Source organism: Peromyscus maniculatus, chromosome 6, assembly GCF_049852395.1.
Source record: "Peromyscus maniculatus bairdii isolate BWxNUB_F1_BW_parent chromosome 6, HU_Pman_BW_mat_3.1, whole genome shotgun sequence".
In the NCBI taxonomy this organism is placed as follows: domain Eukaryota; kingdom Metazoa; phylum Chordata; class Mammalia; order Rodentia; family Cricetidae; genus Peromyscus; species Peromyscus maniculatus.
The window spans coordinates 99,983,507-100,055,595 of NC_134857.1; the positions used below are offsets into that span (position 1 = coordinate 99,983,507).

General features: G+C 39.0%; 1 long non-coding RNA gene across 1 annotated transcript; it reads left to right on the top strand.

Moving 5' to 3' along the window:
* Positions 1–17,946: 17,946 nt before the first annotated feature.
* LOC143273774 (uncharacterized) lies at positions 17,947–34,885 on the top strand. The gene is made up of 3 exons (XR_013051950.1): positions 17,947–18,039; positions 25,756–25,865; positions 34,735–34,885. It is a non-coding gene; the product is annotated as an uncharacterized LOC143273774 (long non-coding RNA).
* Positions 34,886–72,089: the final 37,204 nt, after the last annotated feature.

Genomic DNA, 72,089 nt, shown 5'->3' on the forward strand with positions numbered 1-72,089 from the left:
TTTGCATTAATATGTATTTATATGTTTTATGCATATTTACATATGTTCATACATAACTCACTTGTCTCATTATCTGCCAGAGTTGGTTCCAGGATTGTACCAGGCTTTTTCTTTTGAGCCACCAAGTAGCTCCCAAATTATGACATGGAGACCTATTATTAGTTCTGAATGCTTGGTCTTAGTTTGGCTCTTATTGTAGCCTGTTTCTCTTTATCCGTGTTTTGTCTTGGGATTTTTTTTTTACCTTTCTTTCTTTCTGCATGTCTTTCTTACCTGCTGTCTCCATGTTTGGCTAGCAGCTCCCTGGTTTCTGGCCCCAGGCGTATTCTCTCTTTTTCCCTTGTTCCTTTCATTTTTCTTCTCCCCTGTCTTCTCTTTACTCTCTGTGCCTGCCAGCCCTGCCTATCCCTCTCCTGCCTAGCAATTGGCCATTCAGCTTTTATTAGACCAGTTAGGTACCTTAGGCAGGCAAGGTGAAACAGCAGCACATCTTTACATAATTAAACACATGCAGCATAAACAAAGGTAGCACACCTATACACAGTTAAAGTAATATTCCACAACGCAGGAAGATCACATTCTTATATAAAATGAAATGCTATTTGCATGCAACCAATGAATTCCTTACCTACAGTTGAAATCATCATTGATACTTACAGTGCCCGATATAATGTAAATGCAGTGCAACTGTGCTGATCAGGGAACAATGACAAGGAAACAGTCAATACATGTTGAATACAGATGCAACCTTTATAGACTTACCTATAAAATGTATAAATGGGAAAGACTGGAGGAGAGGTGGCTCAGAGGGTAGTTGCACCTGCAACCAAGCTTGGCAATCTGAGTCCAGTCCCTGGGACCCACATGATAGAAGGAGACTGCCAATTCCTGTAAGTTGTCCTCTGACCTCCATGCGCATCCTGAGACACTTGCAAGTATGCACAAGCACAAGTAAATAAAAGTGATAAAAGTTTTCTAAAGAGAATGTCCAAATGGGCACAATATGAGCATGGGCCTGGAGAGAAGGGTCTGGGAAAATTGTAGCAAATTACATCTGAGTATCCTGCATTGCTTGGATTCAGTGTTCCATTAAGCATGTGGCAAAGTCTAGTTCTTCTTTGGAGCTTTCTGGAATATGATTTATTTTATTTTTAACAAGTCTGTTCAACCTGTGGGTAGCTGAGTTTCTGACTTTATACTTTGTCCCTTGAGTGGACTGAGACAAAGTAATTGAAGAAAAGGATCCAGGTGACGAGGAGCCAGTGCTGGTAAGAGTACAAATGACTGCCAGGCTTACAGCCAGCCTGCAGGATTTTATGTCACAAAAGTGGGAGTCTCTCCTTTCTGTCTCCTTGTGTATCTGTTAAATTCTGTGCAGCATAAAATTGACTGTGAGTAGTTTTTCTGTTTGGTTTTTTGTTTGTTTGAATTGTATTTATATTATTTGAAGTCTGTTCTGGGGTGGGGGTGATATTTATTTACTGTTATTCTGGTGTTGAATTATAATTGTCATGTTAGAAAGCAAGGGGACTAAATTCCATGTCACAGGCATTTAAAATACTAACTTGATATTCCACTAGGGCCCTGGAATTGAAGCAAAGACATAAGGTACTAGAATGCTCTCTTCTTCTGATATATGATCCATGGCATCCACAGATCCCTAGGTAAGCAAGATAAACAACCATGGCCTGGGGCTCCTGGCATACATTCTGGCCTTATGCTGACCACCACAGTATTTCTTGTGATGCCAAAGGTCTTGTCGGGAACACTTAGGGTTGAAACGTATGACCAAGAGAAGCCTGGTTCTCTGTTCCTCCATCGCTACCTAGAAATGTTTCTTTTCTCTTTTCCGGGCTCTTTGCACTGGGTTCTCATTTAGTTTCAGACCTGGCTGCAAGATGCCAAACTGAGTACTTCTGGAAACACTGAAGTTTTCATTCTGTGCATAATTCTCATTTATTGAATAGCTGCTCTAAGAAAGGTTCATTGTGCACAACTCACTGGAGTCCTCGCTGTCTGGTATCATTGGCCTCTCCTGGGGCTGGGGAGGTAAAGCTGAACTACTGGTGTTGAAGTTCTATGGCAGGAGATAGTTTTGTTTCTGGGATCAAGGAGTTCCCAAGCTGAGAACATGTTTGTTTCCTAGATCAAGGGCAAGCACCGCAGGTGCCCAGGAGCTTGTCCTACAAAGGCTGAGACTGAGCATTCCTGCTGTCTGTTCCCTTCTCCCCAGCCTTCAAGGAGCACAGAGGCAAACCAAGCACATTTTATTGAGTGGAATTTACACCAAGCTCCTGAGAATTGGGCAAGCGAGTAAATAACATTTTCTTCATTTATTATGTTGCTGCCTCTTTATGAACTACCTCATCGGATGTGAGGCCAGTGAGCAGCCAAGCTCTGAGTAAATAATATCATTAATTCAAATAGAATAAAGTGTGAAACATGACCCAGTCCAAGCTACTATATATATATTTTAGAAAATTAGAATGATCTCATGCGAAAGTGACAGCAATGTGCTATAATTTAGAAATATATGAATCTTCCAGGGTTCCCAAGATAACATTTTTATGTGCTGATGAAATCTAGATAATATATCTTCTTTAAAAAAAATAACCCTTCTGCCCATAAAATACCTTTATTAGAGTTTACTGAGTTTACAAAAATGGGGAGTAATGTCTGGAGTGCCTATTAAAGTGTGGGTCGTTGTGTGATGGTGATGATTGAGCATATTATTAAAAATCGTGCTTGCACAAAGCAGAAACAATGCTATCTTTGCACAGATCCACACTGAAAGTAAAACATCTAAATTTTAGAGATTATATATCCAGTCAAATTTGTTTTTGTTGAAAATGACTATTATTTATGATTTCGTTTTACTTTTGTTTCATTTCTCTTCTTTAAACTTCCTCTTGGAGACTTTGAGTCTTTGGGCCTTTTTCTATAGGTAGCAGCCAGTGAAGGCCAGGAGACCTGGTGCTGTAGTCATGGCTGCCAGGGTCAGAATGCCGCCGTTTACCAGCCCTTCAGATGTTGTTGACTCTGACCCGGTGCAATCAGCTCCTCATCCTATGGTGCCACTGTAGCTGGTGGGAGGGACGGTGGAAATCCTCATTTCCCACCCACTGAGTGAGAAGAAATGATTGTCATTTGCTTATTTCACACACATGTCTACAAGGGCTTTGCCCCAGATCCAGAATCAGCTGATTTGGGGCCAGATTTTATAATCAGAGGATCTCTGGTCAGACAGGTGTCAAGAATGCATTTTATCATTGCCTAAAGTTTTGGTAACTGTGTGGCTTCTCTTCAATAATGTAACATGTAAATGAAAAATTAACCACTGTAAAACAGAAAACAGTTGACAGTCTTGAAGCGAGTCCCTGTGTATACAACATACTTCTGTTCAGGGATCTGGAATCTGGAAATTTCTCTATAAGGAAGATACTAGTGTAGGGTGTTTGACAGAAAAATAAAGCATGGCCTTGGCATGTCTGCATTGGGTTGCTGCACACAGACCTGGTCTCCTCTGAATCACCAGTGTAGATGTGCAGTTGGAAAGCTGGTGAAGGCTCACTGATGCTAGAAGAACTTTGGCCCATAATGCATATTTTAGCCTCTGTTAAATTGTGAAGTTCTAGAGATGTTTAAACGTCTGGATCAAATACTTTTCATATTTAGAAACTAGAAGAAGGAGGAGGAGGAGAAAGAGGAGAAGAAAGCAATTGCCTCTATTTTCCTCCTTGCTTAAAGAAACTCTCTAGTGAATTCACCCATTTTGGGGGTTGATCAGAACATTCCACTCAACGCTAATTTCTGAATTCAGTCAGCTAATTGATTTTGTTTCCTTCTTTTGAAAAAAAATGGAATGTTAGTAGATTTAAAGACTTCTGAAAAGTGATAGCTTTCTCTTATGTGTTCTGGGAATGAGATTTAGGTTTGGTTTGGTTTTAAAAAGCTGTCTCAGGGTGGAAGAGCTGGTTCAGCTGGTGAAATGCATGTCCTCTGAGCATGATGACCTGAGCACAGAGGCTCACCACTACTTTAAGAGCCAGGCATGGCAGCCAAATCTATAGTCCTGGGGAGGCCAAACCAGGAAGGCCTTGGGCCAGCCAGTCTAAAGGAATTGATGAGCTTCAGGTTCAATGAGAAATTCCTTCTCAAAATACAGGTGAGGAGTGATTGAGGAAGGCAGTTGTCATTGACCTCTAGCCTCCACATACAAACGCAGGCATGTGAACATGTACCCCCCACACACATATACATAAGCACATACAAGAATATGTGCACATAAACACTCACATGAAAACAAATATTTTATTCTGCTTTCTGCCTAAACTACATAACTGGTAGCACAAAGTCCCAAATCATCTTGTTCCTGGAGCAGCCTGTGACATGGGCTTGATGTAGAACCCAACAGGAGACAGGAGTCCCCCCTCTTTGGGTGCCTCTCCCACAGCTCTCCTGTGGCGCTTTAATTGCTTCACTGAATTGGGTTTTCTGAGCTCCCGCTGGGACACCAGGAAGGCATGTGTACCTGACAGCACCAATCAAGGTTAATTTTCAGTCCATTCTAGGAAAAGATCAGAGATGAGGATTTGCCAGTCTTTTGTAGGAATCAGATTCTTAGACGACTCTTCATGTGAGACAGTTCACTTCTGCACAACTGAATTTTTATTCAGAACACACCCAAACTGTAAGTCTTAGGAGACTGCAAAGAATGCACAATTTCCATCAACTTTTTTTGGTTCAAAATATGGCACGATTTTGGGCCTCCTTCCTCCAAAAAGTATATGAAACAAGATAAATAGCATTTGTAAAAGTCATTCTTTTGATGCCTATTTTTTTTTTCATGAGAGCCAGGAAAATATCTAATTTCATTTTTGTTGAATATGTCTACAGGACAGTAAAAATTGAATAAATATTTATTTCAGGGGAAAAGTGAATGTATGGAATGCTTAGAGACTTAGAATTTTTTTAATCATCTATGTTAATATTTCAGTTGAGTTTAGCATCTCTGAAGTATGATATTAAAAAGCAATGGGAAGGACATTTGTATATATGTTATATTTGTATGTGTGTGTGTGTGTGTGTGTGTGTGTATGTGTATATATGCTTATATATATAGCAGCTTATAGCTGCTTTCAAAGAAAAATATGAAGGAATTCTCAGTGTCTTAGAAAAAGGGTCAAGCAACTTTATTCATCCAAAGAAAATGACTTATTTATCCTAATTATATGGGAAAGCCTTGGAATCCAGAAGCTTGTCAAGTTTGGTATTTGCCAAATGCTTATTCGCTCTAGCCATCTTATTATTGTTTTGCAAAGCAGATATTCTCTCCCCATCCACTTTTAAACCAGCATTTCAAATGGCACAAATTTGCTGAGATGTTGCAGAATATTTAACTATGCAAAGATGTGCTGCATTTGTTTCACTATGTATAGACACATTCCATTTGTTTATGTTGCAGAATATTTGTTTAACTATGCAAAGATGTGTTGCATTCACTTAGTTATGTAAAGATGTGTTGCTGTTTTAGCTTGCCTGCCTAAGCCACCTGATTGAGCTAATAAAAAGCTGAACAATCAGGTAGAATAAGTAGGAGCAGGAATTTAGGCTTGAAAAACAAAGAAAAGTAGATGACAAGGAGATGTCAGGAGCCAGCCAGACAGACACAGAAGAAGCAGGAAAGTAGGACATACAGAATGAAAGAAAGGTAAAAAGCTGCAAGGTAAAACATAGATGAGTAGAAACAGGTTAAATTAAGTTAAAAGAATTAGTGGGACTAGATTAACCTAAGGCTGACCACTCATAATTAATAAGTCTCCATGTCTTATTTGGGAGCTGGTTGGTGGCACAAAGAAAATACCAACTACACTGAGGCCCATCTGTCAATCTGCAAGTTTTGTGTAGAATCATAATAGACATCTCTCCCAGCAGTGGCTCCAGGGCCCCTCTTACTCAAACTGCAATGAACAGATTGGAGGTCCTCTGAGGAAAAGATTGCAGCTACTCCTTCAGAGTCCTAGAGAGTACACTCTGTCTGTCTCTTTAAAACAAAAACAAGCACACAGAATAACAGAGCAGTGAGAAATCATATCTTCAGCTTATTACTGCAACAGGCATTTCTAAGAAAATCCTGCTAAGTGAAGACACCCAGCTCCAATCTGGCCTCTTCCTTTCTCTGTAAAAGTTGATGACAGGCACTCTGGTATAACACATTACATAGATCCAGTGGATGCTGTCATCAGCCTGTCCTACTGGGAACAACACTGGGTGGGGTTCCTCACTCAGTCATCGGTGCCATCAAGGTTCTTATAAACACTTTTATAAGCAATAGACATAGAAACTTAACTGCAAAGAGGAAAGAAATTGGAATAAGGAAACAGGTTACTATCCTGTAGCATGCCCCATTTAGTTACTTTTTCTTTCTACCTGTGGAACAAAAGACCCCCTCAGCCATTGCCTATTGTCTTATTTTTTAAAAATTGCAATAGGCTTTCCATAACAGATAAAAATACCAATTTGTAAAATAAGAGGTTATACTGGATTCATCTGGACCAGGTCAATTATTCTGTGATTTTACAAATATATACTCTAATCAAGTATATTTTTGCTCCAAATAAATTTTACTGAAAGTTTCATGTTTGCTATGATACCATTGTTCAAGCTAGTCCCCAGGAGGCAGTATGTGTATATAATACATTTTTGTTACTGCACAGAATCTAGAGCACATACTTCACCAAGAAGAGAAACATCACCCCCAACATCCCACTGTTCTGTGATGCTTCAGAATGGAAAGTAAAGACAAGTGTATTTTCTGCAAATTCACAGTTGGTTTCAAACATCATAACTTAACAACGGGGAGCCAAAATAATGTGGGGGACTAAGTTTTAAGCTTCTGTTTCTACAATAGTCTTTAATCATGTACAAAAACCAATGTTAAAGATGTCCTTCTAAGATTGAGTAACAGCTGTGCAGTACAGTCTGATAGTGCTAGCAATTCATAAATTAAAAGAACCAGCAATTTTGCACTCGATTTATGTCAGCAAATGGCTGGTCAGTATAAAATAAGATGCCAAATGATTAACATTGAAGATGTTTTCTCAAACAAAATATGAGCCCCATTTGCTTCAATGGTTTACATAAATGGTTAAATAAGCTAATCTGGTATATTGTCAAAGACTTGTATTTTTCTCTTCTTAAGATATCTGAACAGATTACCATGAATTCATCACTGAAATTCCCCTGAGCACAGGAAGGTCATCTGAGACAACAATACATCTCTACATTCGACAAGCCTCCAGGCTTGTCCCAGACACACATTATAAAGGTTATACCTTTAAGAAGCGTAACAAATGAAGGCAGTTACAAGGTTATGTGGTTATCTCTAAGTTCCTGTGTCCCATAGAAAAAGTCAATCTATTATGCTTTTTATACAATTATTCGTTAATAACTGTTTCTATAGTTACTAACAATAACTTCCCATCTTTTTGTTTTTCTTGTGGTTAGTGGAATAAAGGATGGTACTGAAAAGTTTGTATATATTAATGATCTAATTTGCTTGCTCATATGTACATGAACGTGTGTGTGTGTGTGTGTGTGTGTGTGTGTGTGTGTGTGTGTGTGGTGTGGTGTGGTGTGTATGTGCACAGGAGTACTGTGCAACGGAAAGCATGTGGAGGTCAAGAGGACAGCCTCAGGATTTGGTTTTTGCTTTCTACTTTGTGTGAAAGAAGTTATCTTGTTTACTGCTGCCTGTGCCAAGGTAGCTGGCCAGTGAACTCACAGGAATTCTTACATCTCTGCCTCCCATCTCCCCACAGGAGTGCTAGGATTACAGATACGTGCTACCACATGAGGTTTCCAATGGGTTCTGGGAATCTGAACACAAGTCCTTACATTTGTATGGCACTTTACCCCCTGAGCAATTTCTCCCAGTCAATTGATTATCTAACTTTGATGTAATAGGAGAAAAAGCAAAATGAGTGTGTAAAGGGTATAACAAAAGGCTGGTTGTAAAAATGTTATAGCACAAGAGACAGCTTTGCAATGACAGATCCTTCACCAAAAATTTGCTCCAAGACACAGTCTCCTTGTCACTGAAATCTGAAAAGGAAGGCATGTCTTCAGTTATTTTGGCATAAGTTGGCACATTAAAGTCAAGAAGGAAGAAATTCAGACTGACTTCCAACTTCTTCTGAGCTATATTCTATAATCAGAAGGAAATGGAACTGTTTCTAGAAAGTGTCCAGGAAATGTGTGACTGGAATATTAGCCCAAGAACACTACTAGACAGATAAAACAGAAGCAAAAAATATTCTCCCAAATATTCTCTGAATATTTCTGCATTTCTTATTAAAAAAAAAAACCCAGAATCCCCATAAACTCTAAATGAAAACTTTTGATGAAAACTACTAGAAACTCAAGAATGAAAGCTACCTGAGGATGGAAAAGACACTGACCCAGGACTAGAATGCTAAACAATTAGAGAAAACCAAGATAATTTTCTGACCACCATGGCTACAAGATGATAATGTCAGCAAACTTAACAATAAAATTATAACATATAAATTTTATATACATGAAATATTATAATATATAATGAAATTTTGTGAAAGACATATGGAAGCTTGGAACAAGATAAAATGTAATCATCTTCTTCTCCTTCAGAAAAGATGAATGAAGACCCTCTCCACTTCAAGGTTGAAAACATAGTTAAAAATGGCAAATAAACAAAAATATCAATATCATTAACTATCAGGGAAATGAAAGTTAAAACTGCTTTGACATTTCATCTCTCCCCTGCCAGAGCAACTATTATAAAGAAATTAAATGACAAAAAAATGCATGCAAGGTTTTTGGAAAAAGGAACTTTTATCCATCATTGAACTCTGTATATTTCTTTCCTAGAGAAGTACCCAAAGGACTCTGAACCCTACCACAGAGATTCTTGCTAGTACATGTTCTTTGCTGCTCTTTTCACAATAGCTAGAAAAACAAATCAGCTAATGACCAGAAAATAAAAATATGGTGTATACACACAATGGAATTTTATCCAGCTACAAAGAGTGGAATTATGAAATTTTCAGATCAATGGATGAACATGGAAAGTTTATATTGAGAAAGGTAACTCGGGCACAGAAAAGCAACTACCACAGTGTTTGCCCTCACATTTGGATCCTTGCAGTTCTACAGAAGCTAGGGAACTAGAAAGAGACCACTGTACGGGTCCTGAAGGAGTTGGGAAGTAGGATATACATATTGATGGGGGTAGGAGGGAGGTGGAGAATATTGGGAAAGGATAATCAGGATGCATTATATACATGCATGAGATTGCCATAGAAAAAAGCAATTAAAATCAGTAATATTAATATCCTGAGGTTTGTTATTTTCCCTCTAGTTCCTTTATGATGTAGTTGGAAGATTTTCTGTGTCCCGGCCTGCCGGCAGTCAGGGTAAATCTCTTCCATTTGCTTCCTCCAAGTAAGCACACAGAGGTGTGGTGATATTGTGTTCCCCAATATATCATGCACCCTAATAAATTTATCTGGGGTCAGAGAACAGAACAGCCACTAGACAGACAGAGAGGCCAGAAAATGGTGACACACACACCTTTAATCCTAGCATTCCGGAGACAGAGATCCATCTGGATCTCTGTGAGTTCAAAGCCAGCCACACTGGAAATAGCTAGGCATGGTAACAAGAGCCTTTAATTCCAGGAAGTGATGGCAGAAAGCAGTAAGGTATATAAGGCGTGAAAACTAGGAACTAGAAGCTTTTGGTCTGGTTAAGCTTTTAGGCTTTTGAGTAGCAGTTCAGCTGAGATTCATTCTGGATGAGGACTCAGAAGCTTCCAGTCTGAGGAAACAGGATCAGCTGAGGAATTGGCAAGGTGAGGTGGCTGTAGCTTGTTCTGATCTTCCAGCATTCACCCCAATACCTGGCTCCAAGTTTGATTTTATTAATAAGACCTTTTAAGATTCCTGCTACACAGAGGCTTATATTAATTATAACTGCTTGGCCATTAGATCAGGCTTATTACTGACTAGCTCTTACACTTAAATTAACCCATAGTTCTTATCTATGTTTAGCCACTTGGCTTGGTACCTTTTCTCAGTTCTGCCTTGTCTTCTTGCTTCCTCTGTGTCTGGCTGGCTCTGCTCTTCCTCTTCACAGAATTCTCCTCTCTGCTTGCCCCTCTTATACTTCCTGCCTGGCTACTGGCCAATCAGCATTTTATTTATCAACCAAATCAGAGCAACACATATTCACAGCATACAAAATAACATCCCACAGAAGTCCTAAGGTACCTCTCAATTTCCATAGTCCATTACTTTGTTCCATGGGTTACTTTTCTCAAATGGTTTGTGATGTGAAGTAAAGATGCCTTTGGACAAATTCATGCCAGGGAATTCTGAAAAATTTTTGTTATTATAGGAGTTACTTATTTTTTACTTGTTTGCTGCCATCATAAAAGAGTGCAATTGGGTTCTATATATTGATCTTGTATATAACCTTGATTAACTCTACTTATTTATGAAATTTAGATTTTTTTCATATGCAACCATATCATCTGTGAATAAAAGTACCTCTTTCATTTCCAATATTTGTGTCTTGTATTTCTTTTTCTTGTGTTACAACATTGACTAGGGTCTCTGTTGATGTTTTGGATAGCAGTGGAAATGATGAATATATTTGCTACATTTACGATTTTCAAGGGAGCTCACTCTCAATGTCTTATCTGTACCTGTATTATTGGCTGCAGGGTTTTCAGTAAACTGTTATAAAATAAAAAAAAATGCTACTTTATTTAAATGGATGCTAAAAAAATACTTTTTCCTACATTTGTCAAAATAATTATCTACTTTTTACTTGAGTTTTAGTGAACCATTTTTATCAATGTGTTTAAATGCTTAACTTACTTTGCATTTATAGAAACACAAAACAATTGCTCAGATGGATTTTCTCATTTCATGCAACACTAAAATTCACTACCCTACTTGGAATTTTTATAAGTATGATTATAAAGATTATTCAGTTATTTTTTTCTTCTGCTTATGTTGGTCACTGGCATTAGATTTGTGCTGGCCTCTTAAACTGGAAAGAAAAAGTATAGAAATATTTGTTTTGAGAACACATAAATGTGTAGTGGAATTCACAATTTAGTGAACATGATAGTATGCCATGACTGCCTATCTTCAAACACCTTTTAAGATTCTATTTTCCTGATGTTGCTTTTGAATGTATCTCCCATGGCTTTAATACAGATTGTGCTCTTTTGTATCTTCACAACATCATACCTTGTGACTGTGCCAGGTTGACAGAAGTCTAGAAAATTTACACCCCTTTGGCACTCCTCTATTAAGAATCCTCTATACCATACACATCAGACAGTGGTATGGCTTTTGCTTCAATAATGAAGCATAATATAGATAATTAAGAAGAATAAGGAGGAGAAGAAAGGAGAAGAAAAAGGAGGAGGAGGAGGAGGAGGAGGAGGAGGAGGAGGAGGAGGAGAAGAAGAAGAAGAAGAAGAAGAAGAAGAAGAAGAAGAAGAAGAAGAAGAAGAAGAAGAAGAAGAAAGGAGAAAAGTAAAACCAAAGGTGCTTACTCATATTTTCCTTCTAAATGTGTTTCTTTATAGTCTCACATTCCATTTGTATTGCTGTCTTTATCTTTTCCTGTAACTTATTTTAACTGTTGTTTATCTATTATAAAGCTGCAGATAAGAAACATTTTTAATTTTGTTTTATCTGCAAATGCCTTGATTTCCCCATTATGTATGAAGATTGAATTTGAAGGATGGAAAATTCTAGACTAGTTTTTTGCAGCAACTGAATGGTCTTGTGCCACTTCCTCTGTCTTCCATGATTGCTGAGCAGAATCTACCATTACTTAAATCATGCTTTCCTTATGGATAGAATATCATTTCTCTGACTCCATTCAAGATATTGTTTTATCTTCAATTGTCAAATCTCTAACTATGGTGTGTCTTGACATGACATGGCTTATTCTACGTGGGTTGTCTCAGCACCCTGAATAGGTCAAAATTTCTGTTGAAATGTAGAAATTTTTAAACCAAAGAAATGATTAGTTGCCCCATCTTCTTTCTCCTCTTCTCCAGGACTCCCAAAACACAACATTTTGATATTTCATTATGGCCTCACAAGTCTTTAAAGTTGTTTTCATTTATCTTTCTGATTTATTTTCTATTTTCCAGTTGGGTAATTTCTATTATTTTACATTTCATTATCTATTTCTTTCGCCTTAAAATATTTGCAAGAATGTTGAGGATCAGCTTTCATGGTTCCAGAAGGAGACATAAAAGTTTTCAGAGGAAGAACACAATCAACAGTCCTACCTAACTATGATGTTTATGAACCACAAAACCAACCAGCATAGCATGATAACCCTAAGAGTGTAGTAACAGCATAAATACACTTGATAGTAACAAACAGCTCTTTAATTTGACTTATGACTCACCCAATAAGAGGAAACTAATGCCTGGTACTGGAAACTTCCCAGGGCTAATGAAGTCATGGATCTTAGATGAGAACCTAGAACTCCCTACTTTGCTAAACCAGCATAAGCTCTTGCTACATTTTAAATATTTGTCCTTATACCTACAGATAAGTCTAGTAATGAGCCCTCATCAAGGAAACTTCTTTGCAACAGATGGGGACCATTACAAAAAATCATAGCCAATCAAAATGCAGAGTTGTGGAGCCTAGTACCAACTGATACATCTATAAGATAATTCCTACACCTGAGGCTCAGAGATGACTGGAAAAATTGGGATGCAAAATTGTATCTCTGAAAGCCGGAGAAACAGGGAGTTTTCTGTGAGGTTGTGTCTCCTAGGAATATCAGAAGCTACACACATAAAGTCTCACCAACATGATTGTCTAAATATAATCTGGACAAAGACAACAGTAGGCAGGCCAACTCGAGTAGGCAACTAAGGTCACATGGCTTCAACCTTACAAGAAGACCTATAAGCAACTAAAGAACAATGATAACCAAAGAAATAATCTTCCCCAGAAAAGAACATACAAACTGGTTATTCAATACCAAATTGTCAGCCAAGTACATGTACATATACATATACATACACAAAATGTAGCAACAATTTTTATAAATGAGGCCAGAAATTTTAAAGAGATCAAGGATGGGTATGTTGGATAGTTTTGAGGGAGGAAAGGGATAGAGAATAATGTAATTATACTTAAAAAAAAAAACTTTGTAAGCTAATTCTAAGATCTTTTTGGGTTTCATTATTTGTATACATTGATGGTTTTCCATTAAGTTGGGTCTGCTTGATTGATGTGTGTGTGTGTGTGTGTGTGTGTGTGTGTGTGTGTGTGTGTGTGTTTATCTGTAGGAGTGTGGGTTTGCACATGTTATAGAACATGTATGGAAATCAGAGGAAAACTTTAGATATCAGTCTTCGCACTATGACAGAGCCCTTTATTGTTCACTGATGCATATCCAGCAATAGCTGGATTGCAAGTTTTTAGGGATGCTCTGATTTCAGCCTCCTGGCTTCCAGGAGGATCTTTGGGATTACCGCTGTGATTCCTGTGCACAGCTTCCACGTGGATTCTGGTTTAGCAGGAATCTTAAAATTTCTTATTAATAAAAACAAACCTGGAGCAAGGTATTGGGATGAGTGCTGGAAGATCAGAGAAGCAGAACAAGCCACAGCTTCCTCACCTCGACAGTTCCTCAGCTGATTCTGTTTCCTCGGACTGGAAGCCTCTGAGTCCTCATCCAGAATGAATCTCAGCTGAACTGCTACTTACAGCCTGAAAGCTTAACCAGCCAAAAGCTTCTCGTTTCCGGTCTTCACACCTTATATACCTTTCTGCTTTCTACCATCACTCCCTGGAATTAAAGGCATGAGTCACCATGCCTGGCTGTTTCCAATGTAGGCTTGAACTCACAGAGATCCAGAGGGATTTCTGCCTCTGGAATGCTAGGATTAAAGGCGTGTGCTACCACTGCCTAGCCTCTATGTTTAATATTGTGGCTGTTCAGTTCTGTGACCCTAGATAAATTTATTAGTGTGCACAATATTTCAGGGAACACAATACCACCACATTCTGGAGATTTCAGCTCAGGTCCTTACACTTGTATTACAAGTACTTTAGCTACTAAACCATTTCCTTTGCCATGAGGACACTTTTACTTATAGCCTGTCATTTTTTTAAAAATCTCATCTAATGTTTCATGACAGTCTGTGGTATTTAAATTTTCTCTTGCCTTTGGTGTTCTCCACAGCATTCCATCAAAGCAATGGATTGGGAATCAGAGAGGTAACCCCAACCCATCACTCTATTCTGATGCTGGAAATTCAGGTTCCCTACTGATCATTGGCAATCTCAGAGTTGCAGACAAAGCATCTGTGTTGTTGATGAAAGGTGGTTAGTCTTAGTCACCACATGGACTGCCTTGTTTTCTGTTTGGGGCAAGGTAAGGTGATTGCTGTGTTTTGAGGGCGTGCCTCTTTCCTTATTCTTTGTCTAGAAAGAACAAACCTAGCTAGCAGTCTACATTCACTGTCTCCTGTCTACACTATTTCTTGTCTATACTCATTGTATCTCCAAGATAAATAATGGCTTCTGCAGTGCCAAGTTCAGAATGAAGAAGCCAAAAAATAAAATCGAGGAGATTCTCCACTATAATATATTTTAAGCCGTGAGGTCTGCGAGCCATTATTTTGGATTTAACCTTTTTTTGCCTCTAAGTCATCTTATGTATATATTTTTTTCTTTGTTGTTGTTCCTTTACATAATATTTAAAAATATTACTTGTTTTGAGTAAGAATATAGAGTCCTTTTAGTAATTACATTGAATCCACTTTCCAAAAACTTGGGACATTCCATTAGTTTTTTATTTCAAGCTTTATATTTTCTAGTTCCAAAATGCTCACTCATCCCCTCCCCTCTTTTATATGCCTTTTCAAACTCTCTATCTTTTTTTTTATCATTTCAAGAAGTGCATTCTCTAATATGCCTGATAGAAGTTTTAATATCTTTTCTAATCTAAAACATGAACCTATTTCTGTGACTGGTCTTATTTCCATCAGAATAAACTTTTTCTCACTTCTTGGACTATCTTGGTTATGGCATACCACCCATAACATTAAAGGAAACCACACAAACTGAAGTAACATTGTTCCTTCTGTGAGATATAAGGAAATGATATAAGAAAATGAACTCTACATTCCAAACACGAGTTGAACTGGGTTGAGACGACACCGAAGCTCACATAATTTTCAGCTTGTCTCTTGCTCAGATGTTCTCAGATTAAGTTCTCTGCTGTGGTTATGGCAATAACTTCTCCATGGCAAGGCCTGCAAGAATACTTTCTACTCTGCAGGCCAGGCTCTTTGCTTCCATGCTGCTACAAGTCAAACATCCAACTCACATCCCATGGGAAAGGAGCAAGCAGAGAGAATTAGCTCTGTAACTCTAGTTCACCAGCCAAGCAGCCCCCCCGAGACCAGTGTTGAATCTCTTGCTTCTTCTTACCCCAGGAAGTTGTCTCTACCTTTGGCTGGTTTTCAGTCTGGATACAAGAAGACACAGTAGCTTGTGGAAGGATAAAAGTAGAAAACAGCCCTTGTTCTTGTTCTTCTTGTTCTTGTTCTTTTTTCCTCCTCCCTCCTCCTCCTGCTCCTCCTCTTCCTCCTTAATGCATCTCCTATCTTGGATGCTATTTCACTACACCAATAGCATTAGAAGACAGATAATTTAAATATTCTATTCTAACCAAAGTAAAATAGAAAATAAGGATTTGTAACTTTTTATTGCTGTGATAAAATACCATGAGAAAAAAGCAACTTAGGGAAGAAAGAGTTTGTTTTGGCTTATGGTTCGAGAGGGGGAGTCCATAACAATGGAGGAGGGAGGCATGGCAGTGTGCCACTGCTGCAACAGAATGCAGAGATGCTAGCTCTAACCACATGCAGGAACAAGACAGCAAACTGGAAGTGGGTTGAGGCTGTATGTCCTCGAAAACTTCCCCAATGATGCAATTCCTCAAGGAAAGCCATACTTCCAAAGGTTCCAGAATGTTCCTAACAGAGCCACCAACTGGGACCAAGTATTCTAATACCTGAGCCCAATGAGGAGTTTCTCATCCAAACCACCACCACATGGTATATTGCAAATGTCTGTGTCTTTATTATTATTGAGTTACATTTTTAAAACAAATATTTGAGAGTTAGGGTTTGAGGAAATGTTTCTTGGAATTCCCTATATGATCCAGGCTGGCCCCAAAGTCATGGTGATTTTCCTTCTTCAGGCTCCTTAGAGAGTCACAATTATAGGTATGTACCACTGTAACTAGCTTCCTAACATTATGTTTTGAGATATCATTGGTGTCTTAAATGAATTTTTGTAGATGTATTGTGAAAGTGAAAAAAACCCAACAGTAAACTGCATTGGTATCCTTTTTTTTAATCTTTTTTTTATATTCCATTTCAAACTACCTTTTAAAATCTACTTTAAAATGTGTATTCTCTAATATGCTTGGCAGGTATTTTAATGTTTTTATCAATTCCAAAATCATGGTTCTTGCTAAACAGACAATGAATAAAATAGCTTAATACTAAACTTTCCATCCTAGGGTTTAATAGTACATCCATTTTTTTTTCAAGGATGACATAAATCTCAACAGCAAATCCAAGGGCTTTTCATTCTCTGAATATCCTTTAACATAGTTTCAATACATCTTAACACTTTTCCTCCTACTGTGCCTTATCCAGACAGCTTTCTAGCCCACCCATTCAGTCATATTCTGGAATTTTCAGTGCTCTTCTGAAATTATTGAATCTACAAGGTTGTCTACCTTCTACCTTTTATTTCATTCTGGTCCCTGACTGTCTTTTAGTATTTCTGAACTATTCTTTGATAGATTGCCTTTTGTGTAACTATCTATAAATATCTATTCACACTTTCAAAATTAAGTTTGATTTTTTTTACCAATATCTGATAATTTTTTCTTCTTGTAACTTACAAAACTTACTATTTTATTAAAGCATTATCATCTAAATATTTCTATGGACATTAATCAAAATGTTAATTCAAATATATGTATGTGTATATACATATATATCTACATGTTTATTTGTGTGTTGAGGGTTCTTACTTGTTCATTTCTTGACTGATTATTGATGTGGGAAGTCCTAGTTCACTGTGTGCAGTGTCACCCCTGGGATGGTAGTCGTGGTGCTATAAGAAAGTAGGATGAGCAATTCATAGGGAATAAGCCAGTAAGCAACATTCCTGCATGGCCCCTGCATCAGTTCCTTTTTCCAGGTTTCTACCTTGAATTCCTGCCTGACTTCTCTGAATGATGGACTACAAACTGTAAGATGAAATAAACCTTTTTCTCCCTAAGTTGTTTTGGTCATGGTCCCGTGACCACAGCAATGGTCACATGGTCACAGCAATAGAATCCCTAACTAAGACAGGGACAAAGCAAATAAAACTGGTGGGTGGGAGGAGCCAGAGGAAGAACTGAATTTTTTTTTTCCACACTGCTACCATATTAGAGGCAACAACAATGGCCATTGCTGGAGCTACTCTAGAATAGGCTAGAAAGTAATAAGGTCTACTTTCAAGATTCCTTCTTGTTGGAAACATAGCCAGACTTGGTGGCAGCATTGGAATAACACTCAGAGATGGGGAAATCTGGTACCTTACATCACATGAATGAAGCATTTTACTCTCCTTCTGTCAATGACTTCAATGCATTTTTGCTTTGACCTTATAGAATAGTGAATGCTTGTTCAGTCCACTGGTTTCTCTATCTGTCATGTTACTGTTTGGTGTTCTGGTTTTAAATAGAACACCACAATACAAAAAGTTCTCCATTCACTGTGAGCAATGATGGACCAGTATCACGGTTACCCCTCTAAGTGCTGGGACAACTTACCTGACAAAAAGCATCTTAAGGAAGAAAGAGTTTGTTTGAGCTCAGAGTTTGAGGTTAAAAGCCATCATGGTGTGAAAGGCATGGCTGCAGGAGGGTGAGGTAATTAAATCACACCCACAGTCTGGAAATAGAAACAAATGAGTGTTGGTGCTCTGCTCCCTCTCTCCTTTTTATGTTGTTGGGGACACCAACCCATGGGACGATGTGTAGCTACAGTCAGGATGGGTCTTTCTGTGTTGGTTAACCTAGTCTAGAAACTCTTTCACAGATATGCCCTTATGTTTGTTTACAAGGTGATTCTATCCCATGAAGATTAACTAATATCTCAGCAAGATAGGGAAATGATGTCATAAAAAGTGTAACATGAAGATAAATAATAAAGTAGAATAGATAGATGTTTTAGGCAGTGAGGTGAATTTACAGCTCATAGTGGCATACTCTGGAAATGGCCTCAGTATAGGGTGGGTCCTCAGTGGCGCAGTCTGTTCTGCTTGATTCTGTACTCCTTGACATTCAGGGCAGATCATCTGCTCAGGATGGGCCATTTGCATCATCTCTGTGGTGTACTTGAAACACAAAAGCAGAAAAATAAGATTCTAAAAATTCCTGGAATCTAATCATAGTGACTAAGCAAGCATCTGCTTGAGTCCCAGCAAGGCAGAGAAACAGGAAATTGGTAACATTTGTGACATGGCACTGTCAAGATCAGTCAAAATATTAAGTGTTTGTAAATTTTTTATTTTCTAAAAAATTCAAGATACTAATATTGAAAATGAGAACTTTTGGATTTCATTTATATTTTCTAATTGACTAGAATACACACATACATATATATGTACATGTATGTATTTTAAGTCACATGTAAGGATGTAAGAATTTAGGCTTATGTTGTGTGAAATTCTTGCTCCCGCTGTCCTACCCTCCTCTCCTATTGTATAATCTAGACATTTTCTTCAATGTTAGGTCACCAAAGTCACTTGATCCCTCTTCTTCCTGATACACAGTCATCCCACTTTATATGGGATCCCCGAGTCTGAGATTATGGTTAAAAAGTTGGGGGGTCTAGGGTATGTTGATTAATGCTATTAAAATCAAGATTAAGAGACATAGATGGTTTTGTGATATGTATTCAATATCCTACATCATACAAAGTATTTCCATATTAACATTTGGGACACTCAAGAACCTTAAGAGATAACAGCATTATTACTTTTGGGGACATATGAATAAATCGACATACTTAAAGCAACAGCAATCACATAGGTGCTAAATTCAGTAGCCTCGAGTAGAAAACAAGTTTTATAGTGTGCCTGTCAGTCCAACTGACAGGCTGGAAAGCTGATAGAAAAGAATATAGAGATAAAGGGGAAAGAAAGCTAATGATCCTAGAGTCCAGTGATAGCTAAGTTCCTAACACAATATTTTCATTAAATTCATCTGAGTAAATGTCTGGTATTTACAATTTGAAGAGCATTTCTAGCAATATGATAGAGTATTAAGGAGATCTGAGCTTCCTTTTTGGTTTTTGTAAACTTCAAGTGATGCCCAAATTCAAGACATTTTAAGTTAATAATGCTAATTTTATGAATTGTGACGTCAAAAGCCACAAAGCCAGGTGTCTCCTGCTGTCGCTGTGTAGCTGGTGTTTACTGTCTAAAGAGACATGTGAGTGTACATGTACGCTCACACACACACACACACACACACACACACACACACACACACTCCCTCTCTCTCTCACACACACACTCGCACATGTGTTCACTGTTCATAGTAATGAATTTTATAAGCACACTTCATTCAAGCACGTGGAATATGCTTTAAACATTTCCCTCCAATACCTCTCTCTCACCTGCCCATCTCTTCCTCCCGTGAGAAAGTTTGTTTCCACTTCCATATAGTATGAATAAGTATGACTTTATGTATCTTTATAAAATCTAGGGTCCACAAACATGACATTTGTCTTTCTTAATCTGATTTTATTCACTTAATATGATGATTGTTAGCTGAATTCATTTTCTTATAATGATGTACTTCATTCTTCTTCATGGTTGGATGAATTACATTGAATGTGTGTGCCAGATGAGTAAGGTAGACCACCCCTGGGTCTTTACCCAAAGGATTTGTCAGCATACCACATAGCTACTTTCACATCAGTGTGTATAACAATTTTACTAAAAATAGCCAAATTATAGACTGAACCCAGGTGTTTGTCAACAGAAGAGTGGACCTAGGAATGGTTGTAATAGAGTCATGAGAATCTCTGAAGAAACACTCACATGATTTTTTGTAGAATGGACATTTAAACCCTTCAAATATTTTTATGCAGGCTTGTGGTTTATTGTGCTATTCCAAGTTATATAGGCCCTTTAATATGTACAAATTTTACTGTTTTTAATCATTTTTAATAAATATTTTTATTTTATAATTAATTTAATTTTACATATCAGCCATGGATTCCCCTGTCCTCCCTCCTCCCACCCCCAGCCTTACCCCCCAATCCACGCCCTATTCCCACCTCCTCCAAGGCAAAGTGTTCCCTGGGGAGTCATTCCAGCCTGGTAGATTCAGTTGAGGCAGGTCCAGTCCCCTCCTCCCTGACCAGGGCTGAGCAAAGTGTCTCAGCATAGGCCCTAGGTTTCAAAAAACCAGCTCATGCACCAAGGACAGGTCCTGGTCCCACTGCCTGGGGGCCTCCTAAACATTTCAAGCTGTTTTTAATCATTTTAATTAATGTAGTTTTCATTTTAATACATAAACTATTAAATCTTTATCCACTCCAACTCAGTGCTTAGCCACAACCACAAAACCTATAATAAATTGACTAAATAAACAGAAGTTGACTCTTCTGTCTCAAGGATAAAAGTGATTTAGGCAACTAGTGAGGGAGGGCAGTGTGGAGGGGAATCAATAGTCCCATTTGGCATCTAATACTAGCTAAGTGACTATAAGCAGACCCTCAAATGGGTAAAACATAATCTACAGAGAGCTGTTTGCTTTGCCCTGAAACTGAAGTGTCTTCTTCAATTTTCAGTAATTCTATTTGTAAGAGTTGAATGTCACTGTTTTTTTTTTTTTTTTATCCTGTCCAACCGTGATACCATGGAATCACAGCCAAACTAGCTCTAAATACTTGCCTTCCTCTTTCTTCCTAGTCTTCTTCCTAGGCAACATCTTCCCACTCCTAATCATGCCAGGAGTCTCTGATTTATTGCTTGAGATAAGTTAGGTAATAGCAATAACTTCAGTGGTGCCTGTAGAGCATAGCCTTGTTAATCAGTCAAAATGATTTCATGTGTTTTCTTAGAAGCATCAGAAAGGGCAAAGGATTTATGAGTGATATCATTTTATGTGCCACAGTGGTGTGCAATATTGTCATCGTGTGTTAAGACCAGCAGTGGTCTGCATTGATTTTAATCATCGTCATACCCACCTCGCTCTCCCCTGTGCACCCTACCCCATAAAAAAGATAAGAGAAATCTGAAGCCATTTTATATATTGACTTAAAATACTTTTAGTCATGGTAAGTTTTCTAATATTTTCATAGCCAACTGAGATAAAGTACCCATTCTCACAGATCATATGTCTTTCTCACTAAAATCCAACAAAACCACAGAAGGCTACAGAAATAAAACTGTACTGGTGGAGGGGCTTTTCTAAATAACCACGACTGAGAAGCCTTATTTGCTTCCTTTTTTCCAGAATTATTCTGTTTGTGTAATTTTATTCAAGAGAAAGTTCACATTTTATATGGTGATTCATTCACATATCAGAAATTCAATAAAAATCGCATAGCCAAGAAGATATAAGCATAGAAAAGGATGGAGGGAGGGATCAGTCTAAATGGAAATGTGTCAGAAAAGGTCAGACGCCCCTCCATCACCGTCTGCACAAGCCACACTCACTTCTCCATCAGAGTTGCTGTAGGAAAGGAGAAAGCTGCATCCTTGTCTACAGAATGAAAAGGAGGTCTTCACTGGTTCATTCATCCCTCTGATTAATCAGTCATTTATTCTCTCACACTTTTATAATCTTACGCACCAAAATTTATAGCATCACATATATATGGCAAGCTCAATGCTACAGGGAAGGGCTTCAATTTTGAGATGTTAAGCCCACTAAGAAAGATAGATATGAGCAATAGCATTAGTAATATATGTAAAATACTTGTATCCCAAAAGCGGGAGTACCCAACTCTGTTGGATTAGATTTCACAGCAAAACCTTCCAAAGTCTTTTTCTCACTAACTGCAGTATCCTCGGCATCTGCAAAGCACCACACAGGGAGAAGAGCAGGCAGCTGTGGCCAGCATGGATGCCAGTGCTGTCTCGTTTCCCTAGCGGCCATCACATATATCTCTTACCCTGACCTCTGCTACCTCCCTTTCTCTTTAGCCAAATGAGCTGTGTGCTTATGCATTTGATCCTACTGGACCAATACTGAATCACCGTCCCTTGACCATGTATTGACTCAAGAAGTACACGGCCTCACTTCAGAAAACTAAAGTTCACCTCACTTACACAGATATTTTTATTATCTTAAGTTAGAAGAAGAGAGCCCTTTCTTTTCAGAATTCCTGATTTCTCATTATAGTATCTAATACAGTGCAATCATTTGGATTAACTCAGTATCACTGTGCTGAAAAACAATGAAATGGTTATGACGCTTATAGAGTATAAACCTAGAATTTCCAATAATTGAGTCCCATACCCAACACAGAAGGTCATTCCAAAAAAATTATGGGAAGGAGAAAAGTAAAGTGAGTCTGTGTGTGTGTGTGTGTGTGTGTGTGTGTGTGTGTGTGTGTGTGTGTGTGTGTGTTCGTGCACATGCACGCATGGGTGTGGTATATGCATGTTGTGCCCATGTAGTTGTATTTGCCTGTAGAGAATTTGCATATGCATATGGAGAAGTGGTTCTCAACCTGTGGGTCGCTATCCTTTGGCAAACCTCTATCTCCAAAAACATTTACATTTCGTAACAGTAGCAACAACAAAAATAATTTTATGGTTGGAGGTCAATACGGCATGAAGAACTGTATTAAAGGATTGCAGTATTAAGAAGGTTGCAAACCATTGCTGGAAAGGCCAGAAGTTGACGCTGTCTTCATCAATTTCTACCTTGTATTTTGAAACTGGATCTTAAACTGAACCTAGAGGTTGCTGGTTCAGGACACTGGATGGCCAGTGAGTCCCCAGCCAACCTGACATTGCTAACCCATCAATAGATTGCCAACCCATCACACAGCACTCTACCACCCTTGCCAGCCTTTATGTGGATGCTGGGGATCCCAACTTAGGTCCTCATGCTTGTATAGCAGGTACTTTGCTGATTGAGTTATCTATCCAGCTGCAACATTCCCTGAAAGCTAGAAGTCTGTTATGAGGTCCAGCCAATGGGTTAGATACAGGTAAAGGACCAACAAGTGAGATACAGGTAAGAGAGGGTGGAGTCTCTTTGGACATACTGCTACTTTTGCTGGTTCTAAAAATTAATGTGGGAAGACAGATGTGAGGAGGCATCAAATGGGAAGAAGCCAAGTATGCAGCTAGACACTCATAGTGTCCAAGTTGCAGGGTTACCTAGCAAGTATTATCCACTCTATAGCTAGAGAATGAGGCTCTTCATTAACTAGACAGGATCAGGTTGTAGTCACATATATTGCTGAACACCAAAGACAGTTCTCTCCTGTTCTTACTCCTCATCTTTCTCCTCCTCCTCTTCATCTTATTCCTCCTCTCTTCTTTCTCTCCCACCTCCCCTTTCTCCTCTTCTTCTTTATCTTCTAATTCTTCAATCTTCTCTTCCTTTTCCTTTTTAGCCTTCACCAGATATGAGGTTCTGGGTATAGATCAGAAAAAATATTGAACTATTCTTGTTATTAATCCAAATAAAGGCATGTCCCTAAGAATTTCCTGGCCTTGAGACCAGCAATGCCATTAACAATGGTATGCCCTACTTAATAAATACCACACCCCACACTCTACTCCTTACAAGTCACAGATGACTTCAGTCTGGATTTTCAATGCAGGGGGTTCATGCCTATTTGGGAATTTCTATAAGTTGTTACCCATCAATATTCACATTCATTAAAGAATCTATGAAGTGGCAACAGTTCTAACTCATCACATGGCTATGATAAACTGGAAAAGTTTAAAGCACATGAGACCAGCAAAAACAAAAAAGCACTAAATACTATTTATTCATTTCTGTCTCAATATTTTTTACATAAGTGCTAATGAGCAAATCTATTTTTTTAATTTTTATTAATGAGCAAATCTTAAAGGGTTTTGGGACTGACTTGATTGGCATGAATGTGTGCCATTGGTTGCCCATTTGATAATTGGCAATCTCTGGTTTCATTAGGACAAATAAAAAGTGATGTGAACACAAATAGACACAGGGCAGCTAGGATCAAGAGGTCTGAGAAGCTCAAATACTAAATTTAGATTAAATCATGAGTGTCAGTGGGGCTAGGAGAATATATCAGTGGCGAAAACACTAAGCCTGACGACCCAAGCATGCCAATATGCAGAGATGGGAGGCAGAGGCAAGAGAATTCTTAGAAGCTAAAAGGTCAATTAGCCTGGATACTGTAGCAGTGAACAAAAGAGATAATATCTCAATGTAGAAGGTGGGAACCTATACCTGAGGTTGTCCTCTTTAATGGCCAGTTTTGGCCTCATACCTGTGATGAGGGAACTTCAGCTGAAGACTTGTCTCCATCAGATTTACCTGTGGCTATTTCTGTGAGGCATTTTCTTTAATTGCCAATTGATATAGGAGGATCCAGACCCTTGGGGGCAAACTCACTAGGCAAGTAAGAATGGGCTACATGTGAAAGGTAACTGGACAAGTTAGGCGAGTAAGCCAATAAGCAGCATTCCTGTGGTCTCTGTTTCATTTTCAGCCTCTGTGTTTTTATCTTGTGTTCCTGCATGGGCTTTTCTCAGTTTTGGACTGTAACCTGTAAGCTAAATAAACCCTTTCTTTCCCAAGTTGTGCCTGGTCATGGTGTTTTATCACAGCAACAGAAAGCAAACTAGAAAATCATCTGACATCCACCTGTGCCCTTTCACACCACACACACACACACACACACACACACACACACACAAACACACGAGCACGTGTGTGTACACACACACACATGCATGTATGCACTCACGCATACAAGCACACACAATATATACACCCACATTCACAAACACAAACACACACCACGCATGTGAAAAGTAAACTTGAAAACACTCTGTGAGTGATTGAGCTCACATTGTTTTTTTTTTTTTTTTTTTTTTTTTTTGTGTGTGTGTGTGTGTGTGTGTGTGTGTGTGTGTGTGTGTGTGTGTGTGGTGCAGATGGCTCAGGGGTTGCGGGACAAACCAACCACCAATTTCTGCATACACACAACAACTCAGCCGTAATTGCCAGAGCTGAGAACTCCAGGGCCTTGAGACGATTCCATGAGATGCCTTCACCTGCCAAATTCCATGGAGCCTATGGAGCCTCCATCATGATAATGGGGGTAAAGGAGCAGTCGAAAATGAGAGTTGTCTTTGGTGTAACAGTTACAGAGTACCGATCACTGGGAAGTAACCATTAACGTTCCAATCACAGGTTCATTTATGACAGAAAAATGCTTTTGAAGGAAAAGAAGGACATAAAATGTTCTTTGATAGCTTCATCCAAAAATTTTAATTAAAAAATTAAGCAAATGGAAAATTGGCCACATTTTAATCAAGCAGAAATTGTTAACTGATTACAGAGAACGGTGTGAAATGAGTGACTCCAAGAAGCAACCTGTTTCTTTTGTAGACGCAGGGGTATGACCTCATCACTCAGAGCTTATTCTCTGCATAATGGCTTGGAGAAAAGAAGGAGCCAAACAGAATCATTTCTCTGCCTGTCTTGCTGTCAGGGGGAAGGTAATACTCATGTAGCATTGTATGTATATATATATGTTTCTCTATCTCCTTTTAAGAATCAAAAATAACACATAAAATTGAATCCAAATAAAAGACTAGGGGATTTTTCTTTAAGAGGAGATTATTTTACAATTTACAATCTGTCACAATTACGGATGGGACGCTCATTCACTCCTTGAGGCGCTGCTACCAGAGGCCCACTATGTGCCATGTGCTCTCGGGTGCCCCAGAAAACTGCAGAAGTCAGGAAGAGACTGCGTTTGTCACAAGTCTGTCGATACCATAAAACACTGGGAAAGTCCATGCGTGTCTTACATGAAAAGTTTCAAGTAAAATTCTAGATACCACATCACTACAGGATGGAAGGTATCTGGGAAGTTTTGGTGGTGAGGGTAATATAAAAGAAGTCTTCCAAGAGCTGAGAGAATCTGAGCTGTCAGAGAGAACCTTTTGTAGAAACTGATTGTTTTTTCTTTCTTTCTTTCTTTCTTTCTTTCTTTCTTTCTTTCTTTCTTTCTTTCTTTCTTTCTTTCTTTCTTTCTTTCTTTCTTTCTTTCTTTTTGTTTTGAATTTTTGAGACAGGGTTTCTCTGTGTAGCTTTGTGCCTTTCCTGGAACTCACTCTGTAGCCCAGGCTAGCCTCAAACTCATAGAGATCACCTGGCTCTGCCTCCCAAGTGCTGGTATTAAAGGTGTGCGCCACCACCTCCTGGCAAAATTTTGTTTGTTTTTTGTTTATCGAGAAAGGGTTTCTCTGTGTAGCTTTGCACCTTTCATAGAACTAAACTCATTCTTAATGGCAAAAAAGTCGAAGATAGGAAGCCAAAGTATATATAAACCAAGTGCCTGCAGCCAGTTCAGCTGGAAGTAAAAAAAAAAAAAAAACAAAAAACAAAACAAAACAAAAAAAACCATGAGGAATTCACCAAAAATATGTCTGGAAGAGTTCAAAGAAACAACGATACTGGGCCTGTAGGAAATATCCAACAGCCTATACTTCCTTTAGCTTTTTAATAATATTTAATAAGTGTATGAATACTTGCTTCTCTGTGGCATTATCATCTGTTCATAAAAAATATATAAATATATCCATAAGATATAAAAATCAATATGGTAAAATATAAAATCAAGGGGAAAAAATCAATACAAATATTGTTTTTTTTTTCACCCCTGCTGTTGACTTCTGTCCCTCTTTCTTTCTTTTTCCATCACTTCCCCAAAAGTCTGCTTTCTATTTTCATTAATTTTTTTTTTTAATTTAGAGCCTTTCTATAAAAGAAAGCAGGTCACATTTGTTGAAGTCAGCTTTATTGCAGTTAAAACCACGATCCCCAGTTTCAGCACCCATCCCTTTCTGCCTCTAACTGACATGATTTCATTCTGTGTTACAGATGAGTAACATTCCTCTGTGTATATATACTACATTATCCTTCACCCATTGATGGGTGCCTGTACTGACTAGATCATATAATCATTCTCTTTCTAGGTTTTGCTTGTTATTTTGAGATAGGGCCTCTCTTTGTAGTTCTGGCTGCTCTGGTTCTTTCTGTGTGGCCTAGGTTGGCCTGAAGTATGTGATAGTCCTCTTGCCTTAGTCTCTCCAGTGGTGAGACTGTAGATATATGCCCTCATGTCCAAGATATTTTTATATTTCTTTCAAATCTCCGTACTGACTGCAACAATTCCTGGAGAGTTTAAGTTCCCACCAATGGTTTATTGGGTTCCTCTACCTTTATATCAATGTTGGTTTTAGTGATAGCCATTCTTACTTTTGTTATATGAAATCTCAATGTGGTTTTGATTTGCAATTTTATGATGACATAAAGTTTTGAACTTTTTTGTGTATTTATTGATCATTTCCACTTCTTCTGAAAGCTAGCTCAGTTCATTTGTCCACTTATTGATTGAATTGTTTGTAGCTTTGATGTGTGGCCTATTGAATTTTTTTTAATTCTTCTGGCTATTAATCCCATGTCAGATGAAGAGTGAGCAGGGATTTTTCTTTCATTTTACCCGTGATCTTTTTATTCTGATAATTGTTTCAAATGTTGTGCAGATTGTTAATTAAATGCTATCCTATTTGTCAATTCTTGCTGTTATTTCCCAGGCTATCAGAATTCTATTAACAAGTCCATTGCCCATGTCTACATCTTGAAGTCACTTTTACTCTAGTAGTTTCAAAATTTCAGGACTTCCTTGAGGAATTTGATACACAATAACTGATTTTTGCATGGGGTGGGACATGGGAATCTGTATAAGTCTTCTACATGGAAATATTCAGTGTCCCCATCACTACCTGTTAAATACGTTTCTTTCTTCTAACCCACTTGGCTGTATGGATTTATACCTTTGTTCTCTATTCTACTGGTCTACATATTTCTTTTCATGTCAATGCCATGCTGTTTCCATCACTACTGTTCTACAGTATAATTTGAAAGCAGGCATTGTAATGTCTCCAGCCGAGTTAGAAGGAAGTGAAGAGTTAGGAACTGCTGAAGGTGTTAAGAAGCCTTACTTGTTTCATGTTTGCTTCTCTGTTGTGGTTTTCCCATCAGTTGTGATGGCAACCTGTAGCTTGATCTTTCCGCCTTGCCCACAGTCAGGACAAATCTCTGTCACCCGCCAGTCCCACAGCCGCTCAGACCCAACCAAATAAACACAGACACTTATATTGCTTGCAAACTGTATGGCTGTGGCAGGCCTCTTGCCAACTGTCCTTATCTTGCTAACTGTGCTTTTATCTTAAATTGATCCATTTCCATACATCTATACCTTGCCATGTGGCTGGTGGCTTACTGGCGTCTTCACATGCTGCTGGTCATGGCAGCGGCTGCAGCCTCTCTGGTCATTGCGGCGGCTGCAGCGTCTCCTTCTGCCTTTCTGTCCTTTTATCCTGCCTAGCCACGGCTGATCAGGTTTTATTTATTAACCAATCAGAGCAACTTGACATACAGACCATCCCCCAGCACAGCCAAGTGCAGACCATCTCAAACACCTGCACTCAGGCCCATGGTCCTAATCATCCTCTATACGGACCTGCTGGGTAACGCCACAAAGAACCTGAGAATGGGCTCCCACAGGACATACAGAACATCCCACAGCACTTCCCCTTTCTTTTTTTTTTTTTAAAAGGAAGGTTTTAACTTTTACACATCTCCAAAGTCAGCTTGGTATATTTGGGAATTTGGGCGTAGATTCTCTTAACTACTTCCTGCTGGAGGGGGGCGCTGTATCTTATGGGGATGCAAAGAAAATTTTAGGATCATGGAGTAGTCCGTGAGACCGTATCGTCTGAGCCAGTTGCCTTGAAACGATTCTGGATGTTGGATCATCTGGGCCATGGTGTCATCGGAGACCTTTCAGGTGGTCTTGGCTGGTCAAACCTGATGTATCTCAATCTGGAAAAAATCCATAGCCTCTGGCTTTCTGTAGAGATAAAAGCAGAATCTCCTTTCCAAAATAACACATCCTTATATCCAAATTTTAAAGTCAAGATATCTTTAATATATACATATTGGTTTAACTCAACATCTTTTACGATCAAATGTTTTTCTGCAGTTAAAAATCCCAAAGACAATATAATCCAAACTCTCTGTGTGATATCCATCTTTACATGGCTTATTTTTTATATTACTTTTTCTCTTTAACGACTTTATTTTTTTTAAACTTTCTATTTCTTTATATAACTGTCTATGTTCCTTTTCCTCTCTCTTCCAAGCCCCAGGAACCCGCCAGTAACTCAAACCGGCGGCTGCCGCTCATTTGAGAGAGAGAATTAGGAACTGTGGGGCGTTTACCGACGTCACCGTTCCTGGAGAACTTACCGACGTCACCGCTCCGTGTGTTGAGTTCTGAATCCTCTTTACCACCACGCGAGGATTCTTCTCAGATCACACTTTATTGGAGCGCCTCTTGGTTAAGGGACTTTGTCTTTAGTATTTTTTTTTTTTTCATAACACCGGCCTTTATCCCTGTTCATTTGTCCTTTTTCTTTAGTCCCTTTTTTTTTCTTTTCTTCTGCCCTTTTTTTCTTTAGCCCTTTTTTTCTTTAGCCCCAAGTTCGGGCGCCAAATGTAGCTTGATTTTTTCCGCCTTGCCCACAGTCAGGACAAATCTCTGTCACCCGCCAGTCCCACAGCCGCTCAGACCCAACCAAATAAACACAGACACTTATATTGCTTGCAAACTGTATGGCTGTGGCAGGCCTCTTGCCAACTGTCCTTATCTTGCTAACTGTGCTTTTATCTTAAATTGATCCATTTCCATACATCTATACCTTGCCATGTGGCTGGTGGCTTACTGGCGTCTTCACATGCTGCTGGTCATGGCAGCGGCTGCAGCCTCTCTGGTCATTGCGGCGGCTGCAGCGTCTCCTTCTGCCTTTCTGTCCTTTTATCCTGCCTAGCCACGGCCGATCAGGTTTTATTTATTAACCAATCAGAGCAACTTGACATACAGACCATCCCCCAGCACAGCCAAGTGCAGACCATCTCAAACACCTGCACTCAGGCCCATGGTCCTAATCATCCTCTATACGGACCTGCTGGGTAACGCCACAAAGAACCTGAGAATGGGCTCCCACAGGACATACAGAACATCCCACAGCAGCAACCTTATTCTAGTGAGCAGCATACCCTGGATGAATCACCCCACAGTGAGAGGAGAAGACAAACCACAGTAACACACCAACTCCCAAACAAACCAGATATAGATATACAAGTACAAAATTAAAGACAATGCTGCACCATTCATAACCATAGAAAAGAATAAATATTGTTTTTTAAATTAAAGGATGAAATAAAAGTGGAGTCAGGGAAAGAAAAAAGAGGAAAGATACAAAACTAAGGGGAATAAGTAGAAAAAGAAGAAAAGAGGGTGAGAAACATGTCGAGGAAGGAGCAAGAGACAAAATCTGTATTTGCATTGTATTCTTCCCTCCACCAACTCCTCTAAAGTCCACTTCCCTGCCCTACCCATCCAACTTTGTGACTTCTTTATTCCCTTAAACCCATAAAGTCCAACGTAGGATACTCATATACTTTTGGATGTGAGGTCTTCCTCTAGAACGCTGTCAACCTATCAGAGGCCATAGCCTAAAAGGAGACTGATTCTTCCTATCCTAGCAACTATAAATTGCCAAGGGCTCCTCATTTAAAGGTGGGGTTTCATGCTCACCTCCCATCTCTGTACTGGGATTTTGACTTGAGCTTGCACAGGTCTTGTGCATGCTGTCTCAGCCATTGTGAGTTCATATTTTCAACTTCCCTGTTGTGTCCAGAAGACACCTTTTCCAAGGCGTCCTTAGAGCGTCTCTGGCTTACAGTTTTTCCACCCCCTCTCCTGAAGCAACCCTGCACTTTCAGGTGCAAGGATTGTGCTATGGATGTCCGCTTAGCTTCAGCATCCCACAAGTTCTTATTCTCTGTTCCATTACCAGTTGTAAGGTCTCTGTGCTAGTCATCATCTGTTGAAAGGAACTATCTCTTCAGAGTGTTGAGAGACACACTCATCTATGGGTATAATAATAAGCCACCGGGGGTCTCTTTATCATTGCATTCAGTTTAAGCAGGACAACCCATTTTTCTCTCTATGCATGTTGCAAACCATTTTTAAATAACAAGACAAAAAAAAAAAAAGGCTTGTGTGTGGTTGTAGCATGAATCTTAAAGAGTCTTTATTAATAAAAACAAATCCAGAGCCAGGTGTTGGGGTAAATACTGGAAGGTCAGAGAGACAGAATAAGCCACAGCTAACCTCACCTGGCCAACTTCTTACCTGATCTTGTTTCTTCAGACTGGAAGCCTCTGTGTCCTCATCTCTGAATGGCTCTCAGCTGAACTGTGCTCCTCAAAACCTAAAAGCTTAACCAGCCAAATGCTTCTAGTTCCTGGTCTTCATGCCTTATATACCTTTCTGCTATCTGCCATCACTCCCTGAGATTAAAGGCTCACTTTCTGGGATTAAAGGCGTGAGTCACCATGCCTGGCTGTTTCCAATGTGGCCTTGAATTCACAGAGATCCAGAGAGATTTCTACCTCTGGAATGCTAGGATTAAAAGTGTGAGTGCCACCATTTTCTAGCCTTTGTATCTAGTGGCTGTTCTGTTCTCTGACCCCAGATAAGTTTATTAGGGTGCACAATATTTTGGGGAACACAATACCACCACATGTGGTGGCTCAAATTTGTAATCACAGCATTCAAGAAGCTAGAGCAGGAGGACTGTGACAATGTTGAGGCAAGCCAGGGCTGTGTGACTCCTTCTAGGCCCTGTCTCAAAAATAAACAACAACAGAAGCACATGGAAACAATTCCTAGGTGGAAAGTTTACACCAGTTAAGTAGCCAGTTGCTTAATTTGATAAGTCTTAAAGAAACAATGAATAATCTTGGTGGTGGAAGTGGGATCATTGAAAGGAGATCCTTGGAAACAGGAGGCCAGAAGAGACATGAAAAAGAGAAAGGAAAAATAGATCTTTAAAAAGAGAGGAGAAGAAAGTCAACCTTCCCAAGATTGGCTTGGCTTAACACAAACATAAAATCCATGTTTCATTTTACCTGGGTTTTTGGACTGATGCCTTTTAAACTAGCTGTTTTAGAAATCTAAGAAATTTTGAAAGATACTATATATCCCACTGTTTACAAAGTATATTTTGGCTTGGCTTCCTTTAGGTTTTTGGTTGCTTCTCTCCCCCTACCCCCCAAGAGCAGCTGGACTGTTTCATTCATATGCATATGCAAACTCTGACTAAATAAATCAGCCAAGACAGTTGTGGAAGAATTCCAGCATTTGTTGTGATACTTGTGGCCTGGAGGTGTAGTCAGTGAGAAAGCTCTTGCCTCATACACAGGAGGCTCTTCATTCTAGGCTTAGAAGTATATTTTAAAAAAATCTTTATTTTTATTGCCAGTTCAAAAAGAATTCCCACTATGAATTCATAATATTTTCCAAAACACAAGAGTGCTCATGTGATATATAAATATAAAACACAAATACACAAAGTGGACTTTGTGAATAATTTAAATAACTAGAAAAATGTATTACTAAATTCCAATCCCTATATTAAAATTGGAAGAATTAAAATTATAGTTCCCTCCATTTTTTTTAAAGATTTATTTATTTATTATGTATACAGGAGAGGGCACCAGATCTCATTACAGATGGTTGTAAGCCACCATGTGGGTGCTGGGAATTGAACTCAGGACCTCTGGAAGAGCAGTCAGTGCTCTTAACCTCTGAGTCATCTCTCCAGCCCCCAGTTCCCTCCATTTTAACTGCCAAAATTACTGCCTGTTTCTCATGTCAATGAGACATTTAATGTCCTCTATCCACATAAAAGCATTTTCTGTACTGACCACTAAAGCTTCCTCGTCTGTATTTAGCCTCTTAAAATCTATGATTCTGGGGCTCTATAATCCTAAAGTACAGGAAAGTAGTTTAGCCCTGACTGTTCAAGGGAGTTTATTTAATCTTGCCAAAATTGTGTTGGTGAATCTTCATTATCACCTTCATTAGATCTGGAATCAGGTGAATCAGGTAAGGGACAGGCCTCTGGGAGGCCTGGAAGTGGCTGTACTTCCAGAACCACAAGAGAAGCCCTCCCTGCCTACTCCAACCCCTACCCCCAACCCCCAGCCCCCACTCCAAAGAAGAGGTACTTTCAAGCTGTCAGCCAGATAGTAAGTCCCAGGGTTCCAGCCAACCTCATTGGCTGCTCTCTGGTGAGTGTGAATGCACCAATCTCTGCCATCCTGCACCGGCATCAGAAACCAGCTTCTTCAGCCTTCTAAGGTGGGCTAAAACAGGTGTGTCTCCAGGAATCTTCCAGGTACTGAGTTAGACTACTGTGGGATCTAACTCTCAGCCTCTCTTGGATGCAGACAGCCAATGGACTACTAGCCCATATCATGACTTATAATATACAGTCATTCTGGAGAACCCCAAATAATACCACACTGTTCAAGACAAATGTCATTTGTAGATGAAAAACAAACAAAACTTTAAGCTCTGGACACTTACCTACCTGAAGTTATAAACCTAGCATGCAAAGATCAGCATGACAGTGAAGCTCATACGTGCTTACATGCTTTCTAGCATAGCCCATTTTGTGACTTTTTAAGGCATGCAATTAGATACGGGCCACATACTTAAATTTTTCAAGATTCAGCCTGGCCACCATCTTCTTTCCACTCACTGTGGGTCTCATGAAGAATTACTCTTCAACTGATCCAGTACAATCACTAAGGAGGTAAGAGATCGGAATTTCTCTGCAAGCTCACTCTAGAAATAGCCAAATTTACAGATAGCCAAGTAAGAGGCAAAAACATGCAAATCTCAAAGCCCAGGAATTCATCTCCACATACACGCTTCCAAGCCTCTACAAAGATGCAACTACGAGGATCATGAAACACATGAATACACTCAACTTTCTGACTACAAAATCGGGAGCATTCATGTGTCTGTAACATCTTGTCAATCAGATCACAAACCGCTCCAAAATATCTGCTCTTAAAGATGGGGAAGAAATACCAGTCTACTGCAATACTAGGTAGGCTGACTCAGCTCATCAGTGATGGTGAATGAACTAAAGTCCAAACCACAGTTTCCCTGAGCCATGACCATCCATGGTGCTGACAATGATGTACCCCCTGTCTTTGGATTCCTTCCCATATGCCTTCCTTTTGATTTTCAAAGATACAGACTGGTAAGTGAATCACAGCATGGGATACAGGTGGGTCTCTTCAAGATGCTTATTGAAGCTTTAATTTTCCTTTTGCCTTTCTCGAGTTCTGTAGTAACAGTTTGAATAAAATGGGGACAGAATTAAGAGCTTTCTTCGCAGTAAATCCTTCTCTGCTTTGCTTCCTTTCAAGTGTATGGGAAGAGCCGTGAGACAAGTTCATTTAATCACTTGGAATACGTCATGTTAACTCAAGGAAGAAGCGCTGTGCCTGAAAAGCCAGGATAAACTGTGTGTAACTTTTTTTTTTTTACCCTCACAAAATCTGGCTCAATAAAAACCATCTTTACTGCCTGAGGCTAATGTGTAAGTTAGTGAGAGATTATGGTCTGGTTTTTATAGCATTTTATGTAGTATTTGACAATCCATAGGGACCTTGCCTGGTAGTCCTTTACAAATATAAAATGTAATTTGAAATTTCACTTCATCATGGTAATAGGCTGTATAAGTTTTTCTTCAGAAGCCTACAGACCATCCTGTCACCTTAGGGAGCCTCAAGCAACTGACTTAATCACATCATGGCCACTCCTGCACCATTGTACCTACTTTTTTGAAAATACATAAATCCTAATTATTTTAAGCACTTTTCTACTAAATGAGATTGCTATTTTTAATGTGCACATTCAGGCCAAGTGTGCATATAAACACAAACATATATACTCGGAGAGGGAGAGAGAGGGGGAGGGGACATAGGAGATTCTGTGCCCTCCTTTCATATCTCTCTTACATCCCTCACTCACATCTACAGAAATGTCTTCAAGACAGAAGCTTGCTTCATTCATATGAAGCTCATATGCCAAATTTTAATGGAGAAATAAAATAGAGACAATCATTTATAAGTAAGTACAACACTACACTGTATACAGTGTAGCTACTAGAATCATAACCATTTCAAGCAGTAGGTAATTTCTTTGATCAATTAGTAGATGAATAAAACTATCTCTGTGTGTGTGCACACATATGTGTATGTACATGTTTGTATATGTGGGTGCAAGTGTGTGTCCAGATATGCATGTATTTATGTATTGTTTGCTTGTGCATTTAGAGGGTAATGACTACTCTCGGGTGCCATTCTTCTGATACCATCCATCTTTGGGTTTTGAGGCAAAGTCTCACGTTGCCTGGGATTTAACAATAGGCTGGGGTGCGGAGCTCCAGGGATACATCTGTCTTTCCTCTTCCATTGAATTTTCAAGTGCATGCCAGGAGACTGCCTACCCTTTGTTCCCTAACATGTGTTCTGGGGCTGGATCTCAGATCCTTGTGTTTTCAAAGCAAACACTTCACTGGCTATATTATAACTTCAGCCTAATAAAGCTGATTTATTTAATGTTTTGAATATGAAGGAAAGTGCACAGATACTGACTGGTTTATGATAACAAGTGTATAATCCTTAGCCAAATTAATATCAGGTCTTCTAGAAATTCTCACAATACCTCACTGCCATCAACATTGTTAAGAAAACACTATACCTCCAAAACAGGATAATATTGCCCCTTCTTAGAGTTTTTTTTTTTCATTAAATTAGATACCAGAGTTAACTAGAATATGGCCACTGACATTAGGATTAAATACTAGGGTGCTATTATTTTCTCCTGATGGCCTTCTGTGCTGGGTTTTGACATGACCCCATCCCTGTAGGAGTGAGTATCAGAAAGAAATATACCTTTTAGAAATGTCTACTGTTCCCAGCCAATGTTCCCATACTCTGGTAGTCTCAGGACAGATTTCCTCAAGGGACTTATGGACATCACAGTATAATCCTAGTGCTCAAATAAGCTGTCTCAGAGAAGGGTCATATTATTTAATATTGAAAACCAACATGACCAACCCAGCAATTGCTCCATTGTGATGATTCCCATGACCATCTATTCAGAATACTATTTTATCAGATACAAGCAACACAGGAGAGCCCACCCCAGCTGGCAAATGCATTCCTATCAATACCGTCAACACCTTTCTAAAAGAATCCCAAAGTTCTAAGGACAGCCTTCTAACACACATGGCTGCCTGATGGGTGGAACTCTGTATTTTTTTTCCTGTAATTTGCTTCTTTAAATGTGAATGTGTTACAACTTGCAGCTGAATACTTCCATAAAGATAATTACATATGGCAAGACAGAAAAACTTTTTGAAAAAAAAATCCCCTTGAATATGTGCCTGAATTCATTTACAACTGTTGCTGCTTTAAACACTTGAGGCAGAATAAGTGGATGGCACTAAACAGCTTAGCTGCAATTATTATGGAATGTCTGAGGTATAATTTCCCCTGCGGTTTTGTTAGGCGTACAAAATTCATAATTCTGATTTGTGGCAGGTACTTATTACCCATCACAGGTGGGGATATGCAAATATTATTCTAGTAGGGGTGAGCAGCCTTTATTTCAGTATTCAGCTATTAACGAGATTTGTGAGTCTGGTACTCTGGGGCCATTTAATTAATTAGATGGTACAGATAAAATAGAAATTGTTTTGTAGGCTACACAATTCCTGAGCTAGGAGGTGTAAAAATGAAGCTAAATGAACTTAGTGTCAATTGATTTGTCTATATATATATATATATATATATATATATATATATATATATATATATATATATCACACACACACACACACACACACACACACACACACACCTTCCAGCAAATGTAAATCCTGCTCATTATTTTGCTGTATGTGTTACACTCATAATGCTTAGATTCTCTTAGTCTTGTTAAAATACAAGTTGTATATTTGGCTAAATGACTTGATCCCTTCATCATCATACCCATCGCACTAAGCAGGTCTTACATAGGAAAAGAATACAGTTGGAGCAGGTCTTTCAAAAGGTTGCCATGTTATTAAGTGGGAAGGTTTTGTTAATTTATAATATTCTGTAGGTGGAAATAACACCTGTGATAAGACTTGGACAATTGCACAGTATTTAATGAGAGTTTTATCGGGGTCAGTCAAAAACTTCCCACACAACTGGATGTAGCTGGAGAAATGGTTACTATGAGTTTGATACCTCAGGACAGTGTGAAATTTGCAGTTACATAATCAATGGAGAGTAAGTTTTAAATTTACCATGCTTTTATATGCTTGCCACAGAATACTGAGCAAAAAGATTTGGGAATTTCCATTGGTTTTATGGGAAATCCCACCGTGGTTGATTAGTAATGTCTGTCATATTGTATAATCACAGAGTGGTGTTGCTTGTGGTAGACACTTGCAATCACTCATTTATAGGCTTGGCAAGCAGCATAAACATCTTTAAGCATATTGTGGGTCTCTTTAATTGGCAGCCAAGAACAAAACTGTACTTAATTCTTTTCATTTAGAAGACACTAGATTGATGTCATTAAACTCCTCATAAGAAAATATCTGGAATTATTTACTTCAGTTTTAGATTGAAATTAGAAAACAGTAACACAAGGAACTGGCTGGAATTTTTCCTGAGTTAAAGTTGTGCTCACTTTAAATTTTAATTTGAAATGAAATACTAATTCCTTCCTCTTGACCTTCAAATCTTCACCTAAAATTGGAGGTTTGACTAACCATAATACGTTCTTTTTACTGTGAGCACCATTTTCTGTCTTCTACCTATGCTGCTAAAATCCCTCTGTCTTTTTGCTTTGTAATAAAAAGCAAGTGCAGTTCTTTTAGAACCTTGGCTAAATAAAACAAAGGCTGCAGAAGGAAACACAAGAACCCAAGCACAATTTCCCAAAGGGACTTAATAACAATATTTGACATAATTGCAGAAGCAGTAGTGCACACATCAAGTTGACATTCTTGACTGCAGTGCAGTGTTCAGTGTGGAGGCTGGAGAGCTCCGTGTTCCAGGTCAGCTTTCAGAAAGTTTGTTCAGGCATCTTTTGTTAATCTCTGTAAAAAGCCAGGATGGCACAGACTTTATCAATTTAAGAGAATATGAATAAGGCACTAAGGTAATGTGTTCTATATCTCCAAGGGAACCAATTAATGAAGGGTGATAATTATTCATATTTAAAACATGTTATAGGAGCCAAATTAAACAATTAGAAAAAAATAATATTAGCAGAAAAATATGCCTAGTTGACAAAGGAATCGTATACTGAAGGACAGGTCAAGACAAAACCACTAAAATATTTAAAGGGTTTTAAAGATACTAAAGTGATACCCTCTGGATGGTGTATTTTGTAAAATGCAATTCTTCTGAATTTGAAAATCTTAGTAGTTAAAATGAATATACATGATAAGACATGGATTTTAACTATAAAAATACCTTGAGATATATTATTCAACCTAATATGTTAAGTGTATTACATTATAATACAAATAATACAGATTTAAGAAATGCACAAAATATTGGATATTAAAATAAGTCCTTGCTTTTTCCTTTTATATTAGTTTAATGGGAATACTTTACAGATACAGATACAATATTCTGAGATTATATGTGCTTCTTCAAAGTCCTGGGCCTTAGTAGCATAACCACTCAATAGCTCTGTGGTTGGGGTATTTGGAGACAAAGGAAGAACCACTTTCATTTTCCTCTTTGGAGAACATTGAGGGGTCACACATAAAAGGGATTTGATTTATGGGTAGGAGATGCCGAGCAGGTGTCTCTTGATGGCAGAACTTTTGGGTGGAGATCAGGACCTGAACTTACCTTTACTGAGTTTGACAATGAGCAGAACTGGGTAATGACTATATTACTGGATGCAGTTTTCAAAACCCATTGATTTGTACATCAAAGGGGGTGAGTTTTAATGCATGCAAACTAAGAGAAAGAAAGCACCTCCCAGGAGTGGAAGGGCAAGGGGATTAAACTGTGCATGCGCATGTAACGGGTCTGCTCTGAAGAAGAGGGCATGAAGACACCCGCCCTTGTAACCTTGTAAAATAGTGTGCTCGCTGTAAAGCAAACCTTTACAATTCAGTTAAAAGGTAAAGAAATCATGGGGCTAAAGACAAAAGGAGCTGTACATAAAGCCTGCACTCCACTACGTATTTCCATTCCTGTGGAGGCACAAATTAGCCCTTTGAGAGTGTACAGTGATGGGTATTTGACACCTGGTGTGATGCTGGAGTCACTACACTGACTGGAATTTGGTAAATAAGTCAAGGGGAATTGAGAGGTGCCATACTCCTCACTGTTGGAAAGAGCACAAAGGGGTTACATTGGAGCTCTGAGCAGGGGTGGAGCGTGGTTAGAACAAACCCGTGGGACTAGATCAGAATCAGAGATACATGAAGAGCTGGATCCTTTGCAGTGGGTCATGCATTCCAGTTTGCTGAGTTCTAGTCCTCCATGATGCACTTCATTGTCTTACTAGTGTTCTCGTGGTGTTCGAACCAGAACAGGCACAGCTGTCTTTTCTAACATTTGACATCTTCTTCTGGTGAAACCATCCAAAATCCTTTCTTCTGGCTCCAGAAAGATAAAATACCACACACTGTCCTCATCTATAGATGCTATACCGAGCAACAGGACTTTTTTCCTCTGTTACCTGTTTGTACCTTTCCACTGACTTCCTCCTTCCTCTATACTTCCTCCTTGGCTGCTCTTCTCAGCTTCCTTTTGAATTCCGCATCTGTGGATGTCAAGTAGCATGAGTTTTCCTGAGTCTGACTTAGTTCACTTTGTAATAAACTCTAGTTGTTTGATGTTGCAAAGGACAGGATGATTTCCTGAATGACTTCATTCTCTTTCTAGTTATAGTTTTCCACTGACTCATTTTTTTTTCAATCTATTTATCAACTGATAGACACACAGGGTATTTCCAATTCTTAGTCATTGGTTGCACTACAATAAATAGGAGCTCAGTATTTTTTTTTTCCTTTGAGATTTTTGTTTCCTTCAGATTCCCAATATCAAACTATGTTGTTGTTGGCTTTTTCCTCTTTGGGGGGCCTGCCACCCAGCTCCCCAATAAACCACACACTGAGGCTTATTCTTACTTATGAATGCCCAGTCTTAGCTTGGTTTAGTTTCTAGCCAGATTTCCTAATTTTAAATTATCTCATCTACCTTTTGCCTCTGGGTTTTTCCTGTTCTTTTACTTCTGTAACTCTTACTCTTACTCCGTGGCTTGCTGGTTGTGTAGCTCAGTGGCTGGCCCCTGATGTCCTCCCCTTCTCTGGCTCCCTCCTCTCTCTCTTTTTTCCAGATTTCTCTTTCTATATATTCTCTCTGCCTGCCAGCCCCACCTATCCTTTCTCCTGCCTTGCTACTGGCCAGTTCTGTTTTAGACCATCATGTGATTTCCACAGGCACAGTAACACAGCTTCTCAGAGTTAAACAAATGCAACATAAGCCTGGCAGTGGTGGCACACGCCTTTAATCCCAGCACTCAGGAAGCAGAGGCAGGTGGATCTCTGTGAGCTCGAGGCCAGCCTGTTCTACAAAGTGAGTTCCAGGAAAGGCACAAACTACACAGAGAAACCCTGTCTCAAAAAACAAACAAACAAACAAATGTAACATAAACAAAAGTAACACACCTTAAAATAATATTCTACTACAAAACTACAGTGATTTTAATTTTTTGTTTTCCACCATGGCTGCACTAATTTAAATTCCTACCAATGAGGTGTAACAGTACCCTTTTTTCTGCATTGTCCTAGTACTTGTTATCTTCTGTTTGTTAATAAAAATCCTTTCTAACTACAGTGAGGTGATATTGCTTTCCAAAGAGATTTTCTTTATGTTGGTGTGCCTATGGAGTGTGTGTGTGTGTGTGTGTGTGTGTGTGTGTGTGTGTGTGTGTGTGAAGTTCAGAAGTTGTCAGGTAGCTTCCTTGAACACTCTCGATCTTATATATTGAGGCCAGCTCTCTCACTCAAGACTAACACCAGCTGATGTGACTGTCTATGTGCTCCCTGTCTATGTGCTCCCTGTCTCTGTGCTCCCTGTTTATGTGCTCCCTGTCTATGTGCTCCCTGTCTCTGTGCTCCCTGTCTATGTGCTCCCTGTCTATGTGCTCCCTGTCTCTGTGCTCCCTGTCTCTGTGCTCCCTGTCTATATGCTCCCTGTCTCTGTGCTCCCTGTCTCTGTGCTCCCTGTCTCTGTGCTCCCTGTCTATATGCTCCCTGTCTCTGTGCTCCCTGTCTATGTGCTCCCTGTCTCTGTGCTCCCTGTCTATGTGCTCCCTGTCTCTGTGCTCCCTGTCTATGTGTTCCCTGTCTCTGTGCTCCCTGTCTATGTGCTCCCTGTCTATGTGCTCCCCGTCTCTGTGCTCCCTGTCTCTGTGCTCCCTGTCTCTGTGCTCCCTGTCTCTGTGCTCCCTGTCTATGTGCTCCCTGTCTATGTGCTCCCTGTCTCTGTGCTCCCTGTCTATGTGCTCCCTGTCTATGTGCTCCCCGTCTCTGTGCTCCCTGTCTCTGTGCTCCCTGTCTCTGTGCTCCCTGTCTATATGCTCCCTGTCTCTGTGCTCCCTGTCTCTGTGCTCCCTGTCTATATGCTCCCTGTCTCTGTGCTCCCTGTCTATGTGCTCCCCGTCTCTGTGCTCCCTGTCTCTGTGCTCCCTGTCTATATGCTCCCTGTCTCTGTGCTCCCTGTCTATGTGCTCCCTGTCTCTGTGCTCCCTGTCTATGTGCTCCCTGTCTATGTGCTCCCTGTCTATGTGCTCCCTGTCTCTGTGCTCCCTGTCTCTGTGCTCCCTGTCTCTGTGCTCCCTGTCTATGTGCTCCCCGTCTATGTGCTCCCTGTCTATGTGCTCCCCGTCTATGTGCTCCCCGTCTATGTGCTCCCCGTCTATGTGCTCCCCGTCTATGTGCTCCCTGTCTATGTGCTCCCCGTCTCTGTGCTCCCCGTCTATGTGCTCCCCGTCTATGTGCTCCCCGTCTATGTGCTCCCCGTCTATGTGCTCCCCGTCTCTGTGCTCCCCGTCTATGTGCTCCCCGTCTATGTGCTCCCCGTCTATGTGCTCCCCGTCTATGTGCTCCCCGTCTATGTGCTCCCCGTCTATGTGCTCCCCGTCTCTGTGCTCCCCGTCTATGTGCTCCCCGTCTATGTGCTCCCCGTCTATGTGCTCCCTGTCTATGTGCTCCCCGTCTCTGTGCTCCCCGTCTATGTGCTCCCTGTCTATGTGCTCCCTGTCTATGTGCTCCCCGTCTCTGTGCTCCCCGTCTATGTGCTCCCCGTCTATGTGCTCCCTGTCTATGTGCTCCCTGTCTATGTGCTCCCGTCTATGTGCTCCCTGTCTCTGTGCTCCCTGTCTGTCTATGTGCTCCCTGTCTCTGTGCCGGGATCACAGGCGGGCTGCCTACCTGCCTGGCATTTACATGGATGCTGGGGATCCAGACTTGCACTTGTACAGCTAGACAGTCGTTTTCGACCTTGAGCCCTCACCCCAGTCCCTCACTACACTTTTTGATTTACATTTCTCTAATGACTGTTGAACATCTGTTCATGTACTGTTTGTTTGCTTTCTTTTGAAAAATATCTGATTGGGACAACTGCAATTTTTAAATCAGATTTTTTTGCTGTTGTTGTTTTTCTTCTTTTGGTGGTTCTTGTTTTGCTACTAAACTGAATTCCTTCTGTATCTTGGATTTTAGATCCTTGTCAGGTAAAGAGTTGGCAGTTTTTTTTCCATCAGTAGATTATAATTTCATTGTGTTAATTTTTTTCCTGGGCACAGGCTTTTGTGTTTGATGTTATTTTTCTATTAATCTGTCAGATTGTCTATCTGTTAGATGATATTATTGTATTTGTGTATTTTTGCTTTGTGTTCCTTTACCTCTGTGTTCTTACTTTAAAATACATCCTTCATCATTCCATATCCTTAACTATTTTCCTAGGGTTTCTTCTAGTAGTTCCATGATCTTACACAGAACTTATTTTTAATTTAATTTTTTATTTGAGAATTTAATTCATGAATATTGCATTGACATCATTTCTGCCCTCCCTCTCCACTTCCAATTCAACCCTTAACCCACCTCAAATCCCTGCTGAGTCTATTTAATGTCAGTTACAGGTACTGTAGGGCAAACCATTTGGGATTGGATAACTAACCTGTCCAGGAACTCATCCCTGGAAGAAAACTGATTTTTCCCTGTTTCAGATGCCATCTACTGCTTGTAGCTTTTCATCTAAGAAGGTGGCCTTGTGACATTTCCCCCATTCATGTTAGCTTGTCAGCTGGGGTTGTCACTCTTCATGTCTTGTTTAGTCAACCATATTCTTGAGGTTTCATGGATGCAGATACCCTGATGCAGCTGGAGACTGTCTGGCAGCAGTCATGATCCTCTAGCTTTTACATTTTTTCTACCTTCTTTTCCATGACTTGCCCTGAGCCTTAGGTATAGCATTTGCATTGTGTGTTGACTAAACCTGGGTGTCCCAGAGTAACCTAGTCTCTGCATCTGCATTTTGACCAGGGATCTCCATAGTAGTCTCCTCCTATAGAGAAAAGAAGCATCTTTGATGAAGAGTTAAAGCTATGTTTAGCTGTTAGTATAAGGATAAACATTGAGAGTGTAGTTAGAAAATATGTTGGTTTAGGGAAATGGCAGTAGTAGGTTCTCCTTAAGAGTCTGTGACATCTCCAGACACTGGTAATTACCTAGGTTTACACTACCGGGCAAGAAGTTCTTCTTATTGAGTAGGCATTCTGGATAGTGTTGGTTCCTTCCAAGATTAAACTATCACTATTGCACCATTGGGGATATCTTCCCAAGCTCACCATTGTTGTAGTTTATAGGCTTTACAGCTGGGTAGGATTGCTTTCTTCCCTTCTGATACTATGAGAGCGAGTACTCATGGTGGAAACTTCCTTATCAATTCCAACTCCATTCCTCCAAGTCTTGTGTCTGAAGTACGTGGTGTCTTCAGCAATAGGGTCTTGCCTTCAAGTTCTTAGAGGCAACCAAGGACAATGGCAATAGCCATGTTTATATAATATATATGTTTATATAATTATATATTATATAAATATATATAATAGCCATGTTTATATATAGTGTGTGTGTGTGTGTGTGTGTGTGTGTGTGTGTGTGTCTGCACATGTCACAGTAAGTGAAAGGACAGCTTTCAGCAGTTTTTCTCCTTCCAACATGGAGGCTATGGAGATGGAATTCAAGTTGTCAGGCTTGGTGGCAGGCAAGAGCTGTATCACCAAGTCCTTTTGTTGCTGATTTCCTGAAACTTAGAAGAATTTGCTCTTAGTTCTAAGAGAATTTCATGGATTCTTGGAGGCTTTCTTCATTTGTTATATTTGCCTGATTGTCCTGGTTAGGGATTCCAGAACTTTGATGTATGGAGTAGTGAAAGTGAACATCTTCAGTGTTTTTGTGCAAGTCTCAGAAAGAGTGATATTTGCTATGAGTTTCTATGTGGCTTTTATTCCTTTGAGGTGAGGCCTAACTTATTCATAATTTCAGATACTGAAGGATATTGGATTTTTTAAAATAGTTTTCTGTATCGAAATAATCACATAGTGTCATACTCACTTCTGTTAATGTGTTTATCACATCTATGTATTTGTATATGTTAAAGCATCCTTTTTCTTCCTGGGACAAATGCCACTCATGGTGAACAGTCTTTTAAAGTGTTGATAGATTCTTTTGGTCTTTTCTAATACATGATTTTGTACTTCTTTACGTTAACAGTGTTGGTCTGTAATTTCCTTTTTTATTGTGAGTCTTGTTTTTAGTATCAGGCATCAGGGTGATAGTGGCCTTGAAGAAGGACTTTAGAAGAATTTATTCTTCATCTTGGGGCAAGAGTTTTAAAATATTGGTATACCTCTTAGGATCATTTCTATGGTATAGTAGATATTCTTCAGTTTTTATATAGAAAGCTGACCTAGGTTCTTTGCATATATGTTATGACTGATTCACTTGGTCTTCTTGTGAGATTCCTAACAGAGGGAGCAGGGGCTGTCTCTGACTCTCTTGCCTGCTTGTGGGACCCTTTTCCTCCTGCTCAGTTGCCTTGTCCAGCCTTGATGTGATAGTATGGGCCTGGTCATATAACAGCTTTCTATGCCATGTTTGGTTGATATCCCTGGGAGGTCTGCTTTTTTCTGAGGGGAGGCAGAGGAGAGTTTGAATCTGAGGGAGAGGGGAGGTGAGGAGGGAAGAGACTTGGGGGAGGGGAGGGAGGGGAAATTGTAGTCAAGATGTAATATATGAGAGAAGAACAAAAAAGTAAAAAAAAAAAAAAAAAAAAAAAAAACCTGGAAAACCACAAGGGAAAAAAATAGAAATCTTCAGTGACTCCATCTGTTTCTGATTTAATTTGGTGAGAGAGTTTTTATTACTGATTCCATCTCTTTATTCATTTCTTTTCTAGTTTGTACAATAAAATATCCAAATATAGCATGTTAAGAAATGGGGGTTAATCTTGGCTCACAATTCGAAGGGATATAGTCCATTATGGCAGGGAAGATACAGTATCAGGACCATGAGAATTGTTGGTCACATTTTGTTCATAATCAGGAAGCAGGGAGAGAGATAAAGGTTTGTTCCTACCTCATGTGCTCCCTTTTATTCAGTCCAGGACCCTAGCCCATGGGATGGTGACATCCACATTCAGGGTGGCTCATTCCTTCTCAGTTAAACTTGTCTGCAAATGCCCTTACATACACATCTCAGGGCTATCTCCCAGAGGCCTCTAAATGCAGTCACATTTATAACTGAAGTGAGCCATCATCATCCCCTTGCTTATTATTGGTATGTTAAGGTTGTCAATTTTTGTATTCAATCTATCACATTGAATGTTGCAAGGATTTCATCTATACTATTACCATTTTGACATAAACTCATTGACATTTGTGACTGATGAGCCTTTGACTGTTACTTTTTATTTCTGATTTTGAGTCTTCCTTTTATTTTCTTTTTCCAGATAAGACCTTACTGATTTTGCATTTTTAAAAAAGTTGAATCTTGTTTTGATGTTTTTTGTGATGTTTGAGTTTCTCCTTTATTAATTTTGCTCTTAATTTTGTTTTTAATATTCGATCTTTCCTTTTGCATCTTTTTCTGTTGTCTGCATCATAACACAGTGATGTAATAACAACTTTTAAATTATTTTATATTTTTGTTTTCACACTAAAGTCATACACATTTTGTATGACATGCTTGCAGTATCATAACATTCGGAATTTGACCATATACTTATTTTATTATTAAAATTTTGTGATTTCTGACATTTTCTTCTTGGTCATCAATGTCTCTTTCAACATAAGTCCCATTTTAGAATTTTTAATAACACATGCCATATAGTGATAAGTTCTCCCAACTTTTCTTATTGTATAAATTTCTTTATATTAATTTTTAATTAATAATTAATTTAATTAATTTAATTAATCTTTTAATTTTAAACTTATTTTTCTTTTTCTGCAAGGTTATTTTATTCTAATACTGTATGTGCATGGGTGTTTTTCCTGCTTGTATGTCTGTGTATCTCAGCCTGGTGTCCAAGGAAGCCAGAGAAGGGTGACGGATCCCCTGGAACTGGAGTTACAGAGAGTAGTGTGCCACCATATCACACGCTGAGAATTGAACCTTAGTTCTCTACCAGAGCAGCCAGTGTTCTTAGCTGCTGAGCCAGCTCTCCAGGTCCTCTCCTTTAATTCTAAAAGGTTACTTTTGGGAATATAGTGATATCCATTGTCATCTTTTCTTTTCCTTCAGATTGTGAATATTTCATCTCACTCCATCTTGGCCTGTAAAGTTTCTGTTGGGAAGTCTACTGCGAACAGATTAAAAACTTTTTAGATGTTGTCTATCTCCTGTCAATGACTTGATAGCTCTCTTTGTCTTTGAGAATTTGATTACTATCAAATTTGAGAATTTGGTTATTGTCTTAGAATAGTCCTAGTAGAGTTAAATCTGAAAGGGAACTCAATCCTTTCCATACCTGTATATGAGAAATTTTATGTTATTACCTTTTCAAATAAAACTCCTACACCTTTGGTACTCTCGATTTCGACTTCAGGCCCTGTTCCCCATATGTTTTCTGCTGTAATGCTTTCCCAGAGTTCCTGTAAACACTGTCATTTCTGTTTGTTACTTCTCCTTTTTTCAACTCAGCTTTACATATTCAAATGTCTTTGAGTTCATGGACTTTATTTTCTGTCACCAAATCTGGCATTAATGGTGCCTACTGTGGTTTTTTTCTCCCATTTACTACACTATTAAGCTCAAAGATTTGTTTTCTGCAGAGAGAAAACCACTGAACATCTTACTCTTTCTATAACGCTCCCTTGCTTGCCTGGCCTGTGAATGTGTTTTTGTTTCATACAAAGAAAGTTAATTAAAAGATAGGAATGAAAGAGAAATGGAAAGTGGGGGGAAACACGGTATTGTGAAAAGTGGGATGAAAGGGATGAAATGTGGACTACTCCATACATTGTAAGAGGGTAATACGGAAGCAACCCTGAAGCCCCAGTCACTTATCTTGACCCCAAAGTCTTACAGAAGAAAAATAAAAGAGTTCAAATGCTTGTGTGGACTTTCCTTATAAGAAGCATAGAAAATGGGAGTCAGGGGTCAGAGCTGCATCTCTTCTCCCCCTGTCCCACTTAGCCTTGCTCTGTAGATATTGTGGATGGAGTTCTAGTAACAGGAAGAATTCCCTCTTAACGCTTCTCTAGTTCTCTCTGGGACTCTCATCCAAGCTTTAGACCAATTGGATCCTTTTGTGTTTTGGATCAACGTACAGCCATCTGGAAAGGGATTGTCTGAGCCACAATTAGTAATTCTCTGGTATGAAACCAAGTCTTCCAAATAAAATAGTGCAGCCTTCAGTCTGCTAGAGCAAATCTTTCTTTACGCAGCCATCAGCTGTACCTTTCGGGTCAGTCAAAACCGGAACTAGTAAAGGGGGAGAAATAAAAATAAGTGAAAAAAATAAAGAAAGAGACAATTAAAAATAGCTAGCACTTTAGGTTCCGTATCCATATTCAAACATGAGGAATCCTGGCCTTGGACATAGACTTCCTTGGCATGATAACTTGGATTCTTGCTTTTCTGATGTTTGTTCAGTCTTCCAAAATGACAACCATGAGAAAGCCTTGGTAAATGAGTTTATTTTGGAGATTTGTTAAGAATCTGTTCACTGCTGGAACAGCATACCCAGAGGAAAAAAATTTAAAGTCATTAACACTTATTCCAAAAATAAGCCACTCAGCCTGACACCCTTCACAGAGCCACGGAAGGGAAGGCAAGCGGAAAGGTTTGTCTTTTCAGTCTGCTCTGAGGACAGTGTGGTAGGAAGAAGAGCCTTTTCCCTTAGCACAGAGTGAGACCCCCCCCCCCGCGCCCCCCGCCCCCAGGCTGGCTAGCGAAGCTAAGCTACAGGCTCTTTGGAAAAGCCTTCTGCAGAAGTTCAGGTCCAAAAAAAGTCAAGGCTGTTCTGTTGTCTACTGCATTAAGCTCAGTGTATAAATTAGTTCAGAAACATCAGCAAAACTAGAATAATAGTGTAATACAGGATGGTCTGGATGCTATTACAAAATACTTAAGTAGTTGTGACCTCCTTGCCCTAAGAAGACAATATGAAAACAGACAGATAACACTCTTGTTACCTGAATAAGGTCCTTTATCTCACTACAGTCTTCCTTCAACCAGTTAGTTTTGTGCTTTTAGACTCCTATATCACCAACAAGGAAATTATATTTTTATATAAATCCTATCACTTTCATATGTGTTAAAATAGATTCATCAATTTCATATTCTGTATGTGTAAATTTTCAGATAATTTACTTAAAATGTGGATTTTAATTCTTACACTAGTTTTAGATTTCCAGCAAAATCTAAACAGTTCAGAGGTTAGAGTTCCCATGTGCCAATGTCCCTACACAAGCATGGCTTCCCTTATTGTTAGTGTCTTATACTCAGAATGGTATGTGTTACAGTCAGTACAGCTATATCCACATATCATTTTCACCCAAAGATCGCATTACACATTGGGGTTTCTTCTTGATGTCCATTCCACAGGTTGGAGTGGAAGTTAGTGGGCTGTACTTTTTCTTACAGAGGTAGACAGAAATGCTTGCACTGTCCTGAAGACACTCTGTTTTCCCCATTTATCCTTACTCTGCAACCCCCATGGCTCCGAGCATCACCACTATTTTACTATCTCCTTGATTTTGCCTTTTCCAGAATGCCATTTCGAACTTGATACTACCTAGCCTTTTCAAATTGGTTTCTTTTCACTTTAAAAGTTGCATTTCAGGTTCCTTCATGCTTTTTCCTATCTCAATAGCTCATTTGTTTTTATTTCTGAATGGCATTTCACTGCCTGGATGCATTATTTATTTACCCATGGGAGGCTATTGTAGTTACTTCCAACTTTTTTTTAATTGTGAATGAAGGTACTGTAAACACCTGTGTGCAAGCTTTTGTGTAGGTGTAAGTTTTCAACATTCCTATGTTAATCTCAGTGAATGTAACTTCTGGATCTGTTTGGTTTTGCAAGGTTCTGTCAAGCTGTTTTACAGTGGTCATACCAGTTGGCATCTCTACCAGAATGAATCATGCTCTTAAAAATCTATGGATCTACACCCCACTAGTACATGATATTTGCAATGTTCTGGATCTGTTCAGAGTTTCTCCTTATCGAAAGCCTAAAGGTAGCTCTCTTTAAAAGCAGCCTTGGATTTCATTAGAATCAAAATAAGAGAACTTTTCTTTGGCAGTGGATGAGGTTCAGTGATATTGTTGTTCATGGTGCTCAGAAACTTTACCAGAATCAACTTTTTAAAATAATGTCACTTAGGGTCATAATGTCACACAGTGTTTTTCATTTAATTGATTAGATTGACATATGGCAGTTATTCTTTTTATCTGATTTTATTACCCACAATGTTTATTGAACATTTTTATGTCACTGAAATCCAATTGCAAATAATAAATGTTTAATAAGTGTTTTGAACTCAATTAACTAAGTTTTTATCGTGTGTGTGTGTGTGTGTGTGTGTGTGTGAGAGAGAGAGAGAGAGAGAGAGGGGGGGGGGGCTCTTTCACATCCATTTGAGATGGAATGTAACTAGAGATCAAGAGGACAACTTGTGGAAGGAATTATTTTTATTCTTTCACCATATAAGTCCCAAGGATTGAACTTGAGTTGTCAGACTTGCCAGCAAGTGTACTTCTTACCCACCAAGCCATCTTGCCAGCCCTCAACCTGATTTTAAATGCACTAGGAAGGTCAGATGGGAAGTTTGTAGACCCTTGTGACACAGACCAAGTATTTGTATTCGTATGATTTAACATAAGTAGGTTTCTTGGGCTAACTTTCAGGTCTTAGTATTAGAAAATAAGATTCAATGATCAGGTATACTCAGAAATGTCTTCTTATCTACATTGCTACAGCTTACATCACTTCTCCCTCATAATAGTAAGGAGGCGCTAACACAATAGAGTCCACATGCTACATATTATCTACTTGTAGTAAAATTTTATTCAATACCAACTCTTTCCCTAAGGAATTCAAAGCGCTTTACACAGATTAAGGATGGTGACAAGTCCTTTGTGAATAAATAATAAGGCTTTGGAATAATAGCACTTATCATCCATGGAGCCAAAAGTATTTCAAATGATTTATCTATGTGTCTTCACAATGTTCCTATGAGAAAAAGCAGATAGTATTTCCATGTCACAGATGAAAAACAAAAGTCTTGTTACAAATTCATCACCAAGTCAGTCAGTCAGAGACAATGTGAAACTATGTGGGGGCAGGCACAATCACTTCTCTTCTACCAACATGATACCTGAGTGACCATTCTTTTCTGAAAAATGAGTAGATTGCTTGCACTGAATAACTGGGCAAGCAGTGAAAGTGTTCTTAGCAGTCACATGACCAGCAGCATCAACTTGGCTGTGCGGACAATGGCTATTTCTCAGCAAGACCCTTGAACCATGGTCACGGAGGTCTTGCAGACCCTTGAGTGAAATATCTGGAAAACTCATCTAGCTGTGGGTGACAGTGGCCAGGCATTCCATCTGTGGTTGATTCTCAAGTTTTGATTAGCTTTTCTCTTCATTTTGGCTTCTTTTAAAAATTCTCATGCATAGCTACTTCTAAAGATTTATAAGCATTTCTTCTTTATATCTACAAACATGCCACATCTATTTGAAAAGTGAACATTTCAAATGGATGTTACTTAAGATTGGCATGCAAAATAAGAAATAGTTTAGTTTATGTCTCCATCACCAATCCTTACCTACACAACTATGACTAGATCATTTCATCTCTACATATGAAACAATTCAAGTCAGCATATGCATCCTTCAGACACCGCTGTACTTGGTGGGAAGGGAGCACGTCATAATCAGGTCAAGGCACTTTAATCCTTGTCATTAAGTGCCTCCTTTCACATTGCTGGATTTTCTAACAGTTCTGAAATTGATTTTAAAGTTAAATTGAAGAGATTTATTTCAATATCTGTAAGAAATGCTTTCATTGTGCTTTAATGCTCTGTCTCCTGACAAACTATTACCAGAAGAGCAATAAAATCATTCTGTAAGAGATGCAAGGCATAAAGATCAGCACATAGTCATCAGTTATTTCCAAAATGTCTCCCCTAGAGGTTCAAAGTGGGTGAAGAGAGAAAGGTTCCTGAATCCCCTGGGTATGTTAATTAACTATTGAGTGTGTTAGTCAAGACTCTTTTGCAAAACAGGACCAACAGAATAAATATATTGAGTTAAGTGAATTATAGGAAATCAGTACAAATTGATATAAGTATAGGCAGATACTGTCTATAATAATTTATAGTATTTCTATCAAATTGAGAAATAGAACCTTCCATAGTGAAAGAGATAGAGAGACAAAGAAACATGAACAGAAGCGTTCTCTATTTCCTACCTACCAAGTTCCATCTGCATTTATCCATCTTTACTAAACCTATCTATTTATTCTGTGTGTGGGTAGGTAAGTGTGCTACAACACAATTAAGAAGGCTGCCAGACAACTTGTGGTAGTCTCTGTTTCAACCACATGAGTCCCAGGGGACTGAACTCAGGCCACCAGGCTTGACAGCAAGTACCTTTACCCACTGAACCACTTCACACACCCTGCACATATCCATCTTGTCATACATCTTATTGGTCATGTTTCTAAGTTCAGTTCAAAACAAACAGCAATGTTTTTAAACTTCCCTTGAACTAAGATCCTCATAAACCCATTAAAAGTTGAAAATACCCTAAGTAAAAATATATCTAATATACCAAACCTACCGCAGATCATAGCTTAGTGTAGCCTGTCTTACAGTACTCAGGACATTTAGAGTAGCTTATCACTGGGCAAGACAGTCTAACTCAAAAGTGATTTCAAAATAAATGGCTTAGTCATTCATGCTCCTTATTTAAAATCTGCATCTCAAACATACTAGGAATATGTATGCTTGAATATCAGTTATTCATGCTTATGATCTCAAGACACACACATACTTTCTCATATTTAGTTAATATAATCATGAGGGCTGGTAGGACCATCTGGAAGATTGGATTTTATGGCACTGATATGGAAACCTTGAGCCCTAAGACAGGCTAGACACAATTCCATCCTTTTTTACAAACCTCTGAAGACCCTTTGGATGAAACTAACCTATATAATCGAGGGCAATATACTTTACTCAAAATCTGTTAATCTAAGGTTAATTACATCTAAAAAACTCATTGAAACCTTTATATTGGTGCCTCAACATCTGGACAACATAGACTGACCATATTAGTACAAACAACTGACCACAAATTCTGATAATTTAAGGGAGTTTACAGTGTCACTGAAAGATGTCAAGGTTGGTGTATATAACTATTTTTAAGGAGCAAAAGCCCACATCTTTCATTAAATTAAAGGAGGTTTATGTTTTAGTCAGGCTGAGAAATACTGCTTAAAAATCAATTTACAAAATATAAAAAAAGATTACAGTGATTATCCATTTGCCGAATGCCTACTACAGCCAAGTATTCTACTGCCTAATGTGTTTTGTTTAATTTAATTTAGTCCTCACAAAAACCTTACTTACTGGTGATTGACTGCTATAAGGTAGTATTAGAGATTAGAATCTAACAGTATAATCCCTATTCATAACATCACAGGACAGAGCTTTGTACGGCGAACAAAGACCCAATGAGAGTTAACTACATTCCTTCCCCTGTTACTTCTCTTTAATCATCTATAAAGCAAATGATCCAGAAGATCTCGCTCAGCCCAGCGCCAGAACTTAAACTTCAAAGCTGACATTCCTATAGCTAATGAAGCAAATGTGTTATCAAAAGAGCCCTACGTGAAATTAGAGGTGGCAGCCCAAGGCAGAGGTCTGGGATGCTGTGTCACCCACAGAAATGAAGGTGCTGCGAATATTCCTGCAGAGACAAATGTATCCTCTGAAGGCTGCTAATGCAACTCAGAAACTGTACCAAGGCATGGATCTCTGTGCCTGGGGGATTTGAACTCAACAAGGTGATGTGTACTTTTGGATTTGAAGCAGTCTGTGGGGTTTTTTTGTTTGTTTTGTTTTGTTTTGTTTTTTAGCAAAAGCTATTATTGGTGAAAGCTTCGTGTGAATCTAGTGTGTAGGTGGACATCTCCTTATCCCCAGAGGAAATCCAGAATTCTCCACACCAAAAATACTGAAGAAAAGCTCCACATGACTGATATCTTATTCATGCTCAATAGTCATTCTCAAATTATTACCACACATTGCATGATAGCCCTCATCTGTCAAAGGAGCAAGACACTCTGAGGGTGGTCTATCAGCTTATAGAAGACCTTCCTATGTCTGCCTTAACACTTAAGGCTCCAAAAACATGTCCATGTACTGACAGTTACTACAGCATACATGAAGTGCAACTCTTCCTGGAGAAAGGACTGAGACTCAGTGACTGGAAGTTTTGCTTCATTTCCTCCATGGAAATGAATAAGTGGCTACTCTGAATGAAGGAGATGAGACAGAGAAGCAGGAAGTGTGCATAAAGGAAGAATGATAATCACAGAGAAACACTAGAATTTCTAACTTAATCCAGGACAACATGGACACACTTGCCCACTGACTTTGGTCTCTAGATGTAGGACAAGTTTTGATTTAAAAAAAAAAAACACACACACACACACACAGACGTGAGCTTCATTACCCTTTGATGCTTCACGTTACATTGATATTACACAAACATGCCTCTTTGGACATCTTCTACAGTCTTGTCCAATGAATAAGTAATTCTATTTCCTAATCACAAGCAACCTGTTTAATCTTTGGCTTTAAAACATATTTTAACTTTTGTTAATTGTGTGGGTATGCATGTGTGATATGTGTGTAGTGTGTACAAGTGTGTGCAGGCTGTGGTGCATTTGTGGAAATCAGAGGGCAACGTGGGGTGTCAGTCCTCTCCTTTCGCCTTTTAAATTAATCAAATAACTATCTAAGTAATAATTTTGAGATCTGTCTCACTATATATCCTGTATTGCATTCAAATGCAAAGCAATCCTCTTGCCTCGGCCTCCTGAGAGCTAGGATTATAAGCGCAACTCACACCATTTCTGCCATAAAAAGAAAAAAAAGCACCAAAGCAATCTTTTCTGATGCAATTGAGGGGAAAGAAAGCCTTTAGTGATTCTGAATCCAGTTTTCTCTCCTTTGCTAAACTTACCTAAAAGCTAACTGGGGAGATGCAAGCCACCCATCTTTATTTGCTCCGAGCACTGAAGGAAGAGTGTGCTATGAAAGAAGAATCCAGTAAAAAATGAGAGTCCTTGGATGCACTGCCATTTCTCGCCCTTGCCTCTCTGCTCATGTTTTTTTTTTTTTTTTTTTTTTTTTTTTTTTTTTTTCTTCTTCCTAGAAAGGCTTTGCTCTCATCTGTTGTCATGAGTCCAACTCAGCATTTTCTTATCAAGTTTTCCTGGATTGAAAATACTCTCCCTCTGGATTCCCATTTCAATCCACATATACTTGCTTGAAAATAGCCATTTCTATCCTGTCTCCAAATTAACTAGTCTTGTCTTACAACCATCTAATAAAAAGCCATATGGAAAGCTGTATGTTTCTTGAAGGGATCATTCTTTAGTGTTTCAGCTCCCGAGCACATAGAAGGAATTCAATAAAAGCTTGTCCAAGAAATGAACGAGCTGCTGGAGAGTGGTGGCACATGTCTTTAACCTCTGCCCTGGGGAAGCAGAGGCAGGTAGATCTCCAGGGCTACACAAAGAAACCTTGTCTCAAAAAAAAAAAAAAAAAAAAAAAAAAAAAAAGTAAATGAGCTTAATTCAAGGCATGTTAACTAATTTGTTGTGCTCATGTTTCTTATTATTGACTTTTTGATTTTGACAATTTCATACACATACACAATGAGCTATGCCTAGATTCACCCTCTTACCTCTCTTACCTCTCACTGACTCCTATTCACCCCCTTCCTCTTTCCAATTAGCCATGCTTCTTCTCTGGTGTCCTTGTGTGCATGGCAGGCCTTGTTCAGACAGACAGCAGCTGCTGTGTGCATGGCCACAATATACCCTGAAGACAGTGTCTCATATCACTCCTCTCCAGCTCCTGATTCTCATCTTCCCGATCTTTCTTCTGTGATGTTCCCTGGCTGTGCCCATTACTAAAATATTTGTTTTGGTCTCCAACAATTCATTTCTAGAACCTGGAGACTCAACATCACAGATTTGGGGTAAAATTAGATGTACTCTCAAGATATACAGTAGCGAGATTAGATTCAAATGTGAATTTCAGAAATGCCATTTGCTGATAAATATAGTATAAAAAGGTGTTATAATTAGCATGATGAAAATGGTAACTTAACACCTAGCTCCAATAAAAGTAAAAAACAAGAAAGAAATCTTCACACCCAATCTATCAGGTTTTGTCTGTGAACCAGGAGAATAATCCACATTTTGAAACCAAAAGTAAAATTCACTTTTACTGAAGCTATCAGTGTTCTTGAATTTAGACAGGCAATTGGGAACTGCTGAGACGTGGAAAAAGTCCTAGGACATAAACCCCCACTCCTGATTTAAGATGTGTCAAAAGATACAGTTACCTTCAAAAGAAATAAAGCATCCCTCCCCAGTATTTGCTGAAACCAGCTTATAATTGCTTGTGGGGTCTGGGGGCCTGCTAAGGACTGCAGCTGCCCCCTTCCTACCGCGTTCCACTTTTCAGTTTAAGAAGGCAAGTGCCCCATCCTACCCAAGAAACTCCACAAAAATTCCTGTTTCTCCTCTCCATAGAAAACAAAACAAACAAACAAACAAAAGCAAAAGCCTTGAAAATGATTGCGTGTCTCAGTCTGTCAGAAGGAAACTCTACCTACTGTTTGTATAGGCTTTCCTTCCTGCCCTTTCTCACTCCACTCTATCTGATGTAAGTCTATCATAATCAACGTCATGGGGAAACCTAAGTTTTGATCCAAGCGAAGACCAACTGCTTCTCCACTGACAATCTCATTTTCTTTGTTCATTGTGTGTGTTTCCATGTGTGGGTGCGTGCATAGCACAGTGCACTTATGGAGATCTGAGGACAGCTTATGCGAGCCTGATCCTGCCTTCCTCCACATGGGTTCAGACTGAACTCAGAGTGTCAGACTTGACAACCAGTGCCTTCACCCTCTGAGCCATCACCCCATCCCCACCTAAATTCCAAATGACTGCTGGGTGTCAGAAGAAGGCTGTGTACTAGCAGAGACTCAGGTATCAGCTTGTTAATGACATACCGTGGTTGACTCAACTAAAATTGCTTTCCTTGCGCTAACCAACAGGGCTCTGCAGCCCTGTTCTGGAAGTGCACTCTCACACCTGCAAGAACTGTGCTGTTTGGTACTAGGGCATGACACAATCCCATATGCTTCTCATCCAGTGAAGTATTTAAGATGACCTTGCTATCATCTTCAAATAAATTATCTGATCATTGAAATGGGCCCAAATTGTCCAGACAAGCTTAAGTAGCAATAAATTCCGTGAGTCACCAGAGGTCAGAATGTGCTCCTGTGTGACTCCAGCTGGTAGCGACCCACAAAAAACCCCATAAAATCATGCTTCCCTCTGCCCAGCCATGGCAGATTGCTTCCCATAAAGTTGAGTTAACAAATCTTCCTCTCATTTTTCTGCTCTCAAAGGCATACAAGCAGTAAACTTCTCCAGATATTCTGCATTAGTGGTATTAGTGGTAGGGATCTCTCTATTAAAAAGAATATGAGCGCGCGCGCGCGCGCACACACACACACACACACACACACACACACACACACTGCTCAGTTTTCTTGTTCTGCAAACGGCCAGCTGAGAGTCAGTCAATTCTCATTTTCATAATAAAACAGTAATTCCTGGCATGACCCAAACGCACCAAGAAATGAAGTATCCATGCCACACACGCATTCTTAGAGTGAAATATTCTATTATTTCCAATAGCGAATATTGTATTAAAAGACCCGTGGCTTCTTTAGCCACTCGGCCTCTGCACTCAAGACAGCTTCATATTAAATTTCCACTCCATTTATGTTTTCACCCTTTGTCAACAAATGGTAGAAGGAAGAAAGAAAACAGAATCAAAGCCACACTGGCCACCACACGTGACCCCTCAGAATTTAATTTTATGAATCACTTTGATTTTTTTTATAGCAAAAGCAAATTTTCTAACTATCAAATATTCTCAAGGCTAGAGCACCATGTAAATCAGAGAGCTCCTGACAGGTCAGTTACCTGAGCATTGATAGCAGCTGGCCTTTCTGCAGTCTATGCTCAGCAGACGGAAACCTGTTATTGAAGGATAGCATGGTAGGTTCACTGCAGCTTGGAACCATCTGGAAAGTTTTAGGAACACTTCATGGAATGGGGAGGAGATTCCCTCTCAGTGACAACTCAGAAAACCCAGAGCTTTCAGAAGTGCCATATTTAAGGAAAGAGGAAAGGTCCAGGTTAACCCTCTCAGAACACTATGCAGGAAGCACATGGCTGTAGTAATCAGCACACACTTCAGTAATTTCAAGATGGCTTGTAACTGCATACTTGAAATTCCTGTATCTCAGAGTATGCCAACCAGGCAGTGTGGCCCACCATAGTGGGTGAAAGGCTTGAGAAAAGGATTCCAGTCTCCCTCTCAATTCACTAACACAGAGGAAGGCTGTGGACATTTCAGTTTTAAAAGATGTTTCAGGATTAAGTAAGGAGGGTGAGAAAATTAAAAAGAAAGGGGGGGCAAAAGACTGTTTTTATTGAGTCTCCTTTCCTCCTGCAAGGGAGTGTCTTACGGAAACAGGCCCTTTGCCTGCTTAGTAAGAGCTATTGCAGTTCCTGCAGACCTGCTGCAGTCTGGCCATCTGTACCTTTGAACTTCACTTGACCCTTTAGCTTCGAGTTTTGTTCATCTTCCCCTGCAACTGGCTCAGCCTCAGTCCCCCAGCGGTGGGCATTTGATGCTCTCTGCCTCTGAACGTGTACTTCTTTTAAGGAGCACCTGTCTACAAAGTTCCGTGTCCAGTATCTTGCATTATCCTTTTGGGATCCCTTTACATATACTCTTCCTTCGCTTGCAGATTTATATCCCATTGGGAAACCCGAAGCATACCGTCTTTGGGTTCAACAGAGGACTCTTGCATGCTTCTCTTACAGGCTTTACATTGCAGTGAGGTTATGTGTTAAGGGATTTGTCCCTTCCCTCTGCCCTCTGTGTGTCACAAGAACAGATTCTTTATGCATTGCATTGTGGTGGTTTGATTATAATTGGCCCTCATAATCCAAAAGGGAGTGGCACTATTAGGAGGTGCGGTCTTGTTGATGTAGGTGTGGCCTTGTTGGAAGAAGTGTGTCTCTATGGGGGTGGGCTTTGATGTCTCTTTTGCTCAGACTTCGCTCAGTGTGACAGGAATTCCACTTCCTGTTGCCTTTTGATCAAGATATAGCCAATACCATGTCTGCCTGCATATCACCATGCTCCATGCCATGATGATAATGGACTGAACCTCTGAACTGTAAATGAGTCACCTCAAATAAATCTTTTCTTTTATAAGAGTTGCCATGGTCATGGAGTCTCCTCACAGCAATGGAAACCCTACTAAGACATACATGCAGAATAAATTCCCAAGCACATGGCAGGCATTCCTCCAGTGTGATAAATGACAAGTGGAAGCAAGTTGTTCCAGTGGCTTCCTTTCTGATCACCACCCATGTGACATTTCAGTGCATCAAATCTTTCAGGGCATACCCGATTCAGAGAACATGTGCACATTAGAACAAGGAAGGGCAAGGTATCCCTAATGTATTACTATTAAATGCCAAATTTCTCTTTCTCTATGAATCAGTGTTGATGCAGTTATCAATTCTTTTCCTCTTTGTTGTTTGTTGTTTTTCTAGGAGTTAACTACTGCACATTTTCTTCTTACATACGGGGGGAGGGGGAGAATCTAAGCATGTGATCACTGTAAGCACTTGCTTTGTTGTTGTTGTTGTTGTTTTCTATCTCTGCTTCTGTGAACCACATCTGGAGAATCTGGATTTGAGCAGTTACAGCTGTAAACTGTAAACTCTGTTTTATAGGGAGGCTGGAAGCTAAGGCCTCGTGCATGCTAGACAAGTGTTTTACCCATGAGCTATAGCCACAGTTCATCTTAAGCTTCTTTTGTTTGGAAGCAAGGTCTTTTCTGAGCTGTCCAAATAGGTAACTTTGTAGTCCTCATGCCTCAGCCTCTAGAGTGGCTGGGACCACTGGCCTGTGACACCCCCCCCCCCACTAGCCTGGCCTTTCATTGCTTCCTATTGTCTCTAAGAGCATAGTCCTTTGTTCAGTTCATCCACTGTCCCAGTTATGCTGCAAGGTATGTAGCATCCATGCCAGTGTAAGGGTAGAGCCGAGGTTTGTATGGCCAATGTATGTGCTACCTCTGTGATCGAAATGAAGACGATTTTATGTCCTGCTCCCGACTTCACACCTCTTACACATGTATTGTGACACTCTTAGCTCCCTCTGGACCTTCTGTTCTACTCTGTTCCCTGTCCCACCTTTTTACAGTCTGGATCCACGCACATCTCACACTTTTCTCCAGGACAAGCTTGTCTGGTATGGATCGTCATTTTAACTGCGTCTATGTGAAAGCTGCCAATTTCTTGCTTCTCTACTTCTTATGTGTGTTTATTAAGACATATCCCAAGCATGATTAAATGGAACTGTCAACTCTAAGCATAAACTAGGAGAAAGTGTTCATTAGTGGGAGAATAAACACAGGAAATGTACTGACCCCCAACCTCCAGACAGTTCCTGGCGCTGCCTGGGATTCCCACTATTTTACCTATTTTGTACTTAATTGCTAAAAAGAAGAGCAATCCCATTTTCTAGTTACTCAGACCATACCACAATGCTAACCCTGACTTACATCTTTCTTGCAGTCTTCTATTTAACCTACTAGCCAATCACATCACTTCTACCTTTCACCTATATTTCTAGCACCCAACTATGTCTTACCACTGTTGCTTCCATCATATGGCTGGAGCCCCATTGTTTTGGGCCTTCACTGTTATTGCAATATCTCCTAACTGGTTTCTTTGCCACCTACAAAGTATTCTTGAAAGACCAAGAAAGTGAACCTTATAAAAACAAATGAGACCCAGGGACATATTTATTCTTCTTCAAAGCCTTACCATTTCCTACCTTGTGTATTATCCATTATCCCCAGAGGAATTTATTTTCATGTATTTTCACCACTAGACTAAAATGCTTAATGAGAATAAAATGTGTATCACAGATAATAATTTATAACCATATATAAATTAACTATTTCTCCAAAGGCTGTTAAGTACATATTAGAAGACTGATCTTTAGGTTCACTCATTTATTGAACAGATTCAAACCAAGTTCTCAGGCACTAGGGAGAAAGCAGAGAACAAATATCCCAGGCCCTCTGCTTCTACATGTGTTCCTACAGATGAATGATGTTGTTGTTTTCTATAGTGAATTACATAAACAACTCAAGGAAAATGCAATCTTAAATGCTTGTAGATTACTTTCATAATGAAATGTTTACCTGCTTGATATTTTCCAAAAAATCCTATTTATTTATATTCCTCTTTGCTATTTAAAGAAGGCGACATCTACATTGATATCAGTTAAGCTCTAAGAGTGTAATCATATGTAAAATGACATCTTAGCCTCAAGTGTTACATGAGAAGAATCTTTGCATATCTCTCTAGGGAAAACCTTAAGATGAGAGTAATTTATTGAATATTTAATAAGAAAAGGTTTTTTTCCCCAAAACATACCTGTAAGAGAGTATGTGTGCCATATGATTTTTAAATAAACTCTTATATTATATCTTCTATAATATTCACATCTATCGGTTTCACCTGAGTCTATGGGTCTTTACCACTGCATAATATTTCAGTCTTGTTGAAGTAACTTATGAACAGAAGTGAGACACTTAGGTAATCATTAATGTAAATACAAATGAAGATATAACCAGAAGAGTTACATTACCATAAACAAGTAGACTTTATGCCCCACCCTCAAAACCTCATTGAATCCTAATTACTTCCTAAGGCCTCCACTTCTAAACTCCACTAGTATGGACTTAGATGTTAAGATGCACAAGGTCTTTTAGAAGAATGCCTTCAATCCCTAATGTCACCTAACTATAGTGTAATACTCAATTTTTTTCAAGCATGCTCAGAATATTCGAGATGGACTGTATTTTAAATATAAAATTTTAATAAACATAAAAATACTGAAATCATGCAAGTCCTCTTAAAAAACATTTTTAGAAATTAAAAACAACACTCTTGAGTATTATTCAACAAGAGGTCAGAAAACGTATTTCACCAAATGAAAGTGAAATGACAATGCATGCAAAGTTTTGAGATTCAGGCTACGACAAGAAATTCAGGCTAGTTCCTAGCATTAGAATTCTTATAAGAGGGAAAAAAGAAAGTTTAGATTCAGTGATGGAAATTTCTACCTTCAGATACAAGAAAAAGAAAGTTTAATCCAAAGTAAGCGGAAAGAAGAAATTAAAGAGAAGAGAAACAGAATGTGGCCAAGGCATCAGTGCAAATCTGAAAAACTAAAGATTTTTCTCAGACTACACCAGCGTAAATGAAAAGTCTCTAGATACTATAATATAGAAAAGACAGAGGAGAGACCAATTAGCAAATCAGGAACCAAAAAAAAAAAGAAAAGAAAAGAAAGAAATATCACTGCAAAAGCTAAAATGTTGAAAACTTAATGAAGAAACATTATGTTCTTAATAAAAACATTAGTACAGAGCCAGGCGGTGGTGGCGCACGCCTTTAATCCCAGCACTCGGGAGGCAGAGCCAGGTGGATCTCTGTGAGTTCGAGGCCAGCCAGGACTACCAAGTGAGTTCCAAGAAAAGGCGCAAAGCTACACAGAGAAACCCTGTCTCGAAAAACCAAAAAAAAAAAAAAAAAAAAATAGTACAAGGTAAATTGCAAAATAAAAATGTTTAAAATGTATTTATGTGTATGTGTGTGCACTGCACACCTGTGTGTGCAGGTATAGGCATCTGTGTGCACATGCTGAGAGCAGAGAAAGACCCTAGAAGCTTTTTGCTCTGCCTCAGTCCCTGAAGTTAGGGTCCCTCACTGAGCTAGAAGCTCATTGTTTCAATTAGGCTGGCTGGCCAGCAATCCTCCAGAATCTACCTGTGTCCATTCTCAGTGATGTGCTTGCAGGCTTTCTACCTCGGTGTTCAGAACTTGAACTGTTACCCACTGTGCCACCCCTGTCCTCTACCCAGATCAGTTTTTAAAATGACACAAATTGCCAAAATCAACACAAAGAAATTGAAAGTTTATAATGTAAATGCTGATGTATCTATTAATTTATATTCATAGCTCAAAATTTTCTAAATACAACTATCAGAAAAACATGGGTTCATTGATAAATTTTATTAAGGTTTTAAGTACAGAGCAGTATCCATTCTAGACACAGAGACAAAGGTTTATGGTCATCTACAATAGCCCCTTCTAAGTCAAAACATGAACTTTTTAAACATTTGAAACTATCATTTCAAGAAACAGCAATATTTTCAAAATACCTATCTTCAAGAACTATACTTTGAAAAATACAAAACAATGCTGAAAAAAATTAAAGGTAATAGAACAAGAAGTAGTAGGTTCTTCAGGGACAGTTTTGAGAGCAGGACTTTCTCCTCTAATAGAGATACAAGTTAAATGTAACATTAACCAAATATTAACAAAGTATTTTGTAGAAAAATGATGACCTAATTCTAAAAGCTTTGTATTGACAGATAACTAGACATCTTGGAGGGGAGAAAAGTAAGATTTGAGGTCTTCCTGTCTAACTTTAATACTTATTATTACAGCTGAAATAAGCAAGACATGTTCATACCACCAAAACTAGACACACAGATAAATAAAGTGTGTAGTAAGAGAAACAAACTCATACATAATGTCAATTGATTGCTTTATTTACATGATAAAGTAATCAAAAACTCAGTGGGTGATCTTAGCTATAAATCATGCTAAAACAGAGAAGCATTCACATTTGGAAACAAAGATGAAGATGAAATCAAAAAGAAAGAGGATGGGAAGTAAGGTGGGGACAGTGAGGAAGAAGTAGAAAGAGAAGAGGGGGAAGAAGAACAAAGGAAAGAGGAACAACCATGATTACCAAAAATCTTTTGAACTTTACTTCATATATAATATATGGAATATTGAAATAATAGCATAAATAAAACAATAAAATACTTAGAAGAAAATGGCAGAAAGTAGATGGCACTTTGAAACTGTTGTGCACTCATGAAGTCAATAATATTCGTAAGTATTATAAAATGGGGTTCACCACAACTAAAACCTGCTATTTTAAGATAATGAAAATGCGACAGGTGAGTGAAAATGCTCATGCCACATGGTTATAAAAATGAACTTGCTCCCAATATATAGTGACATGTTGCAGTTCTCCAATAGGAAAGAAGCTACTTGATGAAAAATGGTCAGACATCTTAATGGACAAGTCACAGAAAAGATAGCAAAGAACCAGTGTCATAAAACATTCAATATCAGCTGTCTTAAGAAAACCAACATAAATGAAAACTCTATCTGTTGGGATGGCTCCAATGAGAAGGCTAGATAGAACCAAGAGTTGATAAGAGCAGATAAGAACTGTAATATCCATGTATTGCTGGTGGGTATATGTGGTGGTTTGAAAGAAAATGGACCCCAAAGGGAGTGGCACTATTTGGAGGTGTGTTCTTGTTGGAGGAAGTCTATCTCTAAGGGGGCAGCTTTGAGTAAAGTAAAGCTCTTTTCTTAAGCTTTAATCAGGGTGACAATCATTTGACGTCTTGTTGCCTGCAAGGTGTAGCACTCTCAGCTCCAGCACCACATCTGATGATAATGGACCGAGCTTCTGAAACTGTAAGTGAGCCACCCCAATTGAACGTTTTCTTTATAAGAGTTGTCATGGTCATAGTGTCCCTTCACAGCAATAAAAACTCAAACTAAGATAGTATATAATGGTGCTACTTCATTTTGGAAAATGTTCACGTTAATATTTTCACAGGAGTGTCCACAGGAGCTTTATTTACAATAGTTGAAGTATTGGATTCATCTCATATGTTTCTCAATTGATTACAAATGTGGTTAATTTTAATACAGTTGCACAATGGAAAGTTAGCATTAAAATGAGGAAATAATTACACTAATAAACATAACAATGTATAAATCATTGGCCAAAATAATCAGACATACAGAAAGAACACATTGTATGACTCTATGCTTGATGAACTCTTTAAATTTAAAATGTGTCAGAGTGCACTGGTTGCCTGTGTCAAGGAGAAAGGGAATTTTCTGTGTGGAGCCATAAATGAGTGTTTTAAGTAGCAAAAATAATCTTTACCTTGATCATGGTATAGGTACATGAGAATATATTCATGAACATTCATCAGAATGTATACTTAGTGGAGCATATTTTACTTTTCTAAAAGTTGTATCTCATGGCTCAGTAGTTAAGAGCATTTGCTGCTCTTGCAAAAGACAGGAGTACAGTTCTAACATGACTTAAATGGTCTTATTAATTAAAAAAAAAAAAAAACCTGAGCCGGGCGGTGGTGGCGGCGCACTCCTTTAATCCCAGCACTCGGGAGGCAGAGCCAGGTGGATCTCTGTGAGTTCGAGGCCAGCCTGGACTACCAAGTGAGTCCCAGGAAAGGCACAAAGCTACACAGAGAAACCTTGTCTGGAAAAACCAAAAAAAAAAAAAATCAAATCTCAATAACATTGACTAAAAAGGAGCAGCATATGACTGGCTTAAGTGAATCTCTTCCTTAATGACCTAAGCAAGGTCTTAATCTGGGGACCAGAAGATAGCTCATTTGGCTTGTGAATTGTTCCTCTTGGTCACCTGGAAAACAGCCAGTACTCTTATCATTATTCTATGACTACTAGAAAAACAATTTTGTAATTATTTAGGCGTTTCCAAGTATAAGAAATATATATTGCCATCCCCAAGTTTAACTAGGTTGAGCTTATGAAGATTTTCCTATCAGAAAATAGTAAAATAGATTTGCACATATGCATATGACTCTCAGGCTTTAAAATCAAGACTGAAAGCTGTTGTTTTAAATACAAAGAGTGAGTTTAGGAAAAGCTTTCTTGATAAGATTGCTTTGCAGAAGAAACATATTTGGATCAGTCACAATACTGAGATTAATCATATTCCCTGGAGAATAGTTAATCAATAATTTGAATCCAAGTCCAACCCTCTGTCTTTGGAACAGATTGAAGAGAGACTTGAAGGCAAAAGAAAACTCTGACCCATGGAATCTGAGGGTGTATTTGAAATATGAATACTTACGAAGATCTTTCAGTCATTGTTTGAGTTGATGAGTGATAACTGGGGAGATGGTAGGAAAGATGGTTGGCAGTTGTATTTTGAAAGGGACACTCTTGCGCGAAACAAGCTAATTTTCAAAACAATATTTAGGGATATCAGCTCCAACCTCCTTGTTTCTTTCTGAAGATAAATTAAGGGAAGAAATATATTTATTCTTAGATTTTTCTACTAAGTGGGACACTATAGACTTGTAATGAGATTATCTGTGTCCCCATTAAATGAATTTTTATGTAACTATGTGAGCACTATAGAAATTCTTAAAAGAGTCTGATGGAACTCCACTGCTCTGGTGCAGTCCCCACCAACCAGCAAGCAGGTGAGTGACCTGCCTGCAGGCTGGACCTCTGCCACCCACTGGATTCTGCTCCCCAAGACCAACTCTGCTGTCCAACTCCACCAACCTCATTGTTCTCTCTGTGGCCACCATGTCCTGCAACTCCAACAAACTCCATAGGCACAGGTACTGCCCACACCAATCAGAAGAGCAGGCTACAGAGGCCCAGGTACAACCCACACTCATCAGATTACACAGGCCCCAGTACAGCCCATACCAGTCAGAAGAAGAGCAGAGTCCATAGGCCCAGACTTTGGTATTACAGGAAGACAGCCAGGATCTAGGTACCCAAGGCCTCACAAACATCAGGGGAGACACCCTCCTGGACTGGAAGACTTGCCAGTCATCAGAACCCTTGACCACTTAGGCCAGAAGACCAGAGAGGAAACAGAAAACAAAGGAACAAAACACTCATCCAACAAAGACAAACACAAGAATCAACACCTAGACCTGTAATCGTCCCAAATCCAGATTCCTAAATGCCAGTGTAAGAACACATTCAAAAACAGAAAGGGCAATATGACACCACCAGAACCCAACGGTCCTACTACAACAAGGCCTGGACATTCCAATGCATCTGAAGCACAAGAAAATGACCTTAAAATCATTTTATGAAGATCATAGAGGCCCTCAAAGAGGAAATGAAATACTCCCTTACAGAGATTGAGGAAAAGACAAACAAAAAAAAAATGGAAAAAATCAATAAGCCTTTAAAGAATGCCAAGAAAGCTTTAAAAAAAAAAAAAAAAAAAAGGAAACAGTAGTTTAGGACCTGAAAATTGAATTAGAAGCAATAAGGAAAACACAAACTGAGGGAATTCTGGAAATGCAAAATTTGATCTGGGTAAGTGAACAGGAACTAAAATGTAAGCACAACCAACAGAATATGAGAGATGAAAGATACAATAGAGGAAAGAGATTCATTGGTCAAACAAAACAGGCTGAGATCAAGGAATCCTGTTGAAGAGAGGGAGGATGGATTGTATGAGCCAGATAGAGTCAAAGTCAACACAAGGGAACCCACAGAAACAACTAACTTGGGCTCATAGGAGCTCACAGACTCTGGACCTACAACTAGGGAGTCTGCATGGGACTGATATAAGCCCCCTACATACGTGTGACAGCTTGATCTACTTGTGGGACTCTACTGGTGGAAGCAGGGCCTGCCCCTAAAACTTTGCCTGGTTTTCAGGAACCTATTCCTCATGCTGGGTTGCTTTGTCTAGCCTAATACAAGGGGAGGAGCTTTGGTACCTCAAATTAATATGCCATGCTTTGCTGACACCTATTGAAGGCCTGCCCCTTTCTAAACAGAAACAGGAGGAATGGATGGGGAAGGGAGGATGGGAGGAGAGGAGGGAGGGGAAACCAGTTCTGACATAATAAATAAATAAATTTAATTAATAATAGTAAATAAAATAAATATATACTGAATAAAAGAAATTCCTTAAAGAAAGAGATAATGGCCACTAAACTAGAAGGGTTATATAAAGAGATATTGTAGAAGTAAGGTCTTTGGTGACAGTGACACACACTATCAGGATGGATGTTTTATACTACTTATAAAGAAGTTATATTTTAGTATTATAAAGTGAGAAATCACTGTAGAAATTTCTTGATTCAAACTAATATTAAAACTAGCATTAATCCTTTTTTACATGAGAGAAAACATTTTAATCACAATGTGACTCAGAATTACAACTTGAAGCATCAAAACTTGATACTTTATACCTGAACTTCATTCACTAAAAACAAGTAATATGAAGTATTTAAGGGTAGTTTCTCTCTGAGAAAACTCTCCTGGTATCACTTACCTTTGAGAATGCAAACAGTTTGTCTCATGACTCACTGTATAGGTCCAGGATCTGTTTCATCCTATAACATGGTACTCCCTGTCAATCTGGAATATATATATATATACCATAATATATTTATATTATGTATACATTATATGTATATAATATATCTATATTTGGGCAATATATATGATTTGGTAAATGTATGCATATACCACCAACTCTCACTGCTAAGGACACATTCTAATTGGGACTTACAAATTACTGCTTTATTTACTCAATACCTGGAGAGTTTAATGAGTAAAAAAGAAAATAGGAGTGGTCACTGCAAGTGGGTCCATTGAAAACATGTAATATATTAAAACCTGTATTCAAGAAATTATTTTGACTTCTTGGAATAAATAAAATGTTATTTTAAGCCAATCGGCCAGATTAACTTTATGCCAATTTCTTTTGTATTTTTTTAATAATAATGTATATTTTCTATGTACATAGATCACTGATGATTATCTCATAGCTATAGTTTTTCTTTGTTTTGATATATCCACATTTATTCAACATCTTCCATGTGCAAAGAGAAGCAATCAACAATGAAATAGCAAGGTTAGTTTGTCTATCACACTGGAAAAGAATTAAGAAAGAAAGTGATTGTTAGTTTTGATACACTGAAATTTGAGTATAATTTACCTGGGGAAAAAACTAGTACCCTAAAACCAAATTACTCAAAACTGTTTGGGTTGATTTCATTACAAGGTGACATGGAAAGCTAGCCAGAGTACATTAACCACAAGAGAAAATGCTTCCAACACATTATGGTAGTGTTTGAGTGCAAATGTTTGAACATGAAGCATGAGGTTCTTGAGTTTAAGGTTAAACCCCATTGCCTGGTTTTATCTTGAAAAGAAGGAGAGAACTGTATAATGGAGTGGGAAGACTTCTGTGGACCACCGTGGCAAAAGAGGAACACTTGAATCTTTCTGTGTCTGCACTTATCTGAGGAAGATACACCCAATTTTAGGTAAGAGAGCACTGCAGAGAAAACAGGAGTTACACTGTGTTCTTCATGCAAGACAACAAACATAACAAAATTTAAGGGTTTGAGGGCAAAACCCATAGTGTTTGTCGATGAGAGAATCTGCAGCCTGCAGCAGCAGGGCACCAAACGAAATGATGAGAGTTGTGTTTGCAGAGAAGTTTGACACTACAGTGTTTAGCTTTGTCAAAAACAGCTTCTGTACTTTTCCCTGTCTAAAACTTCTTAGAATTCTACTTTTCTTTCCAACTGACAGTGAACTCACTGAATTTTAGGGGTTGTCTCTAATTAAAAATATTTTGACTTGATTTTTATGTAATTATCAAGAATAAAATAAACTTAATGCACAAAGTTGAAGGAGTCGTTTTATCAACCCTAGTTCTTTCCTATACAATTGGACAGACTCTGAGTCACTGGAAAAACTTTCATAGAATAAACAAACTTGGGACTGGGATACAGCAACACAATTCAATGGGTCATTATGGTGATATTTTATTTGTACTGAAATGTGATTTTAATTTTATGTTAATAAATAAAGTTTCCCTGGGGTCAGAGCTATTAGAGCCATAGCAAGAGCTAGGTAGATTTCTGTGTGTTCAGGGATACAGCCAGTATTGGAGACATACGCCTTTAAGACCTGGAGGGCGGTACTTACAGGCAGTGATGAGGCAGTCATGTGGTTGGGTTTACAACCAATGAGAAGGCAGAACAGAAAGACTATTTAAACACAGACAAACAGGAAGTAGCTCTCTCTCGGGGAAGTTAGGAGCACTGTAGGAGGTAAGATTTTATCTCTGAGCTCTGACCTCTCAGCTTTCTCTTTTACATTGGCTCTGTGTTTCTTATTTTAATAAGACGATTGGTTACATCTACAGGTCATATTTTTAAAACTCACTGTCATTACTAAAGAGTTAGTGCATAAAGTCTAGAAATTGGATATAAACATTCTCAGGTGCAACAGCATGGAAGAAAAAAAGCCAGATGTAATAGCCATGGGTATGTTCTTTAATTACACTTTTTCTTTAGCTGGGTTCAGGTCATTGGGCATTTGGACAACCTTTTTGTACCTACTGTCACAGATATCATCAGAATGACTCATAAAATACTTCTCTGCATTTTGCATTAAGGACAATAATGTTTCCAAAATGACTCTCTCAATTACTCCTGAATCACTTCGCTGTCTGTGCTCAGTATAGATTTCCCACTTTCCATAGGTTTGGGCTCATGGTCCCAGAAGTTTTCATTCTTTGTTGCTTGACTCATTTGTCTTTGGGCTGTGGGAAATCAGCACATTATGACAAGGGGACATGGCCGAGGAGGTATGGCTACCTCATGGCAGTCAAGCAAGATGGGTCCCAAGGTCCCCTTCAAAGGTGACCTAACTTCATCCTACTAGGCCTTACTGTTGCCTTCCAACACCACCACAGGCTAGGAATGAAGTCTCCTGCACAGTTTGGAGACATTTTAGATCCAATATATGGCATGGACGAAGAAAAAAAAAATGCCATAAATTGAAAGACCTTCAGGGAACCCAAGAATGAACTGCATGTGGAACTCACTGGATCCAAATGTCAAATGCTTCCCAAAAATTTGGCTATGACACATAGCATATGCCATGACTGCATTTTTGTCTCCTGTGAGGAAAACAAACATGGAAGTGAAAGGCAAGGCTGATCACAGTATCTCATTCCATGGCTTTAGGAGTCACATGCTCAGAACCGAGGTCTTAAACCGGAGAAGGACACCAAATTAAACTGGAGAGGAGCTTCAAAGGACACCCTAAGTCACAGTGGTGGAAGCAAAGCTAATATGCAGGGAAGTAAAACAGCATGGTAAGAGGCAAGCTTAGTCTCATACTTAAAAGCTGAAGGAATGAAAAGGCATAGAATGATTTCTTTAAAATTGCTCAGGGAGCTGGAGAGACAGCTCAGCAGCTAAGAATTTTTATTGCTCTGGTACAGGACCCAGCATTCTGTTCCCAGTGTCCATAATATACAGCACATAGCTGCCTACAACACCAGCTCCAATGTGACCCACTACATCTGGGCTCTGCAGGCATCTATACTCACATGCAATACCCTCATGAAAACACACACATGCACACAATTAAATAATAATAATAATAATAATTAATAATAATAATGATAATATAAATATTGAAAAATGTTCTGGGTCAAGGTCAAATGCAATGCCTTCCTGTTGAGGAACCACTCAAGCTGTATGGTCAATAGCAGTGGCAGTGGCTTGGTATCACCAGGAAAGATTAGGTATCTTCCAAGGGTTGCACTGTGCCTTCATTTTCAAATTATCCTCAAGAACCTTCAAAACTGCACATGTGTATAATATTTGCAGAAAAGCTAAAATGGTTAGGGGCAAATATATATTACATATTAGCTAATTCATGAGGAACTATTTCTAGATCCATGGAAACTTCTTATGAACAGTATAAAGTAGACAGTCTCAGACATAATGCTTATGAATATATCCAAATTTATATTTAGATATTATTCATAGCACAGAATAAAACTGGAAGTAAAAGGCTTTATCTAG